This window comes from Anopheles arabiensis, chromosome 2 (genome assembly GCF_016920715.1).
Source record: "Anopheles arabiensis isolate DONGOLA chromosome 2, AaraD3, whole genome shotgun sequence".
Lineage (NCBI taxonomy): Eukaryota > Metazoa > Arthropoda > Insecta > Diptera > Culicidae > Anopheles > Anopheles arabiensis.
Genome location: NC_053517.1, coordinates 63,599,115 through 63,660,270, shown reverse-complemented (window position 1 = coordinate 63,660,270; position 61,156 = coordinate 63,599,115). Strand labels below are relative to the sequence as shown.

The 61,156-nt window shown below is 41.4% G+C and overlaps 7 protein-coding genes across 10 annotated transcripts in view; 4 read left to right on the top strand and 3 right to left on the bottom strand.

Moving 5' to 3' along the window:
- Nucleotides 1-9,480: 9,480 nt before the first annotated feature.
- LOC120896808 (chromobox protein homolog 1-like) lies at nucleotides 9,481-14,027 on the bottom strand. Of its 3 annotated transcripts, none has more exons than XM_040301259.1 (5): nucleotides 13,869-14,027; nucleotides 12,970-13,126; nucleotides 12,795-12,915; nucleotides 12,578-12,715; nucleotides 9,481-9,836 (listed from the first exon to the last, which is right to left on the bottom strand). In XM_040301259.1, the coding sequence occupies exons 2-5, from the start codon at nucleotides 13,063-13,065 to the stop codon at nucleotides 9,658-9,660; spliced, it is 534 nt and encodes a 177-aa protein (XP_040157193.1). In that variant the 5' UTR covers nucleotides 13,066-13,126; nucleotides 13,869-14,027; the 3' UTR covers nucleotides 9,481-9,657. The 3 variants fall into 3 exon arrangements, with proteins under 3 accessions (XP_040157193.1, XP_040157192.1, XP_040157191.1); XM_040301258.1 differs by lacking the exon at nucleotides 13,869-14,027 and adding an exon at nucleotides 13,331-13,454; XM_040301257.1 differs by lacking the exon at nucleotides 13,869-14,027 and adding an exon at nucleotides 13,231-13,439.
- A 5,483-nt stretch (nucleotides 14,028-19,510) lies between these two features.
- Nucleotides 19,511-20,508, top strand: LOC120895839 (iron-sulfur cluster co-chaperone protein HscB). Its single transcript, XM_040299516.1, has 2 exons — nucleotides 19,511-19,834; nucleotides 19,914-20,508. The coding sequence occupies exons 1-2, from the start codon at nucleotides 19,661-19,663 to the stop codon at nucleotides 20,415-20,417; spliced, it is 678 nt and encodes a 225-aa protein (XP_040155450.1). The 5' UTR covers nucleotides 19,511-19,660; the 3' UTR covers nucleotides 20,418-20,508.
- Nucleotides 20,509-20,665: 157 nt separating this feature from the next.
- Nucleotides 20,666-21,087, top strand: LOC120895840. The gene is made up of 2 exons (XM_040299517.1): nucleotides 20,666-20,867; nucleotides 20,937-21,087. Exons 1-2 carry the CDS (start codon nucleotides 20,803-20,805, stop codon nucleotides 21,028-21,030), a joined length of 159 nt encoding a protein of 52 aa, XP_040155451.1. The 5' UTR covers nucleotides 20,666-20,802; the 3' UTR covers nucleotides 21,031-21,087.
- LOC120895838 (N-acetylglucosamine-6-sulfatase-like) lies at nucleotides 21,059-23,258 on the top strand. Its single transcript, XM_040299515.1, has 7 exons — nucleotides 21,059-21,214; nucleotides 21,277-21,336; nucleotides 21,408-21,746; nucleotides 21,839-22,013; nucleotides 22,091-22,291; nucleotides 22,354-22,781; nucleotides 22,861-23,258. The coding sequence occupies exons 1-7, from the start codon at nucleotides 21,083-21,085 to the stop codon at nucleotides 23,008-23,010; spliced, it is 1,485 nt and encodes a 494-aa protein (XP_040155449.1). The 5' UTR covers nucleotides 21,059-21,082; the 3' UTR covers nucleotides 23,011-23,258.
- A 1,519-nt stretch (nucleotides 23,259-24,777) lies between these two features.
- On the bottom strand, nucleotides 24,778-44,907 carry LOC120895337 (TWiK family of potassium channels protein 7). The gene is made up of 7 exons (XM_040298613.1): nucleotides 44,661-44,907; nucleotides 43,648-43,910; nucleotides 28,028-28,326; nucleotides 27,793-27,949; nucleotides 27,613-27,709; nucleotides 26,656-26,785; nucleotides 24,778-26,478 (listed from the first exon to the last, which is right to left on the bottom strand). Exons 3-7 carry the CDS (start codon nucleotides 28,200-28,202, stop codon nucleotides 25,739-25,741), a joined length of 1,299 nt encoding a protein of 432 aa, XP_040154547.1. The 5' UTR covers nucleotides 28,203-28,326; nucleotides 43,648-43,910; nucleotides 44,661-44,907; the 3' UTR covers nucleotides 24,778-25,738.
- A 6,552-nt stretch (nucleotides 44,908-51,459) lies between these two features.
- LOC120893418 (uncharacterized protein K02A2.6-like) lies at nucleotides 51,460-54,425 on the bottom strand. The gene is made up of 3 exons (XM_040295278.1): nucleotides 52,895-54,425; nucleotides 51,641-52,834; nucleotides 51,460-51,573 (listed from the first exon to the last, which is right to left on the bottom strand). The coding sequence occupies exons 1-3, from the start codon at nucleotides 54,423-54,425 to the stop codon at nucleotides 51,569-51,571; spliced, it is 2,730 nt and encodes a 909-aa protein (XP_040151212.1). The 3' UTR covers nucleotides 51,460-51,568.
- Nucleotides 54,426-59,813: 5,388 nt separating this feature from the next.
- Nucleotides 59,814-61,156, top strand: part of LOC120899331 (trypsin 5G1-like) — a 2,634-nt gene continuing 1,291 nt past the window's right edge. Inside the window, exons 1-2 of one of the 2 annotated variants that reach the window (XM_040305442.1) lie at nucleotides 59,814-60,339; nucleotides 60,403-60,580. In XM_040305442.1, the coding sequence (XP_040161376.1) occupies nucleotides 59,848-60,339; nucleotides 60,403-60,580 (670 nt within the window). In that variant the 5' untranslated portion in view covers nucleotides 59,814-59,847. The remainder of the gene's footprint in view (nucleotides 60,340-60,402; nucleotides 60,581-61,156) is intronic. The other variant, XM_040305440.1, reaches the window with a different exon arrangement.

Sequence of the window (61,156 nt, the reverse complement as noted above, 5' to 3'; positions counted from 1 at the left end):
TCAAAAATAAAAATTCACGTAACTCGCTTTTTGTTTGTTTATAATAACAAGCGTTATGCCGAAAATACACTGACCGGAATATCGCGGCCGCGAAAAGCAACAATTTTTGAACAAACATAAAAACACAGCAATCGCTATTAAAAACAAAACTCATTGATAATTGATGAGTATAAATAAATTATAGTATTATTATTAAGCTATCATTTTAACAGCAATCAAAGTTGTAACAACTTCAAGAATTACAATTATAGCAATGTTATTCATAAAAAGGGTTAATAATAAAAAAATGGTTATTTATTTATTTACCCAGCTATTGATAAAGCAGGATAATGAAATACATACAAGTATTTATTAACTTCATTAACTTTACTTTAAAAAAGAGCCCTCGCATCTAAAGTAATTTTTATTCAAAATGGCCGGAAACATAGATTGAATAGGTAATAATTAGATTTCATACATTAAATTTGATATTTTATATTTGATTGTTGATATTTTATATTTTCTACTCATAGGAAATGTTACTCCAATTACAAGCTTTTGGGGTGTTTATGAACTTCCTTCTTTCACCGCAGGACTCCACATAGCATAACACGGAGCGCAACATAACAACTGACAGCTGCCAAACGCTTCAGAAAACGCTTATTTGATGGTAACAAGTTTTGAATATCCTTAGTAGAATGGTAATTTGAATGGTACGTGTACCTTGTTTGGTGTCGCTTCGCAAGCTGGCCCTTCCTTCTATTTCTTCTTGAATGTCAAATCGCTCTACATTATTCGACCTTCTATCTTTAAGGGACCTTGGTATACACGCACACTGTCGCACACACTAAGCAGGCAAGGGTTAGGGTGTGCTGAGCGTCGGGAGAGTGTGCACGAAGGCCGATCGAGCAGGTGCTCTCAGCAGGGGCGCTCGGTGCGGCTGGCGCGCGGCCTGCGTTTTAAAGTTTGTATGTGTGTATTTATTATAATGTTAAAGTTTTCGAACGATCGTGTTGAACCAGTATATATTTGCGAAATGAATGCGAAAGAGGATGATGGAAGAACTAAAGTTACGCCATCAATACCTTAGTTGAAATCAAGTAGCCATTGGTCACAGCAAGCGTGGTTACACTGAATTTCGAATCAATGTAGTCTAGTTGACTCTTAGAACGGTTTACATCATCTTTCAATCACTCCCACAAAGCCATGTTGGAAAATACGGGAATGCTTGAGCTTGCAGTCTTAGTCTGAACTAGATTTAAAATTTTTTTTAACTTTAAATCGGATTACTCACAAGTTGACTCCACCGCGTGAAGTTAACTATACATTCTAATTGCTCTTTCACTATCGGCTTTCACTGGTATACAGTCAGTCCAAAAAGTATTCGTCTAGCTGAATATTTCACAGAAAAAGGCGAATTATGGCCGCAATAGGTATAAATAGGGCGATAAAAGTAATGATGAGGTTTGATAAAGGGACCATCAATACACACGTTTTGCTAAAAAATAAGCATTTAAATAGTGCAATAGCAACCAAAGTATATAAAAAACTAAAAAAAAGTCGTTTGATGGGCGCGCAAAAAGTATTCGTCCATCTAGTTTTTTAATTACCTACACCGGACAAACACTACGTAGACGTGAATTAAATTTATTATTATCAATCTGCTGGTGACGTCCTTCTAAATTAATACATTTCTGTTGTTTCAATTGCACTTCAAGCGGTCAGAGAGGCACTAAAGGCGGGGGAGTTAAATGATTGGAGCATGATGGTGAAAATCGTATCTATAACCTATGAATAACCTATCCTACCCATTTTTAAAGGTTACAAAATGTGTGGTAGGCCTCGTTCCTTCATTTGATCAGAGTTTGGCCATTTTTCTGATACTAATTGTGTGACAAACTGCCATGTAAGCAGCCATATTTGGCGGTTAATCTAACGATAGAAGCGGTTTAATGTCCAAAAAATCAAAATTACCAAGGAATAGGTGCATTTTGTGATGGCCAATAAGATCAGGAAAAGAGATGGGTCACATTTAGTTCATCGTAGCTGGTCATGTAATAGCTTGAATGAGTGAGTTGTTACAATCATGGTTTGTTTGAATAATATCATACACAAAAAGTGACCAAATCTGTTAAGGTGCATCAAATAATTCAGGAATTTATTTCAAATTAGGCTCTACTAACATATTAAAACATGTTTAAATCGACAAGGTCATACGGCCGACGTCTACTGTAGCGAAAACAGTCTACTAAGATGCTGCAACAAAATCTCGTGTAACGGTAGCATCATGAAGTCATGCTACTAGGGCTCAGTGAGGTAAGGTGAGCTAGAAAAATTATTCAAAATGATAGTAGACGAGATGGTGAAACATATTAATGCAATTTTTAAGTACTTTGAGTCCCAGTTCTGAGAAATTTTACTTAAAATGTATCACATGTTTCAAGAACAGTCGAGCTGGAGAACATACAGGGCATTGTCATTTGCCCGAAACTCCAAACCAGCTGAAAGCAAACTGATGAAAATGATTTAGTAGACTCTCAATATGATATCAGTTGTCTTTTTTTCAATGTAACTTGGCCACGTAGTCCGAAAATGCAATATTTCTACCAAAGAATAATGGGAACAAGTCTTGTAGGATGAGTGTATCAAAAATACGTCTTTTTAAAGGTTGAGTTCTTGCGTTATGCAAGTAGTCACCAATAGCCATAAATGCAATAAGAAACAAGATCAGGACATTTTTTGATTCCATAACGTTTGCTTTCATACGCATATTATGCCAAAAGTCTAATGGACAAATACTTTTTGCGCACCAATCAAATGACTTTTTTTAATTTTTCAAATAATTTAGTTGTTAATGCACTATTTTAATGCTTATTTTTAGCAGTACGTGTGTATTGATAGTTCCTTTATCAAACCCCATGATTACTTTTACCACCCCTTGCCTACTGCGGCCATAATTCGCCTTTTCCTGCAAAATATTCAGCTAGACGAATACTTTTTGGACTGACTGTATATTTACTTACTTGCTTACTTACCCGGCGCTACAACCGCTTTGCGATTTTGGCCTGCCTCAGGCCCAAGCGATTCAAAACGCTCGAAAGTAGTAAGGAAAACAGAATATGAAGTAGCCTTCTACTTCCCGTTCTAGTTTGTTTGCTTAAAATCAGAAAAATGTAGAACATGTGGGTTCCAGGAAAGAGAAAAAAATGAGTTCTCGAGTGTACACACTCACACGCGACGACTCACGCTTACGTTCTCTGTTCTACGCCTCCCCTCACTCACCCGACATATCTAGTTTTAGAACATCACTCACTTCCATCGACGGTGGTCGATGTGACGATGTGTGTCGTCGCGTGTGTGTTGTCGATTTGATCACAAAATTTTTTTCTTTCACAAAAAATCTCTGACTTGGACCGTTGGCGTTCCGATTGGACCATCGCGACTTTGATCAGTGTGCGCGGTTAAAACGACCTTTTGTATTGTGTTGTACGTAGCGTGCGCGCCAAAATTTTCAGAGTGCGCGGAGAGTGAATGTGGTTTTTTGGGGGTGGGGGAATGAGATATAGAGACAAATTTCGCTGCACAATAACACATACATTCTCACTGCACGGGTTGAACTGCGAATACTCAGTTCTGAGAGAATATACTCGAGCGCTCGCGCATGAGTGCAAGCAAGCGCGGTATAGAGGATAGAGGGAGACAAACGATTATTTTGCTCCAAGCTTTCTACTTTTGTCCCGTTGGGGGAGTGTCCGAAACCGCTCACGGTCTCGCGCCTTCGTCTGCCAGTCCGTTATCCCGGCCTTAATGGCGGACGCCTCCACACCATATTGCCACTTCAATTTGGGCGTACCACGCCTCCTCTATCCTTGTGGACGGCCTAAAAAGACTTTACGGGCTGGGTCGTCCGTTTCCATGCGTACAACATGGCCAGCCCACCGGAGCCTGGCGAGTTTGATACGCTTGATACGCACGACAGTGGGGTCGCCGTACATCTCATCGTACATCGTACATAGCTCGTAATTATAGCGGTTCCTCCATTGTCCTTCTGCACATACGGGGCCAAGTATCCTTCTGAGCATAATCCTCTCGAATGCGGCTTAGACGGTTTCGTCAGATTTGGACAGTGTTCATGTCTCAGAGGCGTATGTGAGTACCGGAACTGTATAGGTACTATATAGTCCCAGCTTCGTCCGTCGCGACAGGTTCTTTGAGGTGAACTGATTTTTGAGGTTGTAGAATGAGCGTTTGGTAGCCAGCATACTTGCGCGCAACTCTGCTTCCATGCTATTGTCGTTGCTGATTTTTGACCCAAGATAGGTGATTTCTGGGACGACTTCAAAAGTGCGTTCACCCATCTGTACGTCACGCCTACGTAGGTTCTGATTATTTATTGGTAGGTCCGCTGATGTTGCCACCATCAGTTTGGTCTTTGCCTCGTTTATCTGCAATCCAAGGTTCTCTGCCGCCTGCTCGATCCCTTGGTAGGCTTCTGCTACATAGGAGAGCCGCAGACCAATGATGTCTATATCATCAGCGTATGCCAGGATCTGGGTTGACTTATAGAAGATGGTTCCCGTAGTCTCCACCCTTGAGTCGTGGAAAGCCCTCTCTAGCGCCAAGTCAAATAGGAGACAGGCAAGCCCGTCCTCCTGGAACAGACCCTTGGTGGGAGCAAAAGGTTCTGATAGTTTTCCATCCACCCTTACCTGGCAAATGACGTTGGTCATAGTCATTCTAACTAGCCTTATCGGTTTGGCCGGAATTCCAAAAGAGCTCATAGCGTCATACAGTTTTACCCTGGCTATGCTGTCATATGCAGCTTTAAAGTCAATGAAGAGATGGTATGTGTCGTTTCTGTATTCAGCCATCTTCTCCAAGATCTGCCGCATGGTGAAGATCTGATCAGTGGTTGATTTTCCGTTTCGGAATCCTCTTTGATAGTTTCCTACTATCTCTTCGACGTGCGGGACAAGGCGATCCTGAAGGATCAGGGAGAATATTTTATAGGCGGTATTCAACACCGTAATACCCCTGTAGTTGTTGCAGTCCAACCTATCTCCCTTCTTGTATATGGGGTAGATGATGCCGAGATTCCAATCACAAGGCATCGATTCGCTATCCCACACCTCAGTAACAATTTGATGAATCTCGTTTTCTAGTCGTGCACCTCCATTCTTGACCAGTTCAGCTGCAATTCCGTCAGTTCCGGATGTTATTTGTTATTTTGTTATTTTGTTATGTTATTTTTCAGCCGACGGATAGCCTTTCGTGTTTCTTCTATGCTAGGTGGCAGTAGCATGACACTATCTGCAAGTGGCGCTTCTAGCTGTTCGTTAAGCGGGTCGTTGAGTAATTCATCAAAGTATTGTGCCCACCGCGAGATTACATCTGGCTGGTTACTAACCAGATCACCATCTTTGTTGCGACAGCAGGTTACCTTAGGTTACCACGTTGTTTCGGTGACCTGCTATCGCTTGGTAAAACTTTCGTGTCGGCCCGTACGCCTTTCAGGTTTAGAGAGGCTTTGGCTCCTGCGGAGTTCTTTCGCCTCTTTGTGTGGAAAAGTTAGACTATTAGATTATTATAGTTGATGGAATAAATGTGATAGTTTTAGAAATTTTAGTAGATTTTCCTGTTTCTGTGGGTGAGGTGATAGTATTGAGTCTATGTTGGCGTCAAGATGGCAAGTATTACGAAGTTGTGTGTATCCGTGGCATTCTGTTAAGAGGTGGAATATTGTTATAGTGGTACCGCAGAATTGGCAGAGAGGAGGACTGGATCGTTCGATGAGATGGCTGTGGGTCAGTCTAGTGTGGCCTATTCTAACTCGAGTAAGGATCTTTTGGTCTCGATGTTTTATTACTGATGGCCATGGTGTAGTTGTTGATTTCACTAGCCGAAGCAAGTTGTTTTTGGTTTTGAACCATTCCTTTTCCCACGCCTCTCTAATTTTTACATTTATATAGATATTTGCGTCTCTTTTAGGCAACGATGTGTTGTAGGTTGATGATTTTGTGCTATTGTACTATTGCAGCCTGCTTTAAGGATGTTTTTAAAATGCCAGTCTATGTTAGGGGGTTCATGGTACCACGGCCGAGTGCCAAGATGTAACAGTGTTGTGATATCCGGTATATTACAGTTTGTTATAGCGAAAAGTTCGGAGTTGGCTCTATTGAGGAATGATGGTGCTTGGATATTCTTTTCTTTAATTCTTGTTGCTGTTGCAGCTAATTTAGTTGTTATTATATGGTTAAGTGGAAGATATCTTAGTGGTTAAGTGGCATATCTTAGAACGGCATGGTAGATGGGGCTTATTGCTTTTTCAAACTGTTCCTTTTTAATCGATACTATTTCTATACCGTACAGTAGTTTTGGAAGTAACCAGTGATTAATAATGAAGATAAGTGTATCTTTTGAAGCTTTGTGGGTTCCTGTGCTGAGCATTTTGAAAAGGTTGATTTTCTTGGTAGCTGCAGTTTTTAACTGTTTAATGTGGGCTTGGAATGTGAGTTTTTGGTCTATTGTGATCCCGAGTATCTTCACTTTTTTGCAGTCTGGAATTTGTGATTGATTAAGGCAAAGCGGTACGGTTGGGTGCGGTTTGGTGCAGATGTGCAGTATATTGATTTTTTCAGCAGCGATGTCATAACCAATATGTTTTGACCATTCCCATAAGATGTTCAGTCCCTGTTGCAGATTGTATCGCGCAACTCCATTATCTGCATTGCTCGAGATCAGAACGATATCATCAGCGTACACCAATGGAGTGATGGATGGTGGTAGTGAGCGGAGAAGACTTTCGATGCTGATCAGAAATAATGTTAGAGAAAGGATGACTCCCTGAGGAACTCCGTTTTCGAGTGTTTTAGTGCTAGATTTGTTCGTTCCAATCAGAACCTCGAAGGTACGGTCTGAGAGGAAATCATCGAGGAATGTGATCATGTTACCTCCGAAATTCCATCTGGCTAGCTGGCGCATGATTGCGTATTTCCATGTCCGATCGAAAGCTTTAGCCAAGTCGATGATAGCACAGTCGGCATGATGGTTATCGGATTTTACTTTGGCCAGCAGTTCTTCGAGTTGCACAAAGTAAGTTTCCGTACCTAATCCGCATCTAAATGCATGTTGATTAATGCTGAGGAGTTTCCTGCCTTCCATTTCTTGGGTAAGACGCCGGTTTACCATTCTTTCCAACACTTTTCCGGTGCAGTTTAGTAAACTAATTGGTCTGTAGCTATTTGGGCTGTGTTTAGGTTTATCGGGCTTTAAGATGGGTATTGTTAGACATTACTTCCAGTGAGGAGGAATTTTGCCACTCTACCATATGTGGTTGTAAAGCTTTAAGAGCAGGTTTTTTCCTTCAGAAGGAAGGTTTTTCAACAGTGGATAGCCAATGTCGTCTGGTCCTGCTGAGTTGCCTTTGTATTTGGCAAGAGCCCAACTCAGTTCGGCTATGGAAAAGGATCTATTGTAATGTATGTTGGGTCTGCTATTGAACTGTAATTGTATGGATTCGGTTTTTGCTTTGATGGTCTTAAATTCTGGCGAATAACTATTTGTGGCGGATATGGTGGCAAAATGAGTGGCAAGTACCTCTGGTGTTGACTCAACTGGCACTATTGTGTCGTCATCGGTTTTGATGATGATATGATCGGTGTCTTGCTTGCGTTCTGTTAGGCATTTTACATTTTTCCACACGTCTTTTCCTGACATTTCGGGACTTATGCTATCTTTGAATCTGTTCGATGATTCTTGTTTTGCCATGTGTGTCCGCCAACACGTAAAGTTTAAGTTCGTTGAGGAGGGAGGAGGATGAGATGATGTAGTCAAGGAAGGATTCTGTACCTGAAGAGATACATAGTCGGGTAGGGTTGGGGTTAGAAATGAAAGAAAGATTATGGTTAGTAAAAATGTTATTTAGTTTATTAAATTTTCTGTTAGTTTGGGAGATTCTAAGGTTCTTATCTGTTGCATTAAGGTCTCCTGCTATTAGCAAGGGATGTGAAAAAAGATTAAGAAATGAGTTAAGCTCGGATTCGTTGAAGGTAGGTCTAGGGGGTAGGTAGAGTGAAACGATGGTCATGTCTATGGGAGACTTAATATTTACTGCTATTGCAGAAAGATTGGTGTTAGTTTTTATTAATTTGAAGGGAATAGATTTATGTACACCTATTGCAGCACTGTGATGTAGGTTAGTTGGAGAGAGCTTGTAGGACCAATTGTAGTGATTAAGTGGAGAGTGGTTGGTATTAGGTGGATCGCAAACTTCTTGAAGTGTTATGATGGCAGGTTTGTATTCGTTAATTAGAAGTTGAAGTTCGTAGAGGTTAGTGTTCATTCCTCTTATGTTCCAGTTTAATAGGAATGGTTTGTTGATGTCATTAGTATTATTGGTTGTGGAGAGCATGATAATGGTTTAGGTTAGTAAACTATTGGGGTAAGAGGAAAGGAGAATAAGTTCAGCGGCGATGTGTTTTCTTCGATGGTTTGGCAGTTGGCGATCGTTGTTCGGAGGGAAGAGTGGGAGAAGCGATGGGCGAGATGACTGCGATTACTGATGGAAGAATGAAGCGCTACACGGTTTGGCTCTCCTTTTATACTGCCGCAAAACGCTGCCGGCACTCAAAACTCAGATAAGTAGCGCACCAAAAATGAGAGTATAAAAGGCAAGAATCGGCTATTGCAAATTCAGTACGCCTCGAACTGTTGGCGATGACACACCTAGTGCACGCAAAAAAAAACACACAAAATTTTTTTCTCTTGTAGAGCTACGAGGTCCATGCTCAGTGTGGCTAGGGCATCATCAAGTTTTTTCAAGGCTCCGGCTTTGCTTAGAGTGCGTACGTTCCATGAGCCCATTTTAAAGTAGCCCTGGGGCATTGCGTAGGGTCGGAATCGTTGGTTCCGTTTCGTTGATTCCTTTGGCTTTCCGTAGTCTGGTATTACATGGGACTAGGTGACTGGCCCCGCGCCCACGTGACTGTTTTGTTTAGCCTCGGGCGGAATAGAAAATTATTTCGGGCCAAATGAAGTAGCACGTCAGAATAAAAAAAACGTGCGAGTGAGATGAATTATGCAGCTCACATCGCAAAGTGACTTGGAAACCTTGTACTTTTGTAATAAAGACAGCATTTCGGCTGCTGATCGACAATAAGACAAATGAAGCCAAAATTGTCACGGAACACTTCTTGGTCGTCTAGAAGCAGTGTTGCAAAACACAGGCAAGAAAGTTACTCGTTTTATTTTTATTTTACAATTAGAAATATATATATATATATATAAATATATATATATATATATATATATATATATATATATATATATATATATATATATATATATATATATAAATATATATATATATATATATATATATATATATATATATATATATATTTCCTCAATCATTTTACACAATGCTCTTGGTTTTGAAATTGTTGTCGCGTGATGTTATGACGGATGACCGCTGACGATGTTTTGAAGTCTGTGTGAAGCCGATTAAGCTTTTCTACCGGTTTATAGTTTCATAGTAATTGCTCAAAATATTCTTGCAGGCTGATTGCCTGATAGGGTGGACATATTTTCACTTCGGCGATTGAGTATTACTGAAGAAACAGTAAACATAGCAGAAAACATAATGCTGTGACGCTCACAAAATACAAACAATATTTCCTTCTAGTCGTCCCGCGTATCATTTTTTGCTTCTGCGGATTGCCATGTTAGCCTAGATTCATAAAATTTAATAACAATTTGGGGACATTTTACGTTGGCTTGCTCAGCGGGTACTAAGTCAGCATTGGCAGCATTTTTCCATTTCATCAAAAACATCAATTTTCCATGTTCATCAGTTGCACCTAAAATAAATTGGTGAAGAGAAGTGAATAAAAGAAGACAACAATCGTGTGAATTAATTTGCAGATAAAATTAAGGGGCCACGGAAGTTTATTACATACAATTACATACAACAGAACGCCGCACCAAGAAATTTATTTTCTTCACGAATGCTTTTCTAAATCTTCGAATCGAGCTTGTAGCTTGTAGGGCCAAAACATAACATTACGAAGTAAGTTCATTTGACTGAAGCCTAAATACACCCTTTTCGAGCCCAAATAAACAATATTAAGGTGCTATTGAACATTGTTCAACTATAAGTAAACATTTAACGTCCAACTGAAATACTGCTGATTTTCAGAACTTCGTTCAATCGTAACTAAACAAGTGATACCCCTAAATTTATCCGTTTTCTGTATGAAGATTAGACTTTTGTTAGTAACTTCATTTGCAAAAATAGTTTGAATTTATTTGTCAATAATTTATCCCGATACCATCAGGACTAATAACTGACTTTTAAATTAGTACAACATAAAATGAATGATAAAATGAAGTTAAACAAACGACTTCTTCTTCTATTTGGCGTAACGTCCTACGCGGACATGCTGGCCTGCATATGCTTTCGAGACTTAATTCATTACCACGTAGCCGGATAGTCAATCCTTACTACGAGGGGACGGTCCATTTTGGGCTTGGACCCATGGCGGGCGTGTTATTGAGTCGTTCGAGTTGACGACTGTATCACGGGACCGCCGTGATAAAAAAAAACTAATTGCAACGAAATACTCATCGAAGAAACGATCCCGGATAGTATAAACGTACGTTAATATTAGGGAAAGCAAATGTTTAGTTGCGATTGAACAATGTTCAGAAATCACAATGTCAAATGTTTACTCATAGGTGAACAATGTTCAAAAGCAGCTTAACATTTTTGATTTGGGCTCGAAAACGGTGTAAGATTTTTTGGCGAAAATATCAGATCCCGTAATGTAATAATAAGGTCGCAAAGTATCATGTTACATATATCTTCAAAATCTAAAAAAACCTAGAACTTAAAACGGAAAGGGCCCCAAAGATAGTAAGCTATCTTGGTGAATGTGAAGAAGCATATTTAGACACAATGATAAGTAGATTTTTTTATTAAGACTATTAACAACTAGACCGGTAAATGATTATGTTGGTAAAACGATTGAACTAGGCATAGTTTCTCTTAAATAATTTAGGAATCGTAAAGGTCGGGCTACATTGATCGTAATCCGTAGCGTAATTTCGATTTTCACCAGCGCATCTGGCGGCGGCTGACTGAAGCATTTTGCCAAACAATTTGGAGCCGCTTCAGAAAATACGTTATTTTTTCATGTTTTTAACCTAATTTGGACAAGAATAGTTTTGCAAAAGGTAGATAAATATGTTGTGCAAGTATTTCAGCAGTTTTCGCATAAAAAAAAACGGTGAAAAAACTAATTAATTTTGAGATTCAACACGAACATTCCCCCGACGACCAAAAAAAGCTTCCACCAGCCGCTGCCAGATGCGCTAGTGAATATCGAAATTACACTTGCGAGTACGATCAATGTAGCCCGGCCTTAAGAGAAAATGCTAACGGGGTAGAAAAAAGTAACGCTTTCATGCCTCTTTGATATGATATTTAAAAAAAACCCAGCATGTCCACGTCATGCCTATCCCTGAAAGTTGATACACCACTCCCTTCAGCTGCTTCTTTACCCAGTTATCATTGTTTAATGAACTTCTTCTTCTTCTTCTTTGGCACATAACCGCTGTCGGTCAAGGCCTGCCTGTACTCACTAGTGAAGTGAGCTTAGCTTTCAGTGACTAATTGTTACCATAGCAGGATAGTCAGTCCTACGTATGGAGGCACGGTCTATTGGGGGCTTGAACCCATGACGGGCATGTTGTTAAGTCGTGCGAGTTGACGACTGTATTATCAGACAGGCTCAAATGGTTTGTAGAACAAAAAATGATGGAAAATACTGGTGAAAACCAGACGTTAGAGTAAAACATTTGCCTGTAACATGTTGATCTTTTGGAATTTTGATTTTGGTTGTCAAATCAACCAGATACTAGGGTAACTGTTCCAGTATTTGGCAGGCTAGTGCAGCAGTTTCACAAAAAAAAAAAAAACAATTTTTTATTAGTTTCTATGAAAATGAAGTTATTTTGGTTGAACGTGAAAACGTTGACGATACCGGGATCTGCGGATTTGTATCGCAAGACTGCGGCACACTTTGTAGGGTACATTATCGCTTCCCAGTGACATATGGTCTTACAGCAGTGATTTTTTAATTTAAATTTTGTGCGCCCACTGTTTAGGTTTTGGGTATCGTCCCGGCATCGTCAACGTGTTCACGTATCGTACACGCATTCTTGCGATTGACTCCCGCCGATTAATGAATGTGTCCCGCGGTCTTGAGTTCTGTCGGAAAACCATGTAAAAACATGAAAAGATATGCAAACTCGTACGATTTACGATCTACCGTCCCCGTGCCCCCGTAGCAAGGATTGACTATTTGGTTGAAAGAAACTATTAACTGCATAGGCCGGGCATAGGTCGCTATGCCAAAAAGAAGAATGTACAGCACATTTCAATTCTCTCAGCCAATATGTTAGGCATGGCATTGATGAATTGGTGCATTTATTATGATAGTTAGTAATAAGAAAGAGTGCTAGATAATATGCATCAAAAGAAACTTAAAATTCGCGTATGATTTCTGAGATTTGGCAAGAAAAAATATTAAAAACTTACCAATAATCTCTTCTGGGATCAATCCGCGGTCAAAGCCTACTTTCTTATCGCTCGTAGCTTTTCGTTTAGCTGGGACAGCTTTAGGTTCTTCAGATGAATCCTTGAGCTTACTTTTCCTTCCAGAACTTTCTTCTTTGGCTGTTGATACATGAAAAGAGGATAGCTGAATGGTTTTAACGATGCAATGTATAATACTTCTTAACATTCAGTGGCTTGCCTTCTTTTTTTTTTCGTGATTCTTTAAAGGCCTGTATCAGATCATCGCAGTCAAGATTTTCCTCCGGTTCCCAGGTGTTTTCTTCTGACGAATAACCTTTCCATTTCAGAAAATATTCAACCTGTTAAAGAATTCAGTATCAATATATGATATGACTTTTCACTGTAGCACGTACTTTGCCGTTGACCACTCTGCTGTCCAAAATTTTCTCGACGGAAAATTCATTTACTTCTTCAACCGGCTCCTCCGGTTTCAGCTTTTTGTTACTCATTCTAGTTCCAAATTTAGGGATACGGCCACTGCACACTGAACACAATAATAATTATCGAACCCTGTACGTATAGTTTAGTGTAAAAGGAAAGAGCTTGTTAATAATTATTATAGAAAGCTAGTTTAATGTACGGTTAGCTGCAAAGCAAAGCGTGCGGTGAATGACCTGTAGTTTGTTTATAGTTGTCTAAAGAACGTAATTGTGAGGAGCACAGGGATGTGCACAACATACAATATGATATAAAGTTTATTAGTAAATTTATTGCCTTTGGAAGAGGTTTAATGAAATCTAACAACAATGCTGAAAAATGAGGCTGAGCATAAATGCAGCTCAACTTTGCGCCCAAACAAACTTGTGACATATGTCATTAATAGACGCGGCCTTATGCAAGGTAAAATATAGAAAAGGTATCTTCTCAGCATTTGGCAGGTTGCCATTTCGAGATTCAATTTGACAACAGTCGTCCAAGGTGGATTAAAAATATCAGGTGGTGGAATCTCAAGGTGGATTATAAATATCAGGTGGTGCATAGGGGCCTTTGGGGGGTCGCCCAAGGAGGATTAAAAATATCAGGTGGTGGATTAGGGCCTTTGGGGGGTCGCCATAGTTGAGGGACTTTACGTCATTTTAGAACCGTTAACCATCGGTTTCCGCACGCAAAGCTTAGCAAATAGAACAGATTTCTTTGTTATTACAGGGTGTTCTAGATAAATTTGACAGTTTCTGAGGGAGTAGGAAAGGTATTTTTATCAAATTTATGTTAAATATTAAAAAAATATATTTTTCTACAAAGTTTAGCTTACCATGTTTGCTGCATTTTTTATTCGAAGTACCCCCCCTCCGCGTCGATGGCTGCCTGCACCCGCTTCCGGAACCGCGCGCAAGCCCGGACAACCATGTCTCTGGAGATGGCCGCAAACACAGCCTTTATTCTGGCCACCAGCTCCGCTTTGGTATTGCAGGACGCCTTGTTGGTGTCCCGCTCAACTGTGCCCCACACAAAGTAATCCATAGGATTAAGGTCAGGGGAGCTGGGTGGCCAAACGTCGGTGCTGATGTATCGGTCGAAATTGGCAGTGAGCCATTGGCGTGTTTTAACGGCCGTATGGCATGGTGCAGAATCCTACTGCCAAACGTACGGCCGCCCATTGGCCACCATATTGTTTTACGGTGTTCAGCGAACACATCCCAAGTGCCACAAATCCACTAAACGACCACTAAACGGCTTCTAAACGACTCAAGCACTCTACCTAAACGGAATATAGAAAGACTTCGTTCAGCAGACGGCAAACGACTCATGCATTCTAAAAATAGCGAAAAAGCTGGTGGCGCTCCCATATAACCAAGATACCGAAAACGCCACCAATTTCTCGTACTAAAAATCCAGTTCCATCAAACAAAGCTAAAAACTATCAGTTTGGTGGGTTAAGCCATACGGCCACAGAAGCAGCCACTTCAATGTTGTTGAAGTCAGTTTTTTATGCACGGGCAATTTACTTGCTCAACATGTTTCACCTGTAATAAAATGTTATTTAATTGTGCAAAGGAAGCAATTAAACGTGTGTGTTTAAGTTGGTTTGTTGTAAAACATTCATGTGTAATATGTGAATATACAGGCGGTCCCCGAGATACACGGTACCTCTTATACGCGGATTCGGAGATACGCGGTTTTCAAAATTTGACAGTTCTTTGAGAAAATTGTACTGATTTGACACATCCATTGTGAAATACCAAATAATTTCCGTATTGATCGAATGTAAAATACCATTTGAAAAGGTTTAACACTGTTCAATTCATTAGAAACATATCAAATAATTAATTTGGTGGCTAAAACCACGAACCACTTGCAAAATTGCACGAAAATTAGTGATATTTTGGCTGGAAATCACGAGATTCGACTTACGCGGAAATTCGAGATACGCGGTATTTTGCGGCCGTTTTTGGTCCCCAATAACCGTGTATCTCGGGGACCGCCTGTATGTGTTTGTTTACTTGCGAATGAACTCTCCATTTCGCTGGTGCATAGTTTATAGACTAATAATATTGCTGAAGTTGAAGTGCAGTGATGTAAGTAAATGAATTTAATCAATCGAGGAGTTCAAATTCTGTCCAGCATATTTACCTTACCCAACCCTTGACCAAACTTTTCCTCAAAGCCAAGGACCGTAAAGATATCAGGTCAAGTTATAAGCCCGTTCTGAAAGCTAGGTGGAAGAAGAATCGACGAAGAAAACTGACAGTTAGTTATCCGCTTTTGGCGAACGCTTCAAGTTCTCGAAGAAAAATTTCCATTTTAAATCACGGACTGTGTTCTAATAAACTAAAATATTCATTCAAATTGATCTCTAACTACACCTCATTATACATTCCACCTTGCTCAAAGCATTTTTGGAAAAGGTGGGTTAAGGGTGGGCAAGATAAATACATCGGATCGGAACTGGCAGCTCCGATTGTTCTAAAATTTGGTGGGTTAACGACTGAATCGACCACCACAAACCCACGTGGGTTTGAAGTGGTTTTACAGTGGGTTAAGGACGATTTGGTTATTTGGGCTCTCTGTTGGTGGGATACCCCAACCAGTTGAGCTTCATCGCTTGGAGAAGAGCTTTCTCATTTCCTCTGTACAGGCGGTCCCCGAGATACACGGTTAATGGGGACCAAAAACGGCCGCAAAATACCGCGTATCTCGAATTTCCGCGTAAGTCGAATCTCGTGATTTCCAGCTAAAATATCACAAATTTTCGTGTAATTTTGCAATTAGGGGGCGGTTTTAGTCACTTTATGAATTATTTGACATGATTCTGACTGAATATAACAGTTATAAACCTTTTGAAAAAGTTTTTAACATTGGATCAAAACGGAAATTATTTGGCAATTTGCAATTGATGTGTCAAATCAGTACAATTTGCTCGAAGAATTGTCGAATTTAGAAAACCGCGTATCTTCGAATCCGCGTATAAGAGGTACCGTGTATCTCGGGGACCGCCTGTACTGTTGTATGGTTTTGCATTGAAGTTATGCATCGCTAGAACTAGAACGGCGATACGATTGTTTAAATACTAAACTCCAATGGAAACCACCAGCACTGAAGCAAGTGAGATTTGAGTAATGGTCGTTGGTGTTGATACCCACGTATCTGACCACACGACCATTCATATAGATTTTTGCTCAGAAAGTTAGAAGGCTATATAGGTCATGATAAGATGAAACTTGTCGAAACACATTGCAAGAAAAGGATAGCAATATAATGATGAGTTGTAATACGCCATCTATTGATCAAACCAATGAAGCTGTGGAGCTTTCATTTTTTTCTATGGGTATTTAATTTTCCAGTCGTTTATGCTTAATCTGTGTAGCTTGGGATATTAACAAAAGATTTGATGATTTGTTTATGCATGAAATTTAAAATCATGTGAGTATAAGTTCTAATCTCACGCAAATTGTCCATACGGCTCGTAGATAATGAGGAATCAATGTGAAAATTGAAAAAAATCTTCTTCTTCTTTGCCTCAACAACCGTTGTCGGTCAAGGCCTGCCTGTACCCTGTGGGCTTGGCTTTCAGTGACTAATTGATTCCCCCCCCCCATAGCAGGATAGTCAGTCCTACGTATGGCGGCGCGGCCTATTTGGGGATTGAACCCATGACGGGCATGTTGTTAAGTCGTACGAGTTGACGACTGTACTATCAGACCGGCCTGAAAAAAATGATACAGTAGAGCGTCGATTATCCGGGCAGCTCGGGACCGGACGGTTGCCGGTTAATCGATATGCACGGATAATGGTCCAAGAAATGTCAAACGCATATAAAACATATGAAATTCACTAGTTTTATTATTAACTCACCGAGAATCAATCGATTAATCGTTAGTATAATATTATTTTAATCAAAAACTGTAGGTTTAACAACTGTTCATGAACAAAAATGAATTTCGAAAATACCCCTAGACACTACCGAGCTGCACAAGAAACTGGTTACCCAATTGATTATCGTTGCAAACTTTCGCCGTACGTATGAACAGCTGTCAGATTTTTGCGCACGGTTAAGCCGCCTTCCGGTTAATCCGTCCCCGGATAATCGACGTTCCACTGTATCTTAATTTTAATCATCAAAATAACACATTTTAATCCATGTTTTTTATGTTAAATAAGAACTCGCAAAAATATATTTTCAAATAATATTTTATCGAAAAAATGGGCTAGATAAATTACAGTGAACCCTCTCTTATTTGAGAGGTGATGGGACTGTCGAATATGAGGGGTTTTCAAATTACAGAGGTTGAAAGTGAATGAAAGGTCCATCCAAAGAAGAAAGAGACAGAACATTTAGTATGCAGCCTTAACTGTTGCTATAGGAAACTGCGAACAGGATTGCCAATTTGAGCATACATCATTGAATAACCATGGCAACACCATACACAAATAAGAGGGACACAGATTTCAGAGGTTTTCCAAATTAGAGGAACAAAAATGTACTGGAAATCAAGGGACTGTGCAAAATGTTCAAATAAGAGAGGTTTTTCAAAATGGAGATGTGTCAAATAAGAGAGGGTTCACTGTATATGAACAAATTTTATAAATGTAAACAAAGTTTGAATCCTGGGGACCTTACGTCAAGCAAGGTGTATGGATATTAGGAGGTGAAGTGCTTCAGAGCAAATTGACATTTCACGACTTGACATAACAATACTGGGGGCTCCGGTATTAAAATCGGGGAGGGCTGGAGGGGGTATAGAAAATTGTATGCGATTTGACATAACAATACTCAATGATGGCGCCCGGAAAACGCGCTAACAATTCACCTCCTTAATAAAGACACCTTGACGTCAAGTGACGAATTGTCAAAATGCACTAGAGTCCACCACCTGATATTTTTAAATACACCTTGGGGGTCGCCATAGTTGAGGGACTTTGCGTCACTTTAAAACCGTCAACTAATGATTTCCGCACTCAAAGCATAGCAAATAGACAATATTTCTTTGTTACTACGTGCATTTTTGTGTGTCAATGGATGTTATTGAAAAAGTGAGATATATTAACAATAGATTTGATGATATGTTTAGGTATGAAGTGTAAAATCATGTGAGTAAGAATTCTAATCGCACATAAATTATAAATGCGGCTCGTTAATAATGAGGAATAAATGTTATAATTGAAAAACTAAATAATTTCTTAGTTTTATCTTATTTATTTATTAAAATGTCGAAAACATAAAGAATTATAGAATAAATTCACGGAATAACATGAAATAACACACTTAAATCTATGTTTTAATGTGAAATATGAACTCTCAAAGCCTGAAATATATTTTTCAAGAATATTTAATAGAAAAAATGGGGCAGATAAATTATATGAACAAATTAAATAAATCTAAACAAAGTTTGAATCTTGGGGACTTTACGTCAAGTGACAAATCGTCAAAATGCTTTAGGCCGCAAATACACGACGCGCGTTTCCGCGCCCGCGGAAACGCGTATAACAATCCAGCCATAGAAATGAAATGTCAGCTGGATATCTCTGCGGAACTGTTATACGCGTTTGAACGCGCTCGCGGAAACGCGCGTCGTGTATTTGCGGCCTTAGATTCCATCACCTGATATTTTTAAATTCACCTTGGTTATGTTATATATAGGCGAAAGGCCATGAGAGTGACAAGATGCTGAATTTTTTTTCAAAACGTGAGCTTTTGTCAAAATTTTGTAACCTGAAGCAGCCAGGAAATAAAGTTGACAAAATTTGACAAAATTTGACGTTCATGAAAAAGCGTAAACAAACAGCTATTTGGCACAGCTGTGACCCATTGCTATGGTATTAATGCTAAAATGCATGATTCTAATTGATTTATGTACACATTTCGTGCTTCTTTAGCAAAATATCGATGATATTCACCGTCCAAATAGACATACACCGAAAACGTCGCGCGCGACGACGTCGCGCGCAACAAACAATAGCTCAATTTTGCAAACAGAGCTACTCGTCGCGCGAGACAATTTTGCTTCATCCTAAATAATCGAATTATCTAGATTTTTTACAAGCTAGATTAATGCCAAACGCAAAAAAATAGATTTGAACACATTTTAACCTATATTTGTGTGTTTTTAAATAAAAAACAAGTTGGTTGACTGAGTCAAATGAGCTACTTTGATGTACACCGAGTGAAATTTTGAGCTATTGTTCGTCGCGCGCGACGTTGTCGCTCTATGTCTATTTGGACGGTCAGATGTTGGAGCTTTTTGTCGTTCTTGTGTATATTTTTGGTGCGGCCACGAGAAAAGCTCTTTTTTGCAGTTGACAAGCAATTTTGACAAAGTTGAAAAAAAATTCATCATTTTGTCACCTCCATGGCCAAGCGCTATATCAAGCCTGATTTCTTGTTTGATTGCTGCCAGAGCGCTGCCCTAGCCGATGTTTGTATTAGTGCAGGGAAATGTCATGATTGGACTTCGAACTAATTTGTCAATACAGATTTGTTTATTTACGTTGTGTGAACGTACATCTGAGCAGAATAGTTTTACTTTTGTATGATTCAAAATTATTCCAAGGACAGCCTCTAAATTCTCATATTTAAGTTGTGCTTCAGTACTGTAGGAAGCTACGATGTTGCGGACTCATTTAAAACGTGGAACGGAAAAATGGTTGCACTTGACAAACCTTCGTTGCAGATCCAAGTCTGCTGCCGGAAAACAATGCTGGAAATGTAGCAGTTCAGATATTAACAATACGTTTTTTTGTGCTTCGTGCGGTGTGTTACGCGAGTCGGCTGAAAAAGAAGTAACTAAATTTTTAAAGACAATACTGATGAACCAAATAGTGTGGATTTATTATTAATCTGATTTATGCACAATTTTAGGACTACTTCGAACTATTGAAACTGAAGAAAGAGTTCAACATAGACACTTTGAAACTCGTACAGAACTATCGCCATATCCAAAGTATGATACATCCAGACAAGTTTGCTCAGAAATCAGAGCATGAAAAGGCAATTGCATTAGAATGGAGCTCTTTAGTTAACAAAGCGTACAAAACACTTTCCAAGTCCATTGAGAGGGGCAAATATTTACTAACGCTTAATGGAGTAACTATATCTGAAGACAATACATCACTTGATAAAGAATTTCTCTTAGCAATGATGGATTTAAATGAATCAGTGGAGGATGCAGAAACTGCCGATGAACTAAAAAATATAGCTTCAAATGTATCTGTAAATATTGAACATCTGAATTCAAAGCTAGTCCAACACTTTAAAGCCAATGATTTGGATGGCGCTAAGGAAGCTATCATACGTTTAAAATATATGAACAACATTGAAAGGACCGTAAAAGAAAAGCTTTTACATCTTAATCTAAAGCAGTAAACATCTATTATAATATGCAACGTGTAACTACGATACACGTCATGCTCAATTGTGTGTTGGATGGAATAAACCACTTTAATATTTGTTGCAATTTATGGGTTTTTTGTTGCTCTGAAAAATTTGTAATATTCTGTTATGTAAATTCTGCGGCGCTACTCTATTTCATTCGCTTATCGAATAGTCCATGCAGCAAAAATGACGTTCAATTGGAATTACCCATGCAGCAATATTTTGATGCTTTTTGACAGCTTCAGTTATTCCAGTGGGGAAAACATCGAAAATAATCGCAGCAATCACCACGCGCTTACAGGAAATTTACAGAGAAAACGTATCTAATTATTCTGTAAGTTTACGAAAGCAAAAGGACCGTGTGAGGAATACAAAAATGGTGCAGACATCTTCAGGATTCGTTGGATTCTTCAAAAACATATATAACGATGAATACAAATGGTAAGCATTTATGCAAGTGTGCATTTGACACTCTTTAACATTAGTCTATTATCATTTTTTACTTTACAGGGCTCTGGTTAAAAGTGCATCACTGTTCATCGTGGGTGTGCGGTTTGCACAGGAATGTGTTGGTTTGGAATTGATGCCATCGGTGGCTCATTGAATAGTGACAACCCCCTAATTAATGTAACAAACGAATAAATCCGCGTTTTAAAATGTATACATTCGCGTACTGTTCATTGGTTGTTGTCTGTTTTGGTTCGATTAGTGCCGATGTAAATAGCGATTCAGGATACAACTTCTTAGTTATAGTTACTGATGACCAAGACATCATGCTGAATGGCATGGTAGGTATCTTCGGTTACAATCTAAAGGATGAATAAAAGCAATGTGAGCGTTTAATTTTCAGACCCCAATGGCCAAAACTCTTGAACACATCGCAAATGAAGGAATGACCTTTGTCAATGCAGTAAGCAACAGCCTTTTCCTTACTGTGGTGTGGGTATGAGATGCACTGTACTTTCTATGCGTTTATTGCAGTTTACAACATCTCCGATTTGTTGCCCGTCACGAAGTTCAATTCTGACGGGAAAATATGCTCACAACCACCAAACAAAGAACAACTCTCGTTCCGGCGGCTGTTATGGACGTGTTTGGCGTGAAACGATTGAACCGGCGGCTCTCCCCGTTTGGTTATCTCAGGCTGGATATGACACATTTTTCGCTGGGAAGTATTTAAACGAGTATTTTTCAGCAAGTATTCCACCGGGGTGGTCTCAGTGGTTTGGTTTACATGGGAATTCGCGATACTACAACTTTACCGTTACTGAAAATGGTAAAGTGGCCACTTATACCAATGAATATTTTACTGATTACTTGGTAAGGGGTTATATAGGAGTGTTAATACGTACACTCATCTCGGTAATATTACTAATACTAATTTTCTCTAAACTAATACATTTTAATTGTAGGATACTAAAACGGTAAACTTCCTGAAGAACTTAAGAGCAGATCGGCATTTTTTTGCGATGGTTACACCTCCTGCTCCACATGCTCCATTCACACCAGCAAACAGACACAAAGATCTTTTCCCCAATGTCAAAGCAATACAAACGCCGAATTTCAACATATCTTCCAGTCCATTACGTAATGTCGATGGTTCAGGTACCCGACAGTTCGTATTAAAAATTCTCATTCGTTTATTTTAACCTCTCTTGAATTAGAAAAACATTGGCTATTAACTATGGAACCTTCCACATTGCCATTAAAGTTCCTGGATGAGATGGACACGATTCACCGTAAGAGATGGCAAACACTGATGGCAGTTGATAATATGGTGGAGAACATTGTGAACATTTTACGTGAAAAGAAATTATTGGAAAAAACATTTATATTTTACACCTCCGACAATGGTTTTCATTTAGGTATAGTTTTTCTTGTGATCGATTGTGAATGAATTTTAGTATTATAAATATTAATATTGCAGGGCAATTCTCCCAAGCCTATGATAAACGGCAACCCTATGAGACGGATATTAGGGTACCTTTATTCGTTAGGGGACCTACAATCAAACCGAAAGCAGTCCAAGAGTCAGCCGTTGCATTGCTAGACATCGTGCCCACGATCCTGCAGCTTGCCAATCTAGAACTGCCTTCCTTCTTAGATGGCCAACCATTGCCACTGCACAGTGATGCAGATGTGTTAATTGAAAGACAACTACTGGTAGAATACTGGGGAGAAGGATCCTTGGAAACGTATAACCCCGAATGTCCATGGGCAGCGCAAGACAGACTACAGTTGTGTACTGTTGATGCTGCGTGCCATTGCCAAGACGCCTGGAATAATACTTACAATTGCGTTCGTCATCTGGCTACTGATTTGAATTTCATTTACTGCGAATTCAAGGATAATCAGGTAATATTGCATAACGCGTATATTTTCCATTGATGTTAATATTAACACAATGGAACATCATTTAATTTTGTTCTTTCAGAATTTCGTTGAAGCTTATGATATTGCCAATGACCTGTATCAAATGAAGAACATCGGCTTCGAAATACTTCCCTCAATTAGAGCAAAGTACAGCCTAGCAATACAGAATCTCACTGCCTGTGTGGGTCATACATGTCATATTATTTACTGATTTACTCTCGTGCAATTGAATGTTGGCTAGGAACTATTATTAAATATTGCAGTCAACTGACCGCGACCATAAATAGTCGGCACATATCAGCGCATAAATGTTTTCTTTTTCTTAAAATCTCCAAATAGCCTCGGTTGGTTAGTTTGGACAATCAAAACAATATATAGAAATTAAATGTGATGTGTATGGCAAACAAAAATAAAGCTAAAATAATCAATTTTGTCTATCAAATGTCAAATGAAAAATAATTTGCATTTTTTGTCAACAGTTTTAAATCAATTAAAAAAAGAAGTAACCGATTTGTGTACACCAATTGCATCAAATACGTGATAAATTACATAAATGAACCAAATTCAATCCAAAATCATTATAAATCAAGTATAGTTTGGCTGGAAAACGTGATATTCGACATACGCTAAATTCCGAGTTACCGGATGTCACCGGAACGCATTATTCGCGTAACTCGGGGAAAGACTTTAGTCTACCATGGGAGATTTCGGAGAGCTAGTAAAAAATTAGCATGGAATCAAAGAATATACAGTGGAGCGCCGTTTGTCCGGGCTCATCAGGACTTGACCTCGGCCGGATATGCGAATAACACGGATAATGAGTCAAAGAATATATTTAAACACATATTCTTGATTTTCGTTTGAAATTTATCTTATGTTTTGATACAAACTAGCAATTTTTTATTAACTTTATGTTTTTCCAAAGAGAATATTTGAAATTTGCCATGAATTATAGTGTTTTTTGTTGTGACAATGTGCTCTGATAACCTGAAATTTGCTTAATTATGACTTAAGTCATCTTTGTATTGAACTGTCATTTCTCAACAGCACGGATAAAAGGTACCCGGATAAACGGCGCTCCACTGTAACTATATTATACAGGCGGTCCCCGAGATACACGGTTAATGGGGACCAAAACGGCCGCAAAATACCGCGTATCTCGAATTTCCGCGTAAGTCGAATCTCGTGATTTCCAGCTAAAATATCACAAATTTTCGTGTAATTTTGCAAGTAGGGGGCGGTTTTTGTCACTTTATGAATTATTTGATATGATTCTGACTGAATATAACTGTTTTTAAACCTTTTGAAATAGTTTTTAACATTCGATCAAAACGGAAATTATTTGGCAATTTGCAATTGATGTGTCAAATCAGTACAATTTGCTCAAAGAATTGTCAATTTTAGAAAACCACGTATCTCCGAATCCTCGTATAAGAGGCACCGTGTATCTCGGGGACCGCCTGTACACTAATTTAAAAAAAAAAAAAACCCAGTTCAGCAGGTTTCAAACGGATTAACAGTAAAAGCATATGGGTGCAGACGCAGGTATTGCAGGATACTTCAGTCATATTTCGACATAGAGGAAAACATACAAATGCTGTAAACTTGATGATTGAAGTAAAATAACATACTGATAATCTCAACGGTTGAACTGTGGTTGGATGGTTGAATTTTCAGCAAACCCCCAGTGTCAGTGTTGCAGGATAAGAGCAAAGAAAATGTATGTTAATAGGCATTATCATCTTCTTGTTTGGCTCAACAACCGTTGTCGGTCAAGGCCTGCCTGTACCATTTGTGGGCTTGGCTTTCAGTGACTAATTGATTTTCCACCATAGCAGGATAGTCACGGTCCATTTGGGGATTGACGAGCATGTTGTTAAGTCGTACGAGTTGACGACTATACTACGAGACAAGGCATTATAGCGTCTAAGTATTTCTTCATGTTTCTTCATTTCATGACAATTAGAGTACCAGCATATTTATCTATGTAAATTTGGTTTTTATTGGCCTCACAATTTTACAACAAAATATGTACAGTGTTGATCGACGTTATTAACGGGGTTCAATTAGTTATGATGGTGCAGTACAGATTTTCGTTCACTTCATATTCAATGAATGTCACTATTCAAGGAATGCTTGTTTAGTCTCACTCACTTATTTACTACCTACTTTGCACGTAATATTTGGCACGATTTTTACCTCCTCAATGAACCTAACATTGTAGACCCGTTCATTCTTAATGTAGCGCATGAGATGTTATCGGAATGGTTGGTCTTTTGGATAAATTCGTAAACTTCTGTAGCGTTATTTTGCAAGGAAAAAAGAATATGAAGCATATCAAACATCATTTGGATGATTTGGATTATTAAAACTTTCATTATGTCTCTATTCACACGTGATATACATTCACTTGCCGTTTTATCGATCTGATTGCGTTCGCCATTGGAGTTGCGAAAACAAGCTTTTGGTAATTATGAATTAAATAAATTAAAAGCAGGCAAAGCGATCTTGGTTTTCTAGCAATATCAAACCTTAATCACATCATTAGGATACTGGTTCGACGGAGGCGTCTCACCATTACCGGACCCGTCACGTCACATAAACACATCGTTGGTCAGGGTCGGCTTTCTCGGTGTGGTAGGCAAGCCATGCAAAAATTTTGATTCGTCCTCAAACGTTACCATTTTCTCTCGTGGCTTTGGTGCGGCTAGCATGGTAGAGCTAGCTGCGTGTTGCGTAGAGAGGTTGCGTTTAGCTGGAGGAAGCGCTAGATCACCTACACCCGACAGATTGAATTCACTTACGCTTCGTGGTACGAAATATTCCATGTGATTCTCCATAATACCAGCAGAGCGTCGTGCCGGAGTGTTGCGATGAAATGCGCTAGAACGGCGCGGAAGAGAGTTGTATTCGTTGGGAATGAGATCATTTGGTCGTTGTCAAGATTTTATCGGTGTCATAGCTACTGAGACGAGAGCAACATCCTCCGTGGATGTAGGAAGTGATTCGGGGATAGTAAACTTCTTCAACCAAATAATAAGCTCCGTTTGAATGAGACTGAAGCACATCGCCACGACAGCCATGCCAATAATGATGTATGCTGATGCTGCGTATTGTGCAACAGTGCCTTTTGGCATGAGATCGCCAAATCCGATAGTACCAAGGGAGGTGAAACAAAAGTAAAGACTCTCTAAAACTCCCCAAGGCTGCAGTTTATGAAACAGTACCGCCCCGAGGGTAATATAACAAATCAATATCATAATGCAGATCGATATTGGTACAACGGACTGGGAGTGCATTTTACTATTTGTAGCCATCCCCCCACGCAAACCGTGAGCGTTGAGGGCGTATGCGCAGGGATCATGAATGGTAGTGCCACCGTGGTTCCAGGATTGATGGTAGCTCTGTTGTTGCGACCGTTTCTGCAGCTCGGCTACGGTTGCTTTGCTGCTCATGGGAACGCTGACACTGCCAATGCTTGAATTGCTGCTGTTGCTATTGTTGGTACTCCCAGAAGGAGAACGGTTGGGTCGTAGCCGACGAAAGAGACATCGCATACCGCTCGATAAGCCTTCCCCAATGGCTGAAAGGTATAGTAGTATGATGGGTATACCAAAAAGTGCATAGATCAATGCCGCTACACGTCCCCATTGAGTTCGTGGAGAAATGCCGCTAAAACCTGTAAGAAAAAATAATAATAAAAGGAGTATTAGGAGAAGAGTTATGATGAATGCAAAACTCTACTCGAACCGCTGGTTTCGATCTTTGCACTTCATCTGTTACGGAAATCTTTATAATTAGCAGACCAAACCAAAGGACAGATAATGTGCATCAAAATACATACAAATATACGTACCTATTGTGGTTATCAATGTTAACGAGTAAAGGAAAGCGGAAGCGAAAGTCCATTTGTAAGGTCGTGTATTTTGCTGTACATTGGTCACCTGCTGGGTACGAGATGCTCGTACCGCACGTATTATTGTATCCTAAAAACGGAAATTGGATCAAAGTATTGAAAACGAATCTTATTCAATCAGTTACATCATTTTATTGAATGTTAAAGCGTCCAAAACAACAGAACTACGTCAAAATTGAAGTCTTTTCAAAATAAAACAATTTCGTGGATGTACTACGTGAATTTTTATGCATGTGAAAGGTGTCGATATTTCATTATCTAGGCTTTTTCCCTTTTTATGGGAACATATTTTTAACTGGAGTGCTTTTTAAATCGCTGACTTAAAGTTCGCTGACTGGAGTGATTCTCAGAAAGAACACTTAAACATAAAAAAAACATCAAAATATCCGGAATCTCAAGAAGAGAAATTTGTCGCAAATGTGAATTTTTCACACAAATGTATGGCCTACGTTTGATTAATTAATTGCCATCTATTAATTAAATTAATTCTTTTAATTTACGACATCACACGAATTACTATACTTTTATCAACATTAATGAAAAAAAGAAAATGTTTGGTATGTTCATTCAAGTCAACACGAATGGAAGCAATCAATCCATAGAAACGTTACTCCAGTTAGCGACCGTCGTTCATTAACTGGAGCTTGTTTACCTCTCAGTTAGCGGTCAACTACGTATATATATTATAGATCAAACAAATTGTGGACAGCTGTAACGACTGATATGCTTGTCGTGGCAGTTGCGCCACCACTAGTCGGGCCGCTTAGTATGTGTCGTGCACTCAGGACGAGAGTGTATTGTGAGCAGCCGGTCGGGCAGCCGGCAGGCACGCTACAGTTAGCACGAGGCAAATGTTTCAGCATGTTGAATTATTGTTTATATTTATATTAATGTTACCTGAAAATGTAAGACTTCCTGGGCAGCCAAACGAGTCCAATTTTCTTTATAAAGTATGTTTAAATCCTCAGTAATGGACCATAACCGATCCACAGTTCTGCAGGGTAAAAATAAACGAATATTGGAGCATTTTTTGCGGAGCTGGCAATATTTGTGGTGGTATGGACATTCCCTACTTACTTAAGGCGCATTTCTGCACTAACTAACTCGTGTCTAGGATATGGTTTGGATGCAGCAACAGAAGTCTCAATAATATCGCCATCTTCCCCATCTCCTTCAAGTGTGACGAAAAGTACAGATCCAAGCGCAGTGTACGCTAAAACCAGCACGAAAACACCTGTAAAGAAATAGCAAGAAAACGACAAACCAATTATATTCGAGATATTGCCTCACCTTGGTCATGCGAATACAATACCTAGCGCGGAAGCGCATTGAGATTTCGGGGCTTGCTGACATCCGCAGAGAGATACCGATTCATTTTTATCTATCTTGGATGATGTGGTAGAAAAACAAAGCGACGGACTTTGTGGTCGCGATGTGCTACCACCGCCAATAAAATTCGAAACTTGAAGCGGTGGTTTAGTGTTCATAATTGTAGAATATTGATTTATTGAGTTTAAAAATGTTTTGATCCTCAAACTTGAGTGTTTGTACGCATTTAAAAGCGTAGCTTATCGGCAGTTGCTTTGCTTTTGCTCAGTTTCTGGACGTGTCCTGAAATGTAAGAACAAATTTAATCATTCATCGCAATTTGGAGGATTGTATTTATTTTATGAATCAAAAAGGTTAAATAATTTTTGAAATCAAAAAAATCAGAAAATAATTTAACTAATAATTTAATAATTTAACTTTTTAACAGAAAATGATTTTAATAATATAACGATTATGAAAAATTAAGTTGAGATTGTTCCTACAAAACACCATACATTTAGTTTGACAGATAAAATCGGATGCGGCGTCCGACGAAATAAAAAAATTTAGATTCCGTCGTACGACGAAATCGCACATCCGACCAAGGATAATATATTTAGAAGGTTGGTTTTTATCGATTTTGCTGGGCGACATTGTGGGGGACATCTGTCAATCTCTGCATACAAATTTCATTACCCCTCACCAGCCCTCCCCGATTTTTATACCGGAGCCCCCGGAAGAGAAATGTCAAGTCGAGAAATGTCATTTTGCTCTGAACAACTTAACCTTGTCATTTATAACACCTTGCATCCGACGTTATCTGTCCAATCACATATACAATTTTGACAGGCCTTCCGATAAAATCGCATCCGATGGAGCTTAGACACGGGCCTAACTCGGTGGACGCCTGTATATCGATTTGACGTTTGATCTGTCAAATTTCGAAAACCGCGTATTCCGAATCCGCTTAGGTCGAGAACCGCGTGACTCGGGAACAGACTGTAAATGAAATGAAATGAAATTATACAACGAATAGCTGATCGGGACCCGAAACTCTAAGCATATTTTCTTTAGCTTATAACATATATCTGTAAACCATTTTGTAACTTTATAGGCTTATTTCAGCTTTAATAGGGAGTGTTTGCACCTCAAATTTGAGTTTCAACAAACTTCTACAATGTTCAAATACAGCAAATTTTTGGATGAATAATCCGTTTTTGATTCTTACTTTTGAATATATAAATATTCTAGTTTTGATAAATGGCATTTTGGGAAATTTTTATCGAAAATTATCCCCCCCTCAACAAAGTCAAAATTCGCCCCTTGGGAGGAATTCTCCCTCGGTTGAAACCGCTGCTATTAACGATATGCTATGTACCTTGCGCATGCTAGGCAAATACCTTAACTTCAGTGTTGTGTTTAGCTTTTCACTTAGGTACTTTTATTATAACACTAATATAAACAGTACACATAATAAATAAAAATATAAATTAATTTTATTCAGTAGGGACGGCTTTGCCGTATTGCTTAATAAATATAAATTCATATTATTATTATAAATATAAATACATAATAATAATAATATGAACAAGCACAATACACATTAAAGCAAACCGTGCCCTGCCGGGGAGCCCTGCTCGACTGGCTACTCGCAACAAACTCGGTTGTTCGAGCGCATGACACACACTAAGTGGCCCGCGCTTAGTGTACGTACGACAGTGTACGACAGTGAGTCGTCCCCCGGATATTAATCGGACCAATAATTTGTTTGTTTGTTTATTTTTATAGAGACTTTGAACCAATTGGCCTCACTCATCTCTTTCAATCGATGAATTATTTCTAGGCTTAAAATTCTAACATTCTTCTTTGCAAGCCATTTGTGGCTTGCAGATACCTTATACCGGGTAGTCTCGGTTTACTTAAAGCTATCAGTTGATTTTATTGTTTGCTATAAATGTGGTTTTGGTTTTGGTTAGAGTTTTTTATTAAGGTTACGAAAGAATTTTAACAGTTTACGCTGGCAATCGCTGTTTGGTGAGAGGATGGTGTCGATGTTGTGGTCCAATTTGTAGGTGATGCGTTTCGCAAGTATATCCATGGCATTCGGTTAAGATGTGACGGACGGTGATGTCGACGCCACAGAAACTGCATAGTGGTGGACTGGTGTGGGTGTGTCCAACCCGAAGTCGTGATAGAATTCTCTGGGCTTGGTGTAATGGATGGTCTCTCCATGGTAATGATGTGGTCTTGATTTTTTTTTCTTTATTTTTTTAGAGACTTTGAGCCAATTGTACTCATTCGCCTCTTTATGTTTTAACATATCGGTTATGTGATCGCTGTTAACCCAATAACCATTCCAGCTATTGGCGATGATGGTTTTGCTAAGGCAAATATAGTCACGGTGGGGAAGAGTGTTATGGTAGCAGGCCGGATTATTACGTCCTGCGTTGGCTAGTCGGACTGCTATTTCGTATCCCTGAATACCTGTGTGATCAGGAATCCAGCAGAATGTGACTTGGTGTGAATTCGGTATATTATAGAGTTTTTGGATGTTCGAGTCACGGGTGGTTTCAGATTCAAGTGCTTGAAGGACACTTGCACTGTCTGTGAAGATCACGTTGCGTCTGCGTAGACCTTCGTCGGCTGCAATAAGCAGGGCTATTGCTTCTTCATTGAAGATTGAGGTATGGTCTCGTAGCCGGATGGTGCTATTATCGATGCTAGAGTAGATTCCATAGCTGGTGAAACCGTTTTGTACTGATCCGCCAGTGTAGATCAGATGGTGGTTAAGGTATTTTTGCTGAACAAGTCCAGCAAAATGACGGTTTGCAATGAGTCTATTGCAACCAGCCCGAAGGTGATTTTTGATGGTCCAGTCTTATTGTTGTGGGCGGCAGTACCAGGGGCGATTTGGATGATTTTGGTGACTGAGGGTGGTGAAATCGGCGTTTGTCCTTTGTATAATGGTATCGGTTTTGATGTTGTTCTACATCAGGGGTCTCCAAACTTTTCAGTTCGCGGGCCGCATTGCTTCTCATATAATGGAGTTGAGGGCCATCTTTCCGTTGCCTGTTACTAATGCGAACGTTTAAATTTTGTCTTTATAGGAAAATACTAACATGATATACAAAACTTATATAGCTTTCTAATATTTAAGCCTGGTCTACGTCTCTGAATAGCAACAATTACATTTTCTTTAAAAATAGTCACAATAATTACATTTTCTTTAAAAATAGTCACAATAATTAATTATATCTTTCAACCTTAACAAAGCCGCCAAGGGTCGCATAATAGGCTCCCAAGGGCCTCATGCGGCCCGCGGGACGTAGTTTGGAGACCCTTGTTATATATCATTCGTCCTGCAGCTGCTACTATCTTGTTGGTTATGATGTGGTTGAAAGGTTGAAGTCCGCTTTCACACATAACCGTAGCAATCTCAGATTGCGCATATATTTATCTGTCAAACGGATCGGTTTGATATATTTATCTGTCAAAAAAAAAATATATATATCTCGGACATATAATCTTGAAAATTTATGCGCAATCTTGGCGCAATCTGAAAATGTATGGAAATGACGTTTATAGCTCAGGGTTGGCTAAGCGAAATGACTTATGTTTTGATAAAACGAATATATGCGTATGGTAAAGTGGTGCAATTTGTTTTTGGAAATTTCCCCGTTGCCGGGAGACTATTTCAATGTCGTAGAGTAGTTATGGTAACCAGCTATTGATGATTTGAAGTAGTGTTTGGCGAGAGGCTTTGGTATTACTGAGTTATTGTATTTAATGGGTTTTAGAATATGATGTATGCTATTGCAGATGTGACTTATTTTGGATTTGAAGTGTGAAATTGTGTTGCACAGGTTCAACGTGACCATTTCTGAACTATATTGACTCCTTCTTGTAAAGTTGTGCGTGATTCGGTTCCATTGTTGGATGTATATCATCAGCATACATGAAACATTAAATGTTACTGGGCATGGGCGGCAGAGGAATTCTACACTAATCAGAAAAAGAGTGGGAGAGAGAATGGCACCCTGGGGAACACCATTCTCTTGGACATGAAAATCAGAAGATCAGAGATTAAAATTTTAAAAGTGTGATTTGATAGGAAGATTTGAAGATACGCTGTAATGCGTCCTCCAAAACCCCACAATTGATCCGTTCAAGAATTGTATGTCGCCAGGTTCTGTCGAAAGCATTTGATAAATCTAATATTGCACAGTAAATGTGGTGGTCTTTGGGGTAGTAGGTTTCTAAAAGTTCATTAACCCAACGGGACAAAAGTAGAAAGCTTGGAGCAAAATAATCGTTTGTCTCGCTCTATCCTCTATACCGCGCTTGCTTGCACTCATGCGCGAGCGCTCGAGTATATTCTCTCAGAACTGAGCATTCGCATTTCAACCCGTGCAGTGAGAATGTATGTGTTAATGTGTAGCGAAATTTGTCTGTGTATCTCATTCCCCCACCCCCAAAAAACCATATTCACTCTCCGCGCACTCTTACAATTTTGGCGCGCACGCTACATACAACACAATACAAAAGGTCGTTTTAACCGCGCCCACTGATTAAAGTCGCGATGGTTCAATCGGAACGCCGACGCTCCAAGTCAGAGATATATTTGGTCTGAAGAAAAAAAATTTTCTGACCAAATCGACAACACACACGCGACGACACACATCGTCACATCGACCGCCCTCGATGGAAGTGAGTACCCGACAGACAAAGAGAACGAAATTTTCAGGCGAGGGGTAGGTAGAAACACGCGATGGGGGTCCGGCCCAAGCACGGATCCGAAGTCCGTTGTTTTGGGCTGAGAATTAAAAATGGCGGATGGAGCGCTACCACGGAGAGAATGCGCTCTCCCCTACTAGCAATGAGAATGTAAAAGTGTGCGTCTTTCAGGCGAGGGGCATGTAGAAACAGGGGGAGACGGTTGGAAATACGCGGAATTACGCGGCGGCGAGAGCGTGTTTTGCTTTCTACACAGTTTTTGCACTCACACAATCACACATGTGTGAATGTGTGCGTTCACTTTCAGCCAGCGCGCTCAGTTTGGTTTTCTCGCAGCGGCTTGCTGGTGTCGGTGTCTCGCTCGCACTAGTGCAGCGAGTGTTCCTCGTGCGTTCCCTTTATTGCTACCACACAAAATCGTCAGTACAGTTCAAGCCTTCGCAGTGTGAGGCCGCGCGCGTTTTAGCCTAAGTCCCGGGCGCTCGATGTAATTTGAAGTGAAGTGTTGAAGTGTTGTTTATTTCAATTCACATTATTACGGCCTCGGTCGTATTTTCAAGTGTTGAAGTGTTGTGCACATTGAAATAAAGCAGCGTTAATCTTTCATAATTCAACATGAATATGTAAATTATGCTGCTTTATTTCAATGCTTTTTTACAGTATTCAACATACACAACATACAGGCAGTAAGGCGGGTGCTTGAAGTGACGATTTTTTAAAATATTTATAATAAAAAATATGTGTGGTTTTGTGGCAAGATTGTGGTTAGCGATGTGTGGAACTGTGCCTTAAGTTTCAATAAAGTGTATAAATATCAAACGAGTTTGATGTAATTAAATTTTTTCGATGCATGCGATTTTATTACGCAGCAAATCAAAGTGAACGAAAGCGCATAGCGCACAACGCGCAACGAAAGAAACGAGGGAGGGGTGTTCAGCGCAGCGCGCAAGTGCGGCAACAGTGCAACGCAAATCGAAAGAAACGCGAGAGAGCAAGAACAGCTGATCCGCGCATCCAGCGCAGCGCGAGAGGAAAAAAACGGGAGGGAGGGGGTATCAGCTGATCAGCTGTTTTGTATCGCGAGAGCGCCCCGTGTAATTTGAAGGCAAGCGAGAGAGCGCTACGCGCGCTTACTCTCAATTCGGAAAAAAATCGCTTCCGCTCGACTATGGCGGACAATACAACTCCGACCGAACCCCTTCCCCCTGTTTCTACATGCCCCTCGCCTGTAAATTTCGCTCTCTTTGTCTGTCGGGGACAGACAACCCGGGGACAGACAACCCGACAGACAAAGAGAGCGAAATTTACAGTCGAGGGGCATGTAGAAACAGGGGGAAGGGGTTCGGTCGAAGTTGTATTGTCCGCCATAGTCGAGCGGAAGCGATTTTTTTCCGAATTGAGAGTAAGCGCGCGCAGCGCTCTCTCGCTTGCCTTCAAATTGCCTTCAAAAACACAACTACACATGTGTGAATGTATGCGTTCACTTTCAGCCTGCGCGCTCAGTTTGGTTTTCTCGCAGCGGCATGCGGGTATCGGTGTCTCGCTCGCACTAGTGCAGCGAGTGTTCCTCTGTGCGCTCCCCTTCTTGCCACCACACGAAATCGTCAGTTCAGCTCAAGCGTTCGCCGTGAAAGGCTGCGCGCGTGTTAGCCTAAGTCCCGGGCGATCGAAGTTTCGCTAAGTGTTGAAGTGTTGTGCACATTGAAATGAAGCTGCGCTTTTCTTTCACCATTAAACTGAAATGTGTGATTTGCGCTGCTTTATTTCAAAGTTTTTTTTTTCTGTTTTGAACATCAACTACGGGATGTACGCAGTTAGACGGCTATTTAAAATACGACGATTTTTTATAGAATGAATGTGTGTGGTTTGAAGCAAGATTGTGTGAAGCAATGTATTTAAATGTGCTTTTATTTGCAATAAATGTGATAAAATGTAAACCAAGTTTGATGTGTTCAAGTTTTTGTTTTGATTCGGGTGCATCAAGTCCGAATGAAGGGAAGCGCACAGCGCGCTACGAAAGAAACGAGCGGGAGGGGATGTCAGTCCAGCGCAGCGCAATTCGCTGGAATCAAGTGGGAGGGGGTACCAGTTCAGCGCTGCGCAAGCCGAAAGAAACGGGAAGGAAGGGGTATGAGAAAAATACGATGAAACAGCGCGAGCGAGCGTTCTTTACAGCGAGAGCGCCTCGTGTATTTTAAAGGCAAGCAAGACCCGACAGACAAAGAGAACGAAATTTTCATGCGAGGGGTAGGTAGAAACACGCGATGGGGGTCCGGCCCAAGCACGGATCCGAAGTCCGTTGTTTTGGGCTGAGAATTAAAAATGGCGGATGGAGCGCTACCACGGAGAGAATGCGCTCTCTTGCTTGCCTTTAAAATACACGAGGCGCTCTCGCTGTAAAGAACGCTCGCTCGCGCTGTTTCATCGTATTTTTCTCATACCCCTTCCTTCCCGTTTCTTTCGGCTTGCGCAGCGCTGAACTGGTACCCCCTCCCACTTGATTCCAGCGAATTGCGCTGCGCTGGACTGACATCCCCTCCCGCTCGTTTCTTTCGTAGCGCGCTGTGCGCTTCCCTTCATTCGGACTTGGTGCACCCGAATCAAAACAAAAACTTGAACACATCAAACTTGGTTTACATTTTATCACATTTATTGCAAATAAAAGCACATTTAAATACATTGCTTCACACAATCTTGCTTCAAACCACACACATTCATTATATAAAAAAATCGTCGTATTTTAAATAGCCGTCTAACTGCGTACATCCCGTAGTTGATGTTCAAAACAGCAAAAAAAAAAACTTTGAAATAAAGCAGCGCAAATCACACATTTCAGTTTAATGGTGAAAGAAAAGCGCAGCTTCATTTCAATGTGCACAACACTTCAACACTTAGCGAAACTTCGATCGCCCGGGACTTAGGCTAACACGCGCGCAGCCTTTCACGGCGAACGCTTGAGCTGAACTGACGATTTCGTGTGGTGGCAAGAAGGGGAGCGCACAGAGGAACACTCGCTGCACTAGTGCGAGCGAGACACCGATACCCGCATGCCGCTGCGAGAAAACCAAACTGAGCGCGCAGGCTGAAAGTGAACGCATACATTCACACATGTGTAGTTGTGTTTTTGAAGGCAATTTGAAGGCAAGCCAGAGAGCGCTGCGCGCGCTTACTCTCAATTCGGAAAAAAATCGCTTCCGCTCGACTATGGCGGACAATACAACTTCGACCGAACCCCTTCCCCCTGTTTCTACATGCCCCTCGACTGTAAATTTCGCTCTCTTTGTCTGTCGGGTTGTCTGTCCCCGGGTTGTCTGTCCCCGACAGACAAAGAGAGCGAAATTTACAGGCGAGGGGCATGTAGAAACAGGGGGAAGGGGTTCGGTCGGAGTTGTATTGTCCGCCATAGTCGAGCGGAAGCGATTTTTTTCCGAATTGAGAGTAAGCGCGCGTAGCGCTCTCTCGCTTGCCTTCAAATTACACGGGGCGCTCTCGCGATACAAAACAGCTGATCAGCTGATACCCCCTCCCTCCCGTTTTTTTCCTCTCGCGCTGCGCTGGATGCGCGGATCAGCTGTTCTTGCTCTCTCGCGTTTCTTTCGATTTGCGTTGCACTGTTGCCGCACTTGCGCGCTGCGCTGAACACCCCCTCCCCCTCGTTTCTTTCGTTGCGCGTTGTGCGCTATGCGCTTTCGTTCACTTTGATTTGCTGCGTAATAAAATCGCATGCATCGAAAAAAATTAAATTACATCAAACTCGTTTGATATTTATACACTTTATTGAAACTTAAGGCACAGTTCCACACATCGCTAACCACAATCTTGCCACAAAACCACACATATTTTTTATTATAAATATTTTAAAAAAATCGTCACTTCAAGCACCCGCCTTACTGCCTGTATGTTGTGTATGTTGAATACTGTAAAAAAGCATTGAAATAAAGCAGCATAATTTACATATTCATGTTGAATTATGAAAGATTAACGCTGCTTTATTTCAATGTGCACAACACTTCAACACTTGAAAATACGACCGAGGCCGTAATAATGTGAATTGAAATAAACAACACTTCAACACTTCACTTCAAATTACATCGAGCGCCCGGGACTTAGGCTAAAACGCGCGCGGCCTCACACTGCGAAGGCTTGAACTGTACTGACGATTTTGTGTGGTAGCAATAAAGGGAACGCACGAGGAACACTCGCTGCACTAGTGCGAGCGAGACACCGACACCAGCAAGCCGCTGCGAGAAAACCAAACTGAGCGCGCTGGCTGAAAGTGAACGCACACATTCACACATGTGTGATTGTGTGAGTGCAAAAACTGTGTAGAAAGCAAAACACGCTCTCGCCGCCGCGTAATTCCGCGTATTTCCAACCGTCTCCCCCTGTTTCTACATGCCCCTCGCCTGAAAGACGCACACTTTTACATTCTCATTGCTAGTAGGGGAGAGCGCATTCTCTCCGTGGTAGCGCTCCATCCGCCATTTTTAATTCTCAGCCCAAAACAACGGACTTCGGATCCGTGCTTGGGCCGGACCCCCATCGCGTGTTTCTACCTACCCCTCGCATGAAAATTTCGTTCTCTTTGTCTGTCGGGTCTTGCTTGCCTTTAAAATACACGAGGCGCTCTCGCTGTAAAGAACGCTCGCTCGCGCTGTTTCATCGTATTTTTCTCATACCCCTTCCTTCCCGTTTCTTTCGGCTTGCGCAGCGCTGAACTGGTACCCCCTCCCACTTGATTCCAGCGAATTGCGCTGCGCTGGACTGACATCCCCTCCCGCTCGTTTCTTTCGTAGCGCGCTGTGCGCTTCCCTTCATTCGGACTTGATGCACCCGAATCAAAACAAAAACTTGAACACATCAAACTTGGTTTACATTTTATCACATTTATTGCAAATAAAAGCACATTTAAATACATTGCTTCACACAATCTTGCTTCAAACCACACACATTCATTATATAAAAAAATCGTCGTATTTTAAATAGCCGTCTAACTGCGTACATCCCGTAGTTGATGTTCAAAACAGCAAAAAAAAAAACTTTGAAATAAAGCAGCGCAAATCACACATTTCAGTTTAATGGTGAAAGAAAAGCGCAGCTTCATTTCAATGTGCACAACACTTCAACACTTAGCGAAACTTCGATCGCCCGGGACTTAGGCTAACACGCGCGCAGCCTTTCACGGCGAACGCTTGAGCTGAACTGACGATTTCGTGTGGTGGCAAGAAGGGGAGCGCACAGAGGAACACTCGCTGCACTAGTGCGAGCGAGACACCGATACCCGCATGCCGCTGCGAGAAAACCAAACTGAGCGCGCAGGCTGAAAGTGAACGCATACATTCACACATGTGTAGTTGTGTTTTTGAAGGCAATTTGAAGGCAAGCCAGAGAGCGCTGCGCGCGCTTACTCTCAATTCGGAAAAAAATCGCTTCCGCTCGACTATGGCGGACAATACAACTTCGACCGAACCCCTTCCCCCTGTTTCTACATGCCCCTCGACTGTAAATTTCGCTCTCTTTGTCTGTCGGGTTGTCTGTCCCCGGGTTGTCTGTCCCCGACAGACAAAGAGAGCGAAATTTACAGGCGAGGGGCATGTAGAAACAGGGGGAAGGGGTTCGGTCGGAGTTGTATTGTCCGCCATAGTCGAGCGGAAGCGATTTTTTTCCGAATTGAGAGTAAGCGCGCGTAGCGCTCTCTCGCTTGCCTTCAAATTACACGGGGCGCTCTCGCGATACAAAACAGCTGATCAGCTGATACCCCCTCCCTCCCGTTTTTTTCCTCTCGCGCTGCGCTGGATGCGCGGATCAGCTGTTCTTGCTCTCTCGCGTTTCTTTCGATTTGCGTTGCACTGTTGCCGCACTTGCGCGCTGCGCTGAACACCCCCTCCCCCTCGTTTCTTTCGTTGCGCGTTGTGCGCTATGCGCTTTCGTTCACTTTGATTTGCTGCGTAATAAAATCGCATGCATCGAAAAAAATTAAATTACATCAAACTCGTTTGATATTTATACACTTTATTGAAACTTAAGGCACAGTTCCACACATCGCTAACCACAATCTTGCCACAAAACCACACATATTTTTTATTATAAATATTTTAAAAAAATCGTCACTTCAAGCACCCGCCTTACTGCCTGTATGTTGTGTATGTTGAATACTGTAAAAAAGCATTGAAATAAAGCAGCATAATTTACATATTCATGTTGAATTATGAAAGATTAACGCTGCTTTATTTCAATGTGCACAACACTTCAACACTTGAAAATACGACCGAGGCCGTAATAATGTGAATTGAAATAAACAACACTTCAACACTTCACTTCAAATTACATCGAGCGCCCGGGACTTAGGCTAAAACGCGCGCGGCCTCACACTGCGAAGGCTTGAACTGTACTGACGATTTTGTGTGGTAGCAATAAAGGGAACGCACGAGGAACACTCGCTGCACTAGTGCGAGCGAGACACCGACACCAGCAAGCCGCTGCGAGAAAACCAAACTGAGCGCGCTGGCTGAAAGTGAACGCACACATTCACACATGTGTGATTGTGTGAGTGCAAAAACTGTGTAGAAAGCAAAACACGCTCTCGCCGCCGCGTAATTCCGCGTATTTCCAACCGTCTCCCCCTGTTTCTACATGCCCCTCGCCTGAAAGACGCACACTTTTACATTCTCATTGCTAGTAGGGGCCCCTCGCCTGTAAATTTCGCTCTCTTTGCCTGTAGGGTTTGTTTATATCGTACCGTGTGCCGTAACGTGTCAACAGTGTATGTAATTTATATTTTGTATTTTTCCCAATCAGCCTCCTCACATTTCCATCTGAGCAACGATAATGGTAGTAGATTGGTTCAGTTCACTGCAGCGTACAATCAGACAGGCGCAGATCACATCCACAAGATCACGTGGGCGTACCAGGATCGAGAAACTTTCAACCAAATCGACCACATGTTAGTAACCGGCGACGATAGTCGAGTCTGTTAAACGTCAGAACTTGCAGAGGATATACACGGTACCTCTTATACGCGGATTCGGAGATATGCGGTTTTCTAAATTTGACAGTTCTTTGAGAAAATAGTATTGCTTTAACACATCATTAATCCAATGCAAAATAATTTCCCTTTTGATTGAATTTTAAAAAGGTGGTTTAATTTTTTAATGGTTAAAAACTGTCAAAATCATATCAAATAATTAATCGAGTGGCTAAAACCACCTTCTACCAGCAAAATTACACGAAAATTATATTCGTGATATTTGGGCTGGAAAACACGAGATTCGACTTACGTGGAAATTCGAGATACGCGTTTTTTTGCGGCCGTTTTCGGTCTCCATTAACCGTGTATCTCGGCGACCGCCTGACTTTACGGCACCATGGACAGTTCCCTAGACCACTTAACGGATTTTTTTTCACACGTCTCTGATGACATTCTTTAACAATGTACATGTAAAAAATCAGATCGATATCTTTTAAAATCTCGGAACACCATTCGTAAATGTGATAAAAAGTATGAAATTTATGCGGTGCACTGAAAGTTGGACAGTCTTCATTTCATAGTGAAATGATCACGTCTTGCCAATCTTGACCAATATGGTTCTTAAATCATTTGATATCAGTTGTTAGATGTCCATCAACTAGTTTGAGTGGTCATCTGCGTTTTAGATTACATAGGACATGCGCTCTACGGTCCGGATTAACCAATTTAAATATCAGTTGTATCAATTGTAGAAGTATCAGAAATTGAGTTATAAAGACAATTTTATCAGCTTTTCTACATAACGCAGAACAGAGAGGGACAGAAGGGTCGATCGATCGTTAGGATCGATAACTTGATAAGCGGTGATAACCGAATGATAGCCTAATGATAGGATGACAGCGATAGCCAGGCTACCATATAGCGAGAGAGAGAGAGAGAGAGAGAGAGAGAGAGAGAGAGAGAGAGAGAGAGATAAAAGAAAAAGGTCCGTGAAAGGTCAGTAGCCAGTCGAACATATAGCGAAAAACAACCTAGGAGACACACACGCCACAGATAAAATTGCACCAATAATGTTTTTTTTTGTATAATTAATCGAAATTCAACTCTCGTGTTAAAACGTTCCGCGACTAGCGGAACATACCTTAATTCATACAAGTAAAAGACGAAAAACATATGAATGTTAAGGAAATATTTGCATACAACCATGTGGAAAAGTCTTCAAAAGCATCCGTTTTTGCGGTTGATTGATACAAACAATAATGATTTCTGTTTGAGATATCGAGTTTAAGACTACGTGAACATAATCAATAAGACAACAAAACAGAACGGTAGAAGACCGCGTCAGAGCTATCGGTTGTAACAAATTTATAACAATAGGCTTAACGCTAGTAAGGAAGTGACATTTTGCTCAAAGTTTAAGGCGAGGAATACTTAAATCTTATTTTTTATCTAGAATGTATGCAGCAATAAAGCAAAAAACAATAGTTTTGATGCATTAAATTTCGCGCAGGCTGTTAAAATCTAGAAGGATATTCATGCTCAAAACCGTTGAACTTGTTAGGGTATCTAGAAAGTTATGGGGATGCATGGGCGCTTATGGCACTAAGCCTTATTCATTACCTTGCTAAAAAGTGATACCATTGTTGTTATTAACATTATTTAAACATGTTCAGTAACCAGGCCAGGAACAAAAATGGTCAATTTGAAGCAGTAACTATTCTATCTAAATAGTGAACAACGGCATTGAGGCAATTTAGTCTTCAATGGCAGGCTAGGCAGTGTTTTTTTACTATTTCATTCATTCCTGATAGTAAGTAACTCTAAAATTATGAAAAAATTAACATTATCTATAAAATTACTATACTGCTTCTTTAGGAACTTTGCAGAAACGGTATTTGGCTGATTAAGACCATAGAGCGTGCGCTATGAAATGAAGACTGTCCGACTTTCGATGGACCGCATAAATTTCATACCTTTTATCACATTTCTGAATGGTGTTCCAATATTTTAAAAGATGCATGTGCATAGCTAAAGAGTGTCTTCAAAGACGTATGAAGAAAGTTTTCCGATTAGCGGTCTATGAAGCGGTCTATGTCCAGGGTGCCGCAAATTCAGATAATAGGTGAAAATATGAAGTGTCCGACTTTTGGTGGCCGCCACTGTATATAAAGATTGGGTGTTTAGGGAATCTTTACAAATTTAGGTAAAAGTAAGGCTCAGCCCTCTACGTTACGCTAGCGTTACGCGTAACGCCTGTTTATCACAACCCCAAGCAACATTTTTGAACGCCTGTTTTAACCGCCGTGAATGAGCAAATTAATAGATTACCATGTCGTAATATTGCTTATTTTTACATGATAATAAGAAAAGCAACAATTTCTGAACAAACATAAAAAGAACAGCAATTGCTAATAAAGATAACACTCATTGATAATTCATCATTCGTCATCATTCAATTCATCATCAATTTTATCATCATCAATTCTATCATTTTTAACAGCAATCAGAGTTGTAACAACTTCACATATTATAATTATAACAATCTTACACATAAAAAATGGTTACTAATAAATGATTATTTATTTATTTTCCCAGCTATTGATAAATCATGATAATGAAATACATACAAGTATTTACTACCTTCATTAACCTCAATTAAAAAAAGAGCCCTCGCACCTAAAGTAAAGTTTATTCAAAATAGCCGGAAACATAGATTGAATAGGTAATAATTATATTTCATATACATTATAAATTTATTAATATTTTTGATATTTTATACTTTCTAATCATAGGAAATGTTACTAAAATTGAAAGCTTTTTCGGTGTTTATGAACTTCCTTCTTTCAGACTATTTTTCATAAATCATAATGCAGCATTGAAAAATATTAAACCTCTTATTTACTTGTTATTTAAAAATGAAATCTCGTAGAAATCGATTCATCTTAAAGCAATTAACTTGTTTAATGTATTCTGTATGTAAGTATTCACCTTTGACCATCACCACCCCTCTGCTCGAGAAAGCCGGACTCACTCCGATTCTGTCCGGAATCGGATCAAATCGACTCCGGAAAAATTGGGAATTATCCCAATACTAATGCTTGAGCACTTGTATCACCAAACATGCCCGTCATGGGCTCAAACCTAAAAAGGACCGTCCCTCCGTCCTAACTAAACGCCCGTACATGGGCTCAAGATCCTTATGGACTGCGAACTCACAGAATTTATGTGTGTTTTGCCAAAGCAATATGGCCACTGAAACTAAACTAGTAATTGATAGCCACGTGAGCAATTTGATCCGAATACAGATGTTAAATACAATAAAAAATACGTAATACGTAAAAATGCGTACAATAAAAAATGCAGTGCCTGCACTGACAAAGACTGCAATGTACAATGGGTATGAAGTATTCAGCTGCCAATTCTCAATACCCATATAACCAAACTATCGCAAAATCATCCGTTTATCAACAGGGCAGAAAAAGTGGGAGTAATTCATAATTAGATATGGGAAGAGCGGCGGTTCATTTATAAATGCTTTTGGTAATCGAATCAAGGAATAACAATTCAGTCTATTTCCAAGTTCTGCGATTCTCGACTTACGCGGGTTTGGAGATATGCATTTTTTTTCTCTCTAAATTTACAGTTTATGTATCAGATCAGTTCAAATAGGTTAAAAATTGTCAAATGCAAGAAATATCCTTATTTTCTTATTATATTCCCTCATATTTCTTACAAATTATTACGTTTATAAAAGTGCAAATTTAAACCAGAAATAATTATTTCTTAAATGTATTAAGGCGAATGATTATAGCATTCGAATTAAGCGGATGGCTCGGAAACAGACTGTCGATTAAAATATTTTGCTTAGTTTTTATTCTCAATTATGATTGTATGAAGGAATGCAAGGCTAGAAAGCAACATACCAACACTACTGCTAATCCATATGGTTGTGGTAAATCCTTCCTCGTGTGGATGTTCTTTTACTCTTTCGTTGGAATATATTTTATCTCGGTGATGTCGAGGCGAATTTCGTTAATAAAAGACCAAAAACTGCACATATTTTCCGTTTTTTTAGTAAGAAAAACGAGCATCATAATTTGATTTAGGTCTTGGAAGCTTGGGCTTTTGATTTGAACAATATAACTTTGCCAGGAGATCGAAGGCAATGAGAAGATGAAACTTCACCCTTGTAGAAAAATAAAAAAAAGTAAAAAAATGAGCACCATCAGGGAGCGAATTTGTTGTGAGAGGAATTCTTCTTTCTTCACTATGCTGCTTCTCAAATGTAGCCCTGGTTTTATCTTATTTATGAGACAATCTTTATCCACCCGCACTGAAACTTCATCGATTTTTCTTATATCGTGCACTAAGGCTAGTAATAAAACGCAAATTATTTCCTTTTTCTATCATTCACATTTCTTCTGCCACTTATCCGTTATTGTGCCACACCTTACTCAATATTCTCATGTACGCACTCATTCACAGCATATGGGATTGAGAAGTTGTCTGATGAAAAGGTATAGTAGTTTTCTACTCGTTGGATTGGATGCTCTTCTCTTGCTGTTTTGCATTAGATCCACGTATTTGTTCTTATTAAGCACCGTAAACCAGATATTATGGCATTTCCACTAGAAAATTGTCACATGAGCTTCCACCCACAAAGGGTTTATTCGGCATGCAATACGGATACATGGAAACCGCATACTATTCTATTTTTTGCACAAACGCGGTCATTTCCACAAATAAATTTCGTACAGTGTGGAGTCGAAAAGACATCGCATTCTTTTGGTTCTCAGTGTACCACAGCGCTCACAGTAAAGTTTGTTGAGCTTAGAAAAGAAAACGGGATTACAGGAACATTGCCACATAGGAAAGTAACTCCGACGAAGCACAACACATATGCATAGCTTATGATACTAGATGAGATGCAATATACCAGTGTACCACTATTCGCGTATCACTAGGCTAGTGATGCCTTTTTCAGCGGCTAAAGACAGAAACATTTTTTTAACAACTGTTTTATCACGAACGGTAATATTTCACATTCATGCAAACTACTGACTGTGGCATATGCACATAGCATCAGGATGCTGCAATGTGCACCTGGTTTGTTGGAGGCATATCAAATGTTATTTTCCGCAGATAAATGCAGCGTTGTTGTTCACACACACCCGAGTCTCGCGTATAACTAATTTTACCACATAGAAGAGATTAAAGACACCAAACATGAGTTTCTTGAAATCCTCTCAACAGTGGAGAGCACGTCAGTGATACGTTCTCGCTGATTATGTTTAAAGATGAGCAAATATTTCAATACTCACACAAACACACACCACGTATCCCAGGGAAAATAGCCAGGTTCCATTGAGAAAACTAGGGTACACAAATGGAAACTGGCACTAACTCGAAATGCGCATGTCTCTGCAAGTGAATTGTTAGCAGAGAAGGATTTTTGGTCTTTACCAGATTTGCTGCTCATTTACAGGTGCTCCTTATTTGTGTACTCTTGTAAGAATGTTCTTCATGATACGGATGATCATTGGGAAAGTTCAATGGGGAATCAGTTTTGGATTGTTTTGGGGTTCTTTTTGATTGTGACTAATAATATTAATATTAATATCAATATTAATTTTTAATATTAATAACCTACCTATAATGCTAATGATATTTCCTACCAACTTTAAACCACATTTGGCAAGCCTTAAAAAAACTTATAAATAGTATCCCTGACAGTTAGCTAGTTCTGAATTGATAATATTGGCTTTAAAATTAACTCTGGCAGATTTCTAAAAGGATTGAAGGGTCAACTTATTTTTTCACAGAAAAAAATCAGTCCATTCTTAAATCTCACATTGTAAAACGCCTAGCTGTATAGAATATGTGACTTACAGTAAATAAATTTATCAGTAGAACGAATAACATCTTACTCTTTTTTCTCAGGTTGTTATTAAACCTGGAAATTGATATATACAGCTCTATAGTATTGGCATTGTATGTCAGGGTTAAGAATTTAAAGAAAAAAAAACAATAAAATCCTATACCACTCCATTTAAAAGTGGTAGAATACAGCTGCTCTATCAAATGATGGTACACCCAGCTGTTTTCCAATCATTTACCAATATCTTGAGCAATTTTCAAATTACACTTAAAAATGTTGATGTTATTCTATCATTAATTTTTATGAGCATCGAACTGGATTTTAAAGAGCAGAATTATCAAAATTTTCAGTCATGTTTTGAACAAATTGTTAACAAAATACCTTAACTCGAAGACAAACTTTAACTTTCTCAAAACTGCTTGTCGATTGCTTTCTTGTGGCCGCATCACAAATCTACACATGAACTGCAAAAAGATGAATCATTTGAATATCGTAGAAATTTTGTTGGAGAAGTACTAATTAGGTACTTAAATCAAATAGAAATATGCATTTTAGAAATATTACCATAGGGATTGGTCACAACTGCGCCAAATAGCTGTTTGTTTAAGATTGTTCTCAAACGTCAAATTTTGTCACTTTTTGTTTACTTTTGTTAACTTTATTTCCTGCCTGCTCCAGTTTACGAAATTTTGACAAAAGCTAAAAAAAGTGACAAAAGCTCATATTTTGCCAAATTTGTCAGTATTCTGTCACCTCCGTGGCGCAGCACCTATGATGAAATGGACAAAACTACCACCTTTGAGGTCATAATTAAGTTTTGTTGCGCAGCGCCACTGACACATGTAAATAATGAAAACAATCTGTTGACCAATTTGGGTTCTGTAATAGTCGAAAGGAACTAATGATAAGTTGTCCTAAATCGTACATCTGGGACGTATTTTGATGTTCGAGCATATTTTTGGTCAACATCAACTTGTAGACAAGATGTGCAATGGAATAAAACATTTATATTTCTCAATATTTGTATGGTATGTCATATGCTGATCTACAGTAGTGTTGGATAAATCTGATTTAGATTCATAAATCTGAATAAAATTAAGGAAAAACTAAATTAATTTGAAGCTCGGTTGGAAAAATTCATGAATCTCACAGATTCATGTATCTCGAGAGATTAATGAATATCAAAAGGTTCATGAATCTCAAACGATTCATGATTCTCCAAAGAATTATATGTCTCGAAAGGTTCAGCTTATTGTTATACTTCTTCTTAGCGTAATAACCTACGTGATCATGTCAGCTTATACAGGTATTCAAGACTTCTTGGTACCACGCAGCCGGATAGTCTTTTTTGTTACGGGGAGACATTCCATAGATTCATGAATTCTTCGAGATTAATGAATCTTTAGAGATTGTTAATATAGAGGTTGTTCGATAGCTCGATATTGATCCATCATTTTCATAGGTGGTTTTGACTTACTTACTTACTTATCCGGCGCTACAACCGCTTTGCGGTCTTGGCCTGCCTCAGGAGTGTCGCGCCTTCGTCTGCCAGTCCGTTATCTCGGCCTTAATGGCGGACGCCTCCACTCTTGCCACCTCAATTTGGGCCTACCACGCCTAGCCGTACAGCTCGTATAGCTCGTCATTATAGCGGCTCCTCCATTGTCCTTCCACACATACGGGGCCAAGTATCCTTCTGAGCATCTTCCTCTCGAACGCGGCTAAGAGGGTTTCGTCAGATTTGGACAGTGCCCATGTCTCAGAGGCGTATGTGAGTACCGGAACTATATAGGTACTATATAGTCCCAGCTTCATCCGTCGCGACAGATTCTTTGAGGTGGACTGATTTTTCAGGCTGTAGAATGACCGATTGGCAGCCTTGCGTGCAACTCAGCTTTCATGCTATTGTCATTGCTGACCCAAGATAGGTGAATTGTGGGACGACTTCAAAAGTGCGTTCACCTATCTGCACGTCACGCCTACGTAGATTCTGATTATTTATTGGAAGGCCCGCTGATGTTGCCACCATCAGTTTGGTCTTTGCCTCGTTTATCTGCAATCCGAGGCTCTCTGCCGCCTGCTCAATCCCTTGGTAGACTTCTGCTACATAGGAGATCCGCAGACCAATGATGTCTATATCATCAGCGTTTGCCAGGATCTTGGTTGACTTATAGAAGATGGTCCCCGTAGTCTCCACCCTCGAGTCACGGATGGCCCTCTCTAGCGCCATGTTGAATAGGAGACAAGCAAGCCCGTTCCCCTGGCGCAGGCCTTTGGTGGTAGCAAAAGGTCCTGATAGTTTTCCATCCACCCTTACCTGGCAAATGACGTTGGTCATAGTCATTCTAACTAGCCTTATCGGTTTGGCCGGAATTCCAACAGAGCTCATAGCGTCATACAGTTTTACCCTGGCTATGCTGTCATATGCAGCTTTAAAGTCAATGAAGAGATGGTATGTGTCGTTTCTGTATTCAGCCATCTTCTCCAAGATCTGCCGCATGGTGAAGATCTGATCAGTGGTTGATTTTCTGAACACTCATTCACAGCATATGGGATTGAGAAGTTGTCTGATGAAAAGGTATAGTAGTTTTCTACTCGTTGGATTGGATGCTCTTCTCTTGCTGTTTTGCATTAGATCCACGTATTTGTTCTTATTAAGCACCGTAAACCAGATATTATGGCATTTCCACTAGAAAATTGTCACATGAGCTTCCACCCACAAAGGGTTTATTCGGCATGCAATACGGATACATGGAAACCGCATACTATTCTATTTTTTGCACAAACGCGGTCATTTCCACAAATAAATTTCGTACAGTGTGGAGTCGAAAAGACATCGCATTCTTTTGGTTCTCAGTGTACCACAGCGCTCACAGTAAAGTTTGTTGAGCTTAGAAAAAGAAAACGGGATTACAGGAACATTGCCACATAGGAAAGTAACTCCGACGAAGCACAACACATATGCATAGCTTATGATACTAGATGAGATGCAATATACCAGTGTACCACTATTCGCGTATCACTAGGCTAGTGATGCCTTTTTCAGCGGCTAAAGACAGAAACATTTTTTTAACAACTGTTTTATCACGAACGGTAATATTTCACATTCATGCAAACTACTGACTGTGGCATATGCACATAGCATCAGGATGCTGCAATGTGCACCTGGTTTGTTGGAGGCATATCAAATGTTATTTTCCGCAGATAAATGCAGCGTTGTTGTTCACACACACCCGAGTCTCGCGTATAACTAATTTTACCACATAGAAGAGATTAAAGACACCAAACATGAGTTTCTTGAAATCCTCTCAACAGTGGAGAGCACGTCAGTGATACGTTCTCGCTGATTATGTTTAAAGATGAGCAAATATTTCAATACTCACACAAACACACACCACGTATCCCAGGGAAAAAATCTGATCAGTGGTTGATTTTCCGTTTCGGAATCCTCTTTGATAGTATCCGACTATGTCTTCGACATGCGGGACAAGGTCACCGCTGATCAACCACTCAACCACTAGCTGTTGATTAACCTGGTCGTTGAGTAATTCATCAAAGTACTCAGCCCACCGCGAGAGGACCTCTGGCTGGTTACTGACCAGATCTCCATCCTTGTTGTGTCAGCAGGTTACCTTAGGTACAACGTTGTTTCAGTGACCTGCTATCGCTTGGTAAAACTTTCGTGTCGGTCCGTACGCCTCTCTGGTTTGCTCGAGTTCCCGCATGATTTGCTCTTCCAAAGCATGCTTGTTGGAGCAGTGAACTCGTTTCTCTTCGCGTCTGAGCTGTGAATATTCCTCTGCGCATGCCCGCGTTCTATGCCGTTGCTACATTGCTCGGTATGCAGTATTCTTACGTTCGGTCACATGTCTGCATTCATCGTCGTACCAGCCAGATTTGGTGTTGCCACGATGTGGTAGGAGTATATTTCTTGCACAGTTTATTATTTTTGTTTTTAGAGTGTTTCACCTCTCGCTCGTAGTTTCATATCTGTTTTTTGGTAGTAGAGACTCGTCTAAAGTGGCTTTGAATTCTTGTTGGACAGTAATGTCCCTTAGGGAGTCCGTGTATGTTTATGCTTATGTTTATGTTTATTTGTTTTACGTTGCCGTGTGATATGTGGCCGAATAAGTGTTTACGACACAACGTAAATTAGATAAACTACAATAAATAAACTTAATTTATTTCCGCCTTGAAATGACACCACACCACATTCGTTGCTAGCTGTATCCCGACTGCCGCTCGCATCCCGATCGTGTAACGAGTAACAATCGGGATCGCGGATCGGGACGAATCTCTCGCTAGGACACTCGTGCCCATCAACCGACGAGAGAAAACATCTCGCAGAGAGGGCGCGTGAGTACCCTGCACGTACGCACCCAACATCTCCCCTCTTTTAAAAACGCCTATACGGGTCGAACCTACTGGGCGGTCTTCTATGCCTAGAAGAGCGACGTGGTTCTCGGGTTGGAGCTTGTACCGGAATTGGGGAATTCGTTGGATGCAGCGGTTCCGCGTTTGAGGCCGTACGCGGATCGATGACTGCTGACGTTTGTGGGTGTGATGCTGACGATACGCTCGTGTGTGTGTATGTAGTATGCTGTAGCGATGCTGATGATGGTTCGGCTGTTGATGTCGTCGGTTGCGGAGTAAGGTGGTAGGAATCCAAAAGAATATCTAGCGGTAAACCGTCAGACTCCGATGATTCACGATGACGATGATGATGACGTTCACGGCGCTCGCGCAGCTGGTTCACGTGGCTTCTTATGGTCTTTCTATTGACTGTCCTAACGGTGTACATTACGTTTCCAATGCGGCTAACAATGGTCCCAGCTGTACAACTCCAACCGTTGCGAGAGTAACACTTAACATATATCAGGTCGGACGGGCGAAATTCCCTGCGTTTAGCTGCTACTGGACTGTCTGTTAACCCTCCTGCGAGTGGTGGACGTAATAGGTCTAAGGTTGTACGCATTGGTCTGCCAAACATTATCTCCGCTGGTGATTTTAGCCCTTCTAACACGGAGCTCGGAGTACTTCGGTAGGACAGTAGGAATGCATCCAGCGCCTCTTGCATCGTTCTCCCATCGGCTGATATTTTCTTAACGGTCCGCTTGAAAGTATCAACGAACCTTTCAGCCTGCCCGTTAGACTGCGGATGATAGGGTGCCGTCGTTATGTGCTCGATGCCGTTCTGGAAGCAAAAAAACTTAAAATCTTCGCTCGTAAACTGCGTACCGTTATCAGATACTAGAGTGGTTGGAACACCGAACCGGGCGAATATTCCGCGTAAGATGCCGATGGTTGCTGCGGATGTAGTGCTGCTCGTTCGAAATACTTCAGGCCATTTCGTGAACGAATCTACTACGATGAGGTAGAAATCTCCATCTAGTGGACCAGCATAGTCCACATGAATGCGCTGCCATGGACTGCAGCTTTTGGCCAAGGAACGGGGCTTGAGTGAGGGGGTGATCGTGCAACTGCTTGGCACGCGTTACATGTTTTGACCCATTCCGTGATGTCAGCGTCCAAGGATGGCCAATAAAGGTAGCTTCTGGCCAATGCTTTCATCCGTTGTATGCCAGGATGACCGTGGTGTATTTGTTGCAGACATTGCTGTTGTAGAACTCGAGGAATCACCACCCTCTCCCCGAACAAAATACAACCATCAACGGTTGATAAAGCATCCTTACGTGCGAAGAAACGAGACAATTCCCCTGTGTAGGTTGCATTACTGGGCCATCCTTCACGTATGTAATGCACGAGCTTTTGCAGTAGGGGGTCTTTCCGTGTTTCTCTGATAAGGTCTGCAAAATGAAGTGGAGTGTTATGAAGCGCACTTACCACCATTGCTTTGATGTCTGTTTCTATGCATGCGATCACGGTGTCTTCTTCAGGTTTGGCTTGTGTGTTGATCAGGCGCGAAAGCAAGTCAGCGTTTCCGAAGTCATCGGTGCGTACATACTCTATGCTGAAATCATACGCTAGAAGAGTGAGTGCGAAACGCTGCAAACGGTTTGCGGTGACGGTCGGGATACCCTTCTTTGAGCCGAAAATATGAAGAAGAGGTCGATGGTCCGTTTGAAGAACAAAACGCCTGCCGAAGATCATTTTATGAAACTTTTTAACAGCGAAGATGATAGCCAAGCCTTCGCGATCGATTTGGCTGTAATGACGCTCTGCTTCACTGAGGGCGCGGGAAGCATGTTGAATTACGCGCATTGCACCTCCAGGATACACGTGGCTAATCGTTGCGCCAAGGCCGATGGACGAAGCGTCTGCAGAAACGATTATCTTCTGCCGTGGATCATAGTGCGTTAGAAGTAGGTCGGACGATAGGAGAGACTTGAACGTTGCGAACGACTTTTTGCATTCTGGCGTCCAGCAGAATGAATTATTTGCCTTAAGCAAATTGTCTAACGGATAACGCAGCTTCCTCATATTCGGGATGAACTTCCCGTAATAGTTAATTGCTCCCAGAAATGATCTCACACCGGATATGTCTTTCGGTTCAGGGAGCTTCTTTATAAGCTCGATTTTTGACGGATCTGGTCGTAACCCGTGGCTATCAATCACGTGTCCAAGGTACGTGATTTTCTGCTGTTTAAAAGCACATTTATCGGCTCGTATCGTAAATCCATATTCTTGAAGCCTGTGTAATACTTCTACCAAATTTGTGTCATGCTCGTGTTCGCTACTTCCTCCTACGATGATATCGTCAAGATATCCTGATACGCCCTTAAGCCCTGCGAGCATTGTATCCATAAGTTGCTGGAAGGCAGCAGGAGCAACTTTGATGCCGGGCGGTAGGCGGTTGTAGTGGTACAAGCCTCTATGCGTATTTATGGTAAGTAGCGGTCTGTATTGAGGATCGATTTCGACTTGGAGAAAAGCGTCCGTTAAGTCGATTTTGCTGAACATGGTGCAGTTGGACAGCCTTGAAAATATGTCCTCTGGGAGTGGTAACGGGTAATCATGTGGTCTTAGCGCTTCGTTCAATCCAGTGGAATAATCGCCACATAGCCGAATTTTCCCGTTTGCCTTCTTAACCACTACTACCGGTGCTGCCCATTCAGAAAACTTTACAGGTGTTATTATGCCCAACTTTTCTAGCCTATCAAGCTCTAGATTTACAGGCTCTTGCATAGCGTATGCAACGGGTCTTTTTGGACGAAAGACTGGACGGCAGTTGTCTTTCAGCGTCAAGGTAACCCCTGCCTTTTTACATAGGCCTATTCATTGAAAGACTGTTGGGAACCGTTCTTGCCATTGCTTCGGCGTGGTAGACGTACCTGTAACGTGGCAGCAAAAACTGTCCATCGGAACCGACCATAGAGCAAACGCGTCGATAACATCAGCACCTAAAAGTAACAAACGCGATTTCGAGACGCGAATCACGGTTTGCTTTGCCTGTCCATTCACTTCGACAGTGCACGGAAACTCTCCTTCCAGGGATAGGTTAGCACCTGAGGCGGTTCTAGCGATTACGGATGGTGCTGCTAACTGGGGACTGCCAATGAGCTTCCACGTTGTATGATTTATCACAGTAATGTCGGAAGCCGTGTCCAACTGCATACGAACCGGTGTACCATTCATCGTAAGTGACACGTATCTGCGCCGTTGCTGTACACTCTGGACGTTCACTGTCACCATCCTTAATTGTGTTTTACGCTGCTTCCAGGGGCGTTTGCCGGGCTTACGGGATCTTATGGTGTTGCAATAGCCTTCTTTGTGGCCCGTCCGGGAACATGTTGTGCATCGGTGTTGCTTGTACGGGCAATCGCGGCTCCAATGCAGCCCTCCGCACGACCAACAAGGGGTAGTAGGATTGTCGCGCTTGGGTTGGAACTGACGTGGTGCGCGATGCATTTTTGTGTTTACTGCTAGAACACGCTCTGGTACCGGTGCCTCGATCATTGCGCTTTCCTTTTTCAGGTTGATTAACCGATAGCACTCTGAAGAAAGCTGTTGCAAGGTCACGCAGGCCTTATCCTCAATGCGGGCTAGCAGTCGCGTCCTGATGTCTGCGTCGATCTCGTCTTTCAACCCGCACACGTACAGCAAACACTTGAACTCTTCCTCGTTCAACTTCTTCAGCTCGAACTCGACACACGCCTTGTTAATTCGACACGCATAGCTGAGATGATCCTCGGTCCGCGTCTTCATGATCTGCAAGCATTTGAACCGCTTGCTCAGCAGCGATTCTTGGGTGTCGAACAGGCATGTAAGTTTTTCCACAGTCTGCTCGAGTGAAAAATCCGGCGGGCGGCTCGGCATGATGAAGCTTAAGTAGCGATCGTGCTCGGATGGTCCCAGTTTGCGCAGCAACAATCGCACTTTGGCTGCGTCGTCGATCCTTGCCGCGTCCTTCTGGAACAGGTCGAGATAGCGTGAAAACCAGCTTTTGAAGGTTATACCAGTCTCCTTGTTGTATTGAAACTCTGAAATGTGGTGAGACAGAGTATCAATTATTTGTTCAGGCTGCAAGGTGGTGGGTGGGGCGCATTGGCTCGGCATGTGCGCGTGAAGAAAATCTTTAAGCAGCTGCCGCTGCTGTGTCATTTGCTGTTGAAGCAAATTCATCATTTGCAGCATCGTTGCACTATCCGCGCTGCTAATGATGGCTGGTGACGCATTGTTTAGCGATGGCGTCGACGTAGGCTGCGATGGCGGCTGGATTATCATCGGCGGTACTACTGATGCTCCTTCTCGATGCGCGAAATTTGGCATAGACACGCCTGGTACGCTGGCACTATTTTGCGATAATCGACGCGGGTCAACGTCCGCAAAAATATCCATCTGGTTTGCGTCGGCTTGCTCCATCCTACGACGCTTGCGACACGGTGGTCCTATGTTTGATACACTTGCACACGTTAAACTGAACACACGTTCAAGTAAATTGTTCTCGTCGCCACTTTTACGTTGCCGTGTGATATGTGGCCGAATAAGTGTTTACGACACAACGTAAATTAGATAAACTACAATAAATAAACTTAATTTATTTCCGCCTTGAAATGACACCACACCACATTCGTTGCTAGCTGTATCCCGACTGCCGCTCGCATCCCGATCGTGTAACGAGTAACAATCGGGATCGCGGATCGGGACGAATCTCTCGCTAGGACACTCGTGCCCATCAACCGACGAGAGAAAACATCTCGCAGAGAGGGCGCGTGAGTACCCTGCACGTACGCACCCAACAATTTGTCTATCGATGGACAGCAATGCCCTCTCGAACCATTCTAGCAATGTTTTACAATTAGTGTTTTACAATATAACATAGAACATAAAAATGTGCACTATGGAATCAAATTTAACACAGAAACACGATCATTAAACTCAGTTGGCGAAATTCTCGGCTCAAAAGCGTCGCTGACGGCGTTGAAAGCACGGCACATGAGTAGGAACGGGTCAGAGGAGCCAAATTGCGTTCTACGGTTGTCGACGGCCAACATTGCCTGAGTCCGGAGCGGCCTGGCAGGAACGTACAGGTTGATGGCAGCCAGTAGTGAGGGAGAGTCAATACGGCCGTCGAGAAGTCCCGTGATGAACGACAACCTGGCTTTTCGTATTCGCTCACCTAGGGTAGGTAACCCGAGTAGTAAACACCTAGTCCGGTAATCGAGCCTTTGGTTCCATGAGCGAAGTGCAAATCGTGTAATTTTGCGCTGGATTGATTCCAATCGAGCTAACGGACGCGCTGCAGTTGGCCACCATACGGTATTTGCATATTCCATCAACGACCGGATAAGTGAGCAATAGAGCGCCTTGGTGCAAGGTATATCGTTACGCTCGCGAGTCATATTGATGACTAGCCCTAGCATTCTATTGCATTAAGGTTGCACCAACACTGGAACTCATGCAAGGAAGTTTGCAGTGGGGCGTGGTCTTCTGGTTCACGAATAACACGAAAAAAATTCGCGTCATCTGCGTACTTACTTACTTACTTATCCGGCGCTACAACCGCTTTGCGGTCTTGGCCTGCCTCAGGAGTGTCCGAAACCGCTCACGGTCTCGCGCCTTCGTCTGCCAGTCCGTTATCCCGGCCTTAATGGCGGACGCCTCCACGCCATCTTGCCACCTCAATTTGGGCCTACCACGCCTCCTCTGTCCTTGTGGACGGCCTAAAAAGACTTTACGGGCTGGGTCGTCCGTTTCCATGCGTATAACATGGCCAGCCCACCGGAGCCTGGCGAGCTTTATACGCTGTACGACAGTGAGGTCGCCGTACATCTCGTATAGCTCGTCATTATAGCGGCTCCTCCATTGTCCTTCCACACATACGGGGCCAAGTATCCTTCTGAGCATCTTCCTCTCGAACGCGGCTAAGAGGGTTTCGTCAGATTTGGACAGTGTCCATGTCTCAGAGGCGTATGTGAGCACTGGTACTATATAGGTACTATATAGTCCCAGCTTCGTCCGTCGCGACAGGTTCTTTGAGGTGAACTGCTTTTTCAGGCTGTAGAATGACCGGTTGGCAGCCAGCATCCTTGCGCGCAACTCAGCTTCCATGCTATTGTCGTTGCTGACCTTTGATCCCAGATAGGTGAATTGTGGGACGACTTCAAAAGTGCGTTCACCTATCTGCACGTCACGCCTACGTAGATTCTGATTATTTGTTGGCGGGCCCGCTGAGGTTGCCACCATCAGTTTGGTCTTTGCCTCGTTTATCTGCAATCCGAGGTTCTCTGCCGCCTGCTCGATCCCTTGGTAGGCTTCTGCTACATAGGAGAGCCGCAGACCAATGATGTCTATATCATCAGCGTATGCCAGGATCTGGGATGACTTATAGAAGATGGTTCCCGTAGTCTCCACCCTCGAGTCACGGATGGCCCTCTCTAGCGCCAAGTTGAATAGGAGACAGGCAAGCCCGTCCCCCTGGCGCAGACCCTTGGTGGTAGCAAAAGGTCCTGAGAGTTTTCCATCCACCCTCACCTGGCATGTGACGTTGGTCATAGTCATTCTAACTAGCCTTATCAGTTTGGCCGGGATTCCAAAAGAGCTCATAGCGTCGTACAGTTTTACCCTGGCTATGCTATCGTATGCGGCTTTGAAGTCTATGAAGAGATGGTATGTGTCGTTTTTGTATTCAGCCATCTTCTCCAAGATCTGCCGCATGGTGAAGATCTGATCAGTGGTTGATTTTCCGTTTCGGAATCCTCTTTGATAGTTTCCTACTATCTCTTCGACGTGCGGGACAAGGCGATCCTGAAGGATCAGGGAGAATATTTTATAGGCGGTATTCAACACCGTAATACCCCTGTAGTTGTTGCAGTCCAACCTGTCTCCCTTCTTGTATATGGGGTAGATGATGCCGAGATTCCAATCACAAGGCATCGATTCGCTATCCCACACCTCAGTAACAATTTGATGAATCTCGTTTTCTAGTCGTGCACCTCCATTCACCAGTTCGGCTGCAATTCCGTCGGTTCCGGGTGCCTTGTTAATTTTCAGCCGACGGATAGCCTTTCGTGTTTCTTCTATGCTAGGTGGCAGTAGCATGACATTATCTGCTAGTGGCGCTTCTAGCTGTTCGCTAAATTGGTCATTGAGTAATTCATCAAAGTACTGCGCCCACCGCGAGAGGACCTCTGGCTGGTTACTGACCAGATCTCCATCCTTGTTGCGACAGCAGGTTACCTTAGGTACAACGTTGTTTCGGTGACCTGCTATCGCTTGGTAAAACTTTCGTGTCGGTCCGTACGCCTCTCTGGTTTGCTCGAGTTCCCGCATGTTTTGCTCTTGCAAAGCATGCTTCTTGGAGCGGTGAACTCGTTTCTCTTCGCGTCTAAGCCGTGAATATTCCTCTGCGCATGCCCGCGTTCTATGCCGTTGCTGCATTGCTCGGTATGCAGTATTCTTACGTTCGGTCACTTGTCTGCATTCATCGTCGAGCCAGCCAGATTTAGTGTTGACACGACGTGGTGGGAGTATATTTCTTGCACAGTTTATTATTTTTGTTTTTAGAGCGTTCCACCTCTCGCTCGTAGTTTCGTATCTGTCTTCTGGTAGTAGAGACTCTTCTAAAGCGGTTTTGAATTCCTGTTGGACAGTAATGTCCCTTAGAGAGTCCGTGTTGAGCCGAGGCTGCGTGTTTTCTCCGCCCCCATTGGCGCGGGGGCGGGCGATTCTACAACGTATCACTAAGCCAACCAAGTAGTGATCGGAATCGACATTGGCTCCTCGATATGTTCTGACATTTAACAGTCTCGACTGTCGTCGGCGGCTTATTAACACGTGGTCGATCTGGTTGAAGGATTCTCCACCCGCGTACAGTAGATGATTATCAGCCGGAAGGATCAACGTCGCGTCGTTGATGAAAAGAAGGAACAGCAAAAGACCCAGGTTGCTGCCCTGCGGGACTCCAGAAGATGCATGCACTGGACTTGACATGTACGGGCCTAACTAACATGTATTGAGCCGAGGCTGCGTGTTTTCTCCGCCCCCATTAGCACGCGGCACGTACCACTAAGCCAACCAAGTAGTAATCGGAATCGATATTGGCTCCTCGATATGTTCTGACATTTAACTGCGGCGAACTGGACCAATCTACTACCCTTATCGTTACTGTATTCATGCAGACTGTGACAGCCAGTGTGACAGCACGGGGCGTGAACGTTTATGAGGCTTATATAATAGAATTTGCCTCGCATGCGCAGGGTGCATAGCCTATCGTTTATAGCATTGAAATCCATTATTGCGGATTTCAACCGGGGACCTACGGCGAAACCCGTTCCGAGCACGCGGTGGCGGTCGTGGCAGCTGTAGTAGATGTCGTAGCAATGCTTACCACGCTTGTTGAGCACACCGTTCCCTAGCCACCGAATCTCTTGTAGAGCTACGAGGTCCATGCTCAGTGTGGCTAGGGCATCATCAAGTTTTTTCAAGGATCTGGCTTTGCTTAGAGTGCGTAAGTTCCATGAGTCCATTTTAAGAGTAGTCCTGTGGCTATTACGTAGGGTTGGTATCGTTGGTTCCGTTTCAATGATTCCTTTGGCTTTCCGTAGTCTGGCCACCATCCGGTCAAGGGGTTGGGTCAAGCCCGTGTACCCAAGCTTGGATATGTGGTGGCACACGTTACCACTCTGCACGACGAGGACGTGTCGGAATAGGAGTTGGATGGGAGAGCCTGTATTATCCCTCGAGGGGCTTCAGATCCTATCCCATTGCAGAGTAATGAGATAGGATCCGAGCGGTACACCTGCAATATATGTTATACATAATAAAAGAACACAAGCAAAACTTTTACAAACGATCCAAAAACAAAATGGTTGATTGAAGTGGAATTCTTATATACCCCCCCAATATACGTTGCGTAGCCCTGTTATCGGGCCATTTTATCTAGTAATTCAAATGCCTGCTATTTAAATAACCTTTTTTCTTTATTATCTCTTCGAAAATAATACTATAAGGAGAAGTTATACGGCCTATACTTTGTACAAACTGATATTTACAAAATATGATATTCTAAAGTCATGGGTTCAAGCCCCGAATAGACCGTGCCCCCATACGTAGGACTGACTATCCTGCTATGGTAACAATATGTCACTGAAAGCCAAGCTCACTTAACTAGTGGGTACTGGCAGGCCTTGACCGACAGCGGTTGTTGTGCCACAGAAGAAGAAGATATTGTAAAGTTGCGATAAGTGTATCTCGATTTTTGGACAAAAGCTTTATTGTAAGTTATGCTACAATGTGTAGTAACTAGGGAACATGAACGCACTAAACTCTATTATTTTTACCACGTTGAAGGCAAATATTTTATTTATTTTAAGTTTTCTTGTTATAGTTTTTCCCATAACTTTGCTAGAAAATGAAATAATTATAGCTAAAAAAGGTATTATTTTAATCATCAGGCATCTCGCTTAGTATCACAGCGGCATATGGCAGGTAAGCAGTACAAATGCAGCTACCTGATACGCACACATGTTTAACGAACACAACTATTTGGTTCGGTTCGGTAAACGACGGGTGGACGCCAGAACGCAAAGGCGCAGACTTTTTCATGATTTTGTATGACCTCGGCTGCTTTGGACCACGCGTGTGGATGCTTGCTATGAATCACAATACAATCATTTATAAAACAATTTGTAAATAGCAATTGTACATAACCAACTGATTGGTTGGATTCTGACCGTTCATTAACCATAGTGGTACTGATAACTGATTGTAGCTCGGGTTATCAACAACAGTCTATGTGCTCATGTGCATACTTACTTTAGTTGAACGAAAGCATTTGAAAAACATGGTACATGTACGGCTGCTTGTAATGATGCATATATTGATCATTTATAGCACATTTGGTGCAGTAAGAAGGCCCATTAATATACGGGTATTGGAAGGAAATAGTTGTGACACTCCTCAAGTTATCGGTGGAAAGTGCATGAATATATCTTTATGTGATCCAGCTTTTGTGCACTCCATAGCCTATCAAGAGCATACCCCGGTGTGTCAACAAAATGCCTTCTACAGAGTGATTTGCTGTCAACCGTTTCTTGATTTTTGCGAAAATAGTAAACAATTTCAAATCATGCACGGCATTGAAGCAAAACCTGGAATGTTTCCCCACCTTGCTAGATTAGGGTTGAAAAGTGAAGAGGATGGGATTGCTTGGACATGCAGTGCGAATATTATTTCCGAACGATTTCTCCTTACCGCTGCGCATTGCAATCCGGTGAACATTGCGGGACTCGGTTGTGCTGAATCGATGCAATGCGATCAACAAAATACTGTAAAGGTATAAACTTGTAGTTTATTTTACGAAGTAGAAAATGTGGCCAATTATTATTTTTTTCTTCAGAGCTTCATCTCGAACCCAAAATATAAAACATCTTTTAAATATCATGATATTGCTTTGGTGGAACTAGAACAAAATATAAGGTTTAACAAACGTGTGCTTCCAATTTGTCCATACATCAGTAAGACTGATTTGCATGAGAGCGAAGATCTTGTTATTGCTGGATGGGGTGCTACAGAAAGTAAGTAAATAAATATATAAATAAATAAATAAATAAATGAATAACATTAATTTGATAGCATGGTGATGGGAGTTTCAGGGATTATGATGATTTTGGCACTCTTTCTTGACACTTTAAGAAAGTCGAAAAGATAATTCTGTATCCAAAAAGGATACTGTAGAGTTCACTTCCTATCACATAATGATCACTTCTCGTAGAAAAGACCCAACAAGTGTCAACAAATTACCAGAACTGCTGAAAACTCCAGTAATAGAATGGAAAGAGTTTGTTTCATTGTTTTCATAATATAATGGCAGCCACCTCAAGGCTGACACCTTATATGTTTAACCATTTTCCGACTTAGCGACCTTTTTAAACAGTTCCTAAGACAATTTATTGGAACACTGTCTTCACACAGAGTTGAGGATACTATTTACCTATCCTACTACATAACATCCATTATCTTGAAAAATCTCACAAAACCAGGCATACATGAAAGAAAAAAACCTAACATATACGAGATCCACTGAAAGAAGTTTAGCCTTTATTTTTTAACAAAATGACCGGTTAACCTGCTAATGCTGGCCAATATGGTGC

What these genes read in the sequence shown, in the direction of transcription:
- LOC120896808 (XM_040301259.1), bottom strand. Translation starts at nt 13,065, where the DNA reads ATGAGTAACAAAAAGCTGAAACCGGAGGAGCCGGTTGAAGAAGTAAAT. An exon ending in ATCACGAAAAAAAAAAGAAG is followed by an intron (nt 12,716 to 12,794) that starts GCAAGCCACTGA and finishes ATGTATCAACAG; the next exon opens with CCAAAGAAGAAAGTTCTGGA. An exon ending in GATCCCAGAAGAGATTATTG is followed by an intron (nt 9,837 to 12,577) that starts GTAAGTTTTTAA and finishes AATTTATTTTAG; the next exon opens with GTGCAACTGATGAACATGGA.
- LOC120895839 (XM_040299516.1), top strand. Translation starts at nt 19,661, where the DNA reads ATGTTGCGGACTCATTTAAAACGTGGAACGGAAAAATGGTTGCACTTG. An exon ending in GCGAGTCGGCTGAAAAAGAA is followed by an intron (nt 19,835 to 19,913) that starts GTAACTAAATTT and finishes GCACAATTTTAG; the next exon opens with GACTACTTCGAACTATTGAA.
- LOC120895840 (XM_040299517.1), top strand. Translation starts at nt 20,803, where the DNA reads ATGGTGCAGACATCTTCAGGATTCGTTGGATTCTTCAAAAACATATAT. An exon ending in TATAACGATGAATACAAATG is followed by an intron (nt 20,868 to 20,936) that starts GTAAGCATTTAT and finishes TTTACTTTACAG; the next exon opens with GGCTCTGGTTAAAAGTGCAT.
- LOC120895838 (XM_040299515.1), top strand. Translation starts at nt 21,083, where the DNA reads ATGTATACATTCGCGTACTGTTCATTGGTTGTTGTCTGTTTTGGTTCG. An exon ending in ACATCATGCTGAATGGCATG is followed by an intron (nt 21,215 to 21,276) that starts GTAGGTATCTTC and finishes TTTAATTTTCAG; the next exon opens with ACCCCAATGGCCAAAACTCT. An exon ending in GCGAATTCAAGGATAATCAG is followed by an intron (nt 22,782 to 22,860) that starts GTAATATTGCAT and finishes TTGTTCTTTCAG; the next exon opens with AATTTCGTTGAAGCTTATGA.
- LOC120895337 (XM_040298613.1), bottom strand. Translation starts at nt 28,202, where the DNA reads ATGAACACTAAACCACCGCTTCAAGTTTCGAATTTTATTGGCGGTGGT. An exon ending in TCAATGCGCTTCCGCGCTAG is followed by an intron (nt 27,950 to 28,027) that starts GTATTGTATTCG and finishes ATTTCTTTACAG; the next exon opens with GTGTTTTCGTGCTGGTTTTA. An exon ending in AGGAAGTCTTACATTTTCAG is followed by an intron (nt 26,786 to 27,612) that starts GTAACATTAATA and finishes TTCCGTTTTTAG; the next exon opens with GATACAATAATACGTGCGGT.
- LOC120893418 (XM_040295278.1), bottom strand. Translation starts at nt 54,425, where the DNA reads ATGGAGCAAGCCGACGCAAACCAGATGGATATTTTTGCGGACGTTGAC. An exon ending in TTTTTGCTGCCACGTTACAG is followed by an intron (nt 52,835 to 52,894) that starts GTACGTCTACCA and finishes TTCAATGAATAG; the next exon opens with GCCTATGTAAAAAGGCAGGG.